Source organism: Tetrao urogallus, assembly GCF_951394365.1.
Source record: "Tetrao urogallus genome assembly, chromosome: 1".
NCBI lineage: Eukaryota > Metazoa > Chordata > Aves > Galliformes > Phasianidae > Tetrao > Tetrao urogallus.
Window position 1 is genome coordinate 126,305,714 of NC_136813.1, and position 72,089 is coordinate 126,377,802.

General features: G+C 39.0%; 2 protein-coding genes across 2 annotated transcripts in view; both read right to left on the reverse strand.

Annotated features, from left to right (window-relative positions):
* Positions 1–9,305: 9,305 nt before the first annotated feature.
* BMAL2 (basic helix-loop-helix ARNT like 2) lies at positions 9,306–45,754 on the reverse strand (the record flags this gene model as incomplete). Its single annotated transcript, XM_079536542.1, has 18 exons — positions 9,306–9,439; positions 9,918–10,026; positions 11,751–11,838; positions 14,841–14,949; positions 15,722–15,777; positions 16,948–17,098; positions 17,746–17,852; positions 18,901–19,141; positions 20,803–20,946; positions 21,756–21,873; positions 23,389–23,481; positions 24,244–24,323; positions 26,719–26,876; positions 29,902–29,940; positions 31,427–31,510; positions 34,586–34,621; positions 35,843–35,987; positions 45,694–45,754. The coding sequence occupies 18 exons, from the start codon at positions 45,752–45,754 to the stop codon at positions 9,306–9,308; spliced, it is 1,953 nt and encodes a 650-aa protein (XP_079392668.1).
* A 12,929-nt stretch (positions 45,755–58,683) lies between these two features.
* The window catches only part of STK38L (serine/threonine kinase 38 like), a gene marked incomplete at both ends in the record, with an annotated part of 14,793 nt that continues 1,387 nt past the window's right edge, over positions 58,684–72,089 (reverse strand). Inside the window, 12 exons of the mRNA XM_079549552.1 lie at positions 58,684–58,811; positions 60,463–60,554; positions 61,606–61,701; positions 63,156–63,279; positions 63,428–63,545; positions 64,271–64,332; positions 65,086–65,188; positions 66,084–66,238; positions 66,770–66,893; positions 69,877–69,960; positions 70,517–70,639; positions 71,881–71,932. Coding sequence (XP_079405678.1) covers positions 58,684–58,811; positions 60,463–60,554; positions 61,606–61,701; positions 63,156–63,279; positions 63,428–63,545; positions 64,271–64,332; positions 65,086–65,188; positions 66,084–66,238; positions 66,770–66,893; positions 69,877–69,960; positions 70,517–70,639; positions 71,881–71,932 — 1,261 coding nt within the window. The remainder of the gene's footprint in view (positions 58,812–60,462; positions 60,555–61,605; positions 61,702–63,155; positions 63,280–63,427; positions 63,546–64,270; positions 64,333–65,085; positions 65,189–66,083; positions 66,239–66,769; positions 66,894–69,876; positions 69,961–70,516; positions 70,640–71,880; positions 71,933–72,089) is intronic.

Sequence of the window (72,089 nt, forward strand, 5' to 3'; positions counted from 1 at the left end):
AGCTTTGGGGCAAGGTTTAGACTCTTCTGAATAGTGGTGTGCAGCAGTGCCCAGGCTGGCCCTGAAGTGAGGTGGAAGAAGACAAGCCAATTATGTCAGTCCCAGAAGCTCCACTATCTTCATAATGAGGTGACATCCAGGATTCTCTTTGTGCTGTACCCTATACAAAGCAGCCTGCTCTCAAGAGAGCACAGTGCTATCACACAATTGGCAGTGCTGTTAAAGCAGGGATCCTTCTGCAGAAATAACTAATCCTCAAAACTAAAAGCCAGCAAACTGCCAACAGCAACAAAACCCAGCATTTCTTCACGCTCTGCAGCTATTTCTACAGCACTTGCATAAAAACAGGGGTTATATTTTTCCTAGCTGAAAATCAAACATGCAGTCAATTTAGGTCCCAAATGTAAAACTCATAAAATGAACCTCTTATTATTTACAGCTCCTGAGAAGCTACCAAGGGCTGCAGTTTTTCAGCTGATGATTAAGTTCAACCATCTTTAGATCACAAGGGAGCGATGATAACAAACATGATTAAGACTCTATATTTTGTGCCTGGGATTTTAAAAACCTTTTACTTTAATTTGAAAATGGACTATTGGTATTAGCATATTTTAACTAGATTTGGACATGAATTTGCAAGCAGGATGCTGAAACGCAATTTAAAAAGTATTCATAAAGAGACACGCAACCCCAGGAGAGCTGAAACACACTGCATCCTCTGCAGAAATATCGAAGAACCTTTTTGCTGTTGACTAAGTTATTTGAAACACAAGCTTATTTTGTTATTTTGGCATAAATATGCTACCTGCCTTTAGACAGAACTTGCTCTCCAGGTGATTAACTGTGGCACTAATGTAGAGTGCATGACGTGAACACTACTGCATATATTTTCCCTTCTTAGCTATGAACAGCTGCACAAGGCTTCATTCCACCAATTCCTGAAATACAGCAACATTTACCAAGTTTGCTCTCATTAAAAGATAGGCCACTATATCTACAAGTGATAAAGTTCTGCTATGATGAGCTCACCTGCAGCTACATGAATTAAATACGTATATGTCTATTTATGTATCTTGTATGTATCTATACATATAAGGTCCATATATCTATCCAACATTGACTGCAGCAAAAGAATAGCTGCAAGAGCTCCAGAAGGCTCTTGGAATCCATTGACGATAGCTTTCTGGTTCAGGTATTGGACAGACCGACCAGAGGTGAAGCGTTGCTGGACCTGCTGCTCACCAACGCTGAGGAGATCATCAAAGGCGTCAAGGTTGGTGGCTGCCTGGGCTCCAGCGACCACACCCTGGTTGAGTTTGTGATCTCAAGCGATGTGGGCCTGGCAAAGAGCAGGATCAGGACACTGAACTTTAGAAGAGCAGACTTCAAGCTACTCAATGGATTGCTGGCCAAGATCCCCTGGCGCGCTGCCCTCAAAGACAAGGATGTTGAGGAGAGCTGGCTGTTCTTCAAGGATGCCCTCCTGGAAGCACAAGAGGTCTTCATTCCTCTGAATAAGAAAGTGGGCAGGCGAGGTAGGAAACCGGCATGGCTCAGCAAGGACCTGCTGAGAGAACTGAGGGCGAAGAAAGGGGTGTACAAGCTCTGGAAACAAGGCTGTGTCACCTGGGAAGAGTACAGGGATGCTGTCCGGACTTGCAGACGTGGGATCAGGGAAGCCAAGGCGCAGGCAGAACTGAACTTGGCAAGGGACGTGAAAAACAATAAGAAAACCTTCTACAGGTACATTGGCCAGAAGAGACAGGCCAAAACGGGTGTACCTACTTTGGTAAATTTAAAAGGAGAACTGGCTTCAACAGATGAAGAGAAAGCTGAGGTGCTGAATGAGTTCTTCACCTCGGTCTTCACTGGTGGCCAGGATTCTAGTCTTTTTCACGTCCCTGAGCCCTGCATCCCCAAACCTCTATGTGGGGACCAAGGAGGTAAATCCCTCCCCACTGTAAGGGCAGAGCAAGTCCGACAGTGCCTCCTTAGACTGAATGAATACAAGTCTACGGGGCCGGATGGCGTGCATCCCAGGGTCCTGAAGGAGCTGGCTGAGGTGGTTGCCGAGCCGCTCTCCATCATATTTGAGAAGTCGTGGCTGTCAGGTGAGGTCCCGGACGACTGGAGGAAGGGTCACGTCACTCCCATATACAAGAAGGGGAGCAGGGAGGACCCGGGGAACTACAGGCCGGTGAGTCTCACCTCCGTGCCTGGGAAGATCATGGAACAGATCCTCCTGGACAACATGCTCGATCACATAAAGAATGAGCATGTGATCCGAGACAGCCAGCACGGCTTCACCAAAGGAAGGTCATGCCTAACTAATCTTGTGGCCGTCTATGATGGAGTGACGGCATTGGTGGACGAAGGGAACTGGACCTGAGCAAGGCCTTTGACATGGTCCCCCACCACATCCTCATCTCCAAATTGGAGGGAAGTGGATTTGATGGGTGGACGACCCGATGGATAAGCAATTGGTTGAAAGGCCGCAGACAGAGGGTGGTGGTCAATGGCTCTATGTCCAGGTGGAGGCCGGTAACAAGTGGTGTCCCCCAAGGGTCTGTCTTGGGACCGGTGCTCTTTAACATCTTTATCAATGACATCGATGAGGGAATTGAGTGCACCCTCAGCAAGTTTGCTGACGACACCAAGCTGAGTGGTGCGGTTGATACGGTGGAAGGAAGGGATGCCATTCAGAGGGACCTCGACAGGCTGGAAAGCTGGGCTCAGGTGAACCTAATGAGGTTCAACACAGCAAAGTGCAAGGTTTTGCATTTGGGCCGGAAGAACCCCAGGCACCTGTACAGGCTGGGAGGAGTGGTCCTTGAGAGCAGCTCGGCAGAGAAGGACCTGGGGGTCCTGATGGACGAGAGACTTAACATGAGCCAGCAGTGCGCTCTGGCAGCTCGAAAGGCAAATGGAATCCTGGGCTCCATCAGGAGAGGGGTGGTCAGCAGGGACAGGGAGGTGATTGTCCCTCTCTACTCGGCTCTTGTGAGGCCCCATCTGGAGTACTGTGTCCAGGTGTGGAGCCCTCAGTACAAGAAAGACATGGAGATTTTGGAAAGGGTCCAGAGGAGGGCGACTAAGATGATCAGGGGGCTGGAGCACCTCCCCTATGAGGACAGGCTGAGGGAGTTGGGCTTGTTCAGCCTGGAGAAGAGAAGGCTGCGGGGCGACCTCATTGCAGCCTATCAATACCTGAAGGGAACCTACACCCAGGAGGGGAGTAAACTCTTCAAAAGGGCTGACAATAGCAGGACTAGGGGAAATGGATCCAAGTTGAAGGAGGGAAGATTTAGGTTGGATGTTAGGGGGAAGTTCTTTACGGGGAGAGTGGTTAGGCCCTGGAACGGGCTGCCCAGGGAGGTTGTGGATGCCCCGTCCTTGGATGTGTTCAAGGCCAGGTTGGACGGGGTCCTGGGCAACCTGATCTAAATGTGTATGTTTGGTGGCCCTGCTAGGCAGGGGGGTTGGAACTACATGATCCTTGAGGTCCCTTCCAACCCGGGTGATTCTGTGAATAGAAGCCTGGCTGTAGAGAGGATTTAGGCCCAGCCAATTCTTCTTCTTAGAACTTCAGTTTTAACAGTCGCACTGCAATTAGTCTTAATATTGATCCTGGTCATGCTGAAGCCAAAGGCAAAGAAACTCACTGACTGTTGTGGAGTCAAGTTTGCATTCAGATGCTGCTAGTACAAATCAGTGAAAAAGTAGAAGTCCACTTTGGAGAAAGTAAAAACCTTACAAGCTTGGGTTTCCATTTGCAATGAAACTCAACTTTCAGAAGAAACAAAGTCACAAAGAACAAATAACTCTCTGCTCATTACAGCTCTTTCAAGGGATGCATGAAGTCTCCCAGGTTGTTGCACTGCAAGGAACAGCTTTATCACCCAATGGCATACACAAGATTGCACGTATTTCACTGAACCACAGGCAGAAGTGCTCACAAATTTTCTTGCATAGCAGTGCCCAAATTAAAATTAGCTGTTAACATCTGATCACTGAGGAGGAAAGTACAATCCCATCATCCCCTACAGCACATGCCCAATCCCTGCAGCAGTGATGTCACTTCACGACACACAAGCAGATTGAGCTAGCAGTACCAAGTACAGGTCAGAAGTTCTGTGATGATGAAAAACTCCCCTTCCTGAAAATCCCATTACTGAGTGATTTCAGAGACTGGAAGTTCTATCTTCCAAGCTCTGAACAACTGTTACTTCACATTTTTTATAGTGGAACAGTCATCAGGATTAGCAAATGTCTCAGCAAATCTCAGTTCTGTGCACCTTGTTCCCTATAACCCGGAGTTAAGGCTCTCCTAAGCAAGGCACCAGCAGCAGGCTGAGGGCAGCAAGACAGGGAGCCAGAAGCAGTAACTTCCCACCCCTTCTAAAAGGGTCCCCTTTGTAACACTAACAAACTGCTCCATAAGCACAAATTTCAGCCAGCTCAGCTCCTGGCTCTTTTCAGGCACCGTTTCTGTTATCAGATCATCCCAGAAACCCCAAATCAATAATTACAAAAATGCGACTGAGGATGGATGAGTGCAATAGGTTTGAGTATTCAGTGAACTGAAGCTGCTGCCTTTTACTCCCACTGGAGAAAAAAGTCCAGCCTGGTACTTCAGAACATTTTCCCCTCGGGCTGCTACCAATAATCCTCTTCAGCATTTTTAAAGTTACTACCCCTTATGCTTATCAACAAAAGCTGAAATAACATTAAAGTGATTCTGATAAGAAAGCTTACCAGAATGAGCAAATAAAGGTTAGATATGACCAAGATGGAGACAGAAGAACCAACAACCCAGCCTCCTCTGCTTTATCACAGCCACTGAGATCCCATTCCACAGCCCCAGCCATACACGTCCCTTGCCTGCAGCATGTAGAAAATTACATTTCAGATTATTTATGGAAGTAGTTGTCCTGTCTGCTGCCTTTTTTTGTTTTGTTTTGTTTCCTGCAACTCTATGTGAATCTTCACTTCATTTGATCTTTTTGTTTATCTACATACTCTCTCGACATTGGACTCTTTCCCATGGCTTTCCACCAGAGCAACTGTAAGAACTCTGAAATAATGACCTCTGATTTCTGAGATACACAACACATGTTTTTATACTGGAAACTCGATGTTCCTTCCAGAACGAGGATATAAAATGCCCCAAAGTTTATAACAAACTAAATACACTTTTTTTGCAAAGACAACCTATGAACTTGCTGCAATTACTGTAATAAACCACAGCAAGACATCTCCAAAGAACTGTGATTTAAGATTAAAAGCTGTTGGTTCATAAAGGGGTACTGTCATAAAACCCTAAGTCATGAGAGAGACAGCACAGAGACAGGAGAGGAGACACAACTGTTTGCTGTCATTTCCAGAACAAGAGGAAATGACCCAAAAATGAACTAGTATCCAAAAATGAAGCTAACAGGAGCCAAAACAGATACGAGCAGCTCTTCCTGCAATAGCAAGGATGTTTCCACAGGCTCATTGCAGTTAGTTCAAATAGACACACTTGAAATGCATCCCTTAGGGTTTGCCAAACAGACACCAAGTGAAGCTGAGGAAATCCCCCAAGATGAAAGCACTTAAAACTGTTGCTGTGCTTTTCCTATTCTTCATTTTCTTTAGGAGTCGGCTCGTGCCTATGGCTGTTGCATGAATAGGGCAGCCTTACCCACCACAGCTTCTCTCATGCCCCATACAGGATGAAGTCCAGCCAGCCCTGTGCCCTACACAACTCATTTGTTCAGCACAAGTGCTCAGCATGTGACTGTATCTTGCTGACACAATGCTAAGTTCACCTGTCTGGTTTGGCATGGGCTTTTTGTTTTTGCTGTTTGTTTGTTTGTTTTGAAGAACGAGAGATTTAGCATCCCTTTAATAATGATAACACAAGCATTATCTGTCCCCACGAAAGAGGTATTCTTAAAGGCCTGGCAAATCAGACGTGCTCAAAGTATGAGCGATTAAGAAACCAATTTGCTTATTGATCCCATTCTGACAACACAAAATCTAAACATGGAACCACTCTGGTTGAAGAATTTATATCAGTTCATTCTAATTTTTTTTTTTTTTAATAAATATTAAAGCCCCAGTCTTCTACAGTTTAGCCTCACCTCTAAGATTTATGAAAGAAGCAGTCATTGAAGTTAGATTGGTTTAAAATCACTACAAATCAGCTGAAATGCTGTAGTATTCAAAGTTCTGCTGTTCTCTTCAGTCTTTTTTTAGAAGCACATTGATACACTTTATATTTACAGAACAGCCCTGAAGACTGATTCCTTGATTTTCTCCCAGTTGTGCCAGAGTTCTCTAGATGCTGCAGGACAGACCACCGATGTCAGCCCATGCACTCCTGAGATCTGGCAAATGCTGTGGAAGCAAACACCTACCTCCCAAATAGGGCCAGCTGTATCACAGCAACAAACAACAAGCAGGATATTTCCTGCAAACCTTTATGATTGCCAAAGATTGTGCATTTATTTCTAGAATTTTTGGCATAAGAACAGCTGGAGGATAAGTTGTATGTAGTAACTGCCCATACATGCAAATGTATCCTTCAATAAATCAGACATTCTGAGTTACTTCGTTTCCCTTCCCCTCATTTAATGAAGTAAAATAGAAGCTGACACATACACGCACCTCTCTTAGGTCCTTAAACATCCTTTAAAAGAAAAAAACAGTATACTGACAGAGCTTGGCAGCAATCCCCCAGGACCTCATATAAAAAGTGCTGTACAAACATGAGCTATATTAGTGAAACTGCTTTTTTGCTTCAAAGGGACATGAGAACTCTTGACACGCCTGAGGAAGCCTACCTCTTCCTCACAAGGAAGATGGGAAGTTTCTTAACCTAGTTATGACAGCCCTCTGCCACAGAAAAGAGGAGCAATCGAGATGAATCTTCTGGAACACACAATGTAGTGCAGCAGCACGAGCTGTCCCTCAGCAGTTCATTCACCTCTCCACTTACCTTTTCTTGGATCTATTAACAGCACCATTCTGAAATATGGCTTTTAGCTTTTAAGCTGTAAGAACCAAGATCCACAAATATCTCCACGACCTCTCCATATTTGTGCAGAATACAATTATTCTCATCTTGGATGGAGAACAAAATGGTTGCCTTCAGAAAAATCCTATGTGACACAAAACTTTCCAGCTGATTACTTCCTGGAATTCCAGGGAAATGCAATAAGGTTCCAAAACAGTGGCTTAACTCTGGAAGATCACATAAATCTTGTGCAAGAATTAGTATGCTCCCTCAATAACAACATCTGCACCATTTTCAAACTAATCAGTTATGAAAGAAACCACGCTGAAGAGGCTCTGTATAGCTCTAAAGTAATTTACTTACTTATTTCTCTGTCTCAGCCGCAGTACTTGTTTTATTTAGAATTTATTTTTACCTTAATGGCCAAAATCATTAAAAAAAAGAGAAAATACATTTCACAATGGCAAAATTTTAAATTCTGAGTTTACTATTAGTACAAATACAAGTCTAACAATTATTAGAAAATGCCTGTGTTGTTGTTCTTTTTTCCCACTTTGCTGCATGATACAGCCCCAAATTATTTGTCTGTGAAGGAACAAAACAGTTCATTCCAATAAAGCTAAAGAACATGTAAATTTTGGCCCCAGGTCCTCAAGAAGCTGTGAATGCAGGAAATCACATGCTGGGTCAGTGCAAAATACTTACAGACAATAAAAAAGGAAAAAAAATTAAACCAACAAACCATTCTAGAAAACACGGACAAGATGTCACCAAAAATTCATCATTTCTGAAAGAATTCATATCTATAAGATATAAAGCTGCTCTGTCAAAGCATAGCAAGTCAGTGCTGACAAACTGTGTATTCATTCGTGGAAAGGTGGCTTCCTACAGTAGAAGCATGACATCTGGCGGCTGCTTGGAGAGAAGCCATCTATTTGTTCACACTTCATTCTGCCTTTGTAAGATCTGAAAGGGCTACCTGCCTCCCACCTTTAAACTTCAAACAGATGTGACGTGCTTATGGTGGTGCCGACGCTTAAGTTTTCATATTTGTATTGAACAAAGACGCACAAATATCAAGTGCCTTTCAGTGCTTTCCTTTCATTACTTGAACTTAAAAACTTTAAGAAAATCTATGTTTCTATGATATATAATTCACACACAAATTTGTCTATACATTTAATATCAGAAACAAAAAATCAATTTTATATATTGATGCTATATTGTTTTAATGCAATCTATTAAATGCCATGTTCTTGAGTAATCTGCTGTAACTGGGATACAGGTCTTAGAAAAGCTGTCTTCGAAAAGGAGACCATTTTATAGCACTACATTACACAAATCTTTTAAAAAGTCACAGACTCCAGAAATAGAAAATCACCCTAATCTCCCAGAACAGAAATACTACAAAGGATACAACAGAACTTTAACATTTTTCACTAATAGTGCTATCCTCATTCTGGAAATAAGACAATCTATCCAAACTTCTCTAGTCAGTAAATAATCTGCGATAAAACCAAAATGCTTTATTACAGGTAGAGCGTTATTTTTCTTAGGTTCTACACGCTGTCCCTCTAATAATACATCAGAAATAATACAACGTAGCAATTAGGATTTTGTTTCTCTTTCCTCATACCCTTACCATTTCTCAGTTTGCGTACTGGAGAAATGACCAAAATGATGATTCTTAAAACCTTCTCTTCTGATTGGTATGACGATCTAATTATAACCCGTGATCCCAGAAGCGTATGCTTCATTTTCACTTTTGACTATAAAAATTGCATTTTTGAGAAGAACAAGGAATCAAAAATTGCATTATGTAGGAATTACGATACCTGATTTTAAAACTGTAGTGTGTGCATATCAGAGTTACGATGAAATGTAATAGTTATAAATATTTTTAGATTCTAAGTACACTAGGTTCTAGAGAAAGCGACATAGATAATCAATGTTGTCCCATTTGAAGCAAAAAATAAATAAAAGTTTAAGTGTTAAAACTAAGAAAAATATTTCTGTATATTGTACAGTACCTTTTGGTTAAAGCTTCTTAGAAAAAATATAAGCATTCCAGTTACAGATAGTTCAGTATTAAAATTTCAAAGTTGCCATCATGGAAAAAAAAAAATATTGCATTTTTCCATAGTTGCAGCAGAAACTGTCTCTCCGTGAACAAGGCTTCAATCTTTAAAAATATATTGATAGTACATAGGAATTCAAATGAAACATTTATAAAAATACAGTACTGAGGATGTTCGGTTGTTGTGCATTAAGGATTTTAAATTCCTTCTCATTCCAAAAATGAGAACTAGAGAGCCCATTGTATATCACTGAGTTCAGCTGGATCCCCAAGTCCTCCATCGGCCTCCAAGTAATTCATAAGAGCAGTCATGGCAGTGTCATCATTTTCACATATTGCAAAGTCCAGCTGAGAATTACCACCTAAAAATTATTGAAACATTTATGTTTGCGGTACAAAGCATGAATAATATGGCAACTCTCCCAACAGATTTGTTTTTAAACACCATCTTTCTCTGAAGTTCAGGCAAACGTGTACAGTAAATGCTCAAAAAAAAAAAAAAAGTAGTAATGGCTGTATGCAGACAGTCAAAGACTAGCTACTGAAACTCTTTATCCATGCAGTGAAGTTCATGCCACTGAAGCAGAAAGGTGCTTCCTACTATGTTGCCTTGCCTACCTTGAGTGAATGCTCTTTCAAATCCTTACTTGAAGATCATACCTCAACTGGAGGAGAGCTACAAGACAAGGGGATCTCTATTAAGAGTCCCCTCATCTTAAGACAGATACTGACAACTCTCTTGAAATTTTATAATTTCTACATGATTGTATACTAGTGCACTGAAAAATACGGAATTATTATAAATGTCTTCTCCTACAGCCAAAGAGAAGCAAATCTTACCAAGGAGGGGCTCATTACTGGGAAATGGAATAGCACCTTGGTTTTGTTCTGAAGTCTCCAGAACTTCTGCTTCTGAAGGACATAACTGAATCAACTCTTTATTCGGCACCTGAAAGAACAGAAGTAGTAGAATTAAATACTAAATTTAACCATAATTATTATATTACTGAAGCAGCAGTTACATATTATTAAAATTAAAATACTATTATTAAATAATGTAAATAGCTGACAAAGCGTAAAGAACTAAATAAGAGTTAATAAAAGATATGCATCAAGGCAGACCCACTGCATATTAAAATCTTTTATTTCTTTTTTTTTTTTATTTAATTTTTAATTTTTATTTTTTATTTTATTTTATTTTTTTTAACTAGAGTACACACTACCTTGACCTTTGCTTAATAAAAGGTGATACTTACGTATCTCTCAAAGGTACTTAACAGTTTTGGCATCTGCCCTATTGTGTGCTTAACTGAACAATCAGTAAATAAATCCAGCACAACAAGATGCTCTAGAATACAATTTCCGTGTCTAGTACCGTAAACTACAAATTCCCAGTGACATCAATCTATGTCAATATTGACAAGTTCCTGCTAAAAGATAAAAACCCACATACCTTCTATATGTTATATGCATTATGCTATATGAATCATGAACTTGAGTATTTTCTATTATTAATTTGCATCTTGTTACCATAGGGATGGTGGAAGTCATCCAAATACAAATATACCAGCAAAAAAATATCTTTCCATTTGTTTCACATAGGATATGTATAAAATTTAGCAGAACAGATCTCTTGGGTTGCCTGTCTTGTGTATAGTCCTTTAGGAAATTATAATTAAGTTGCAATGCTTTACCAAAGCATTTTAAAACAAACAGCACAGAACAAAGGAACATCTGCAATGAATACAACTAAGTTATCCTTCTGATGTGATTGATGCTGCATGCCAGAAAAAGTTCAGTGCATGTATGTTAACTAACTCTTAGGAAAACAGACCTGAAGTAGGGATGGGGTAAACTGACCATCATAAAAAAAAAAAAGAGAAAGCCAAAACAAGCCCTTGTACAGAACAGTATTGTAATGCACTGAAAGAGCAATAAACTGGCTTTAAATGGAAAGAAATTTACATTCAAAGAAGTGTAGATGTTTGTTCATACAGTGCACGATATACTAACAATGATACACAATACACTTAGGTAAATAAATATTTCATTCATAGCTTTAGCCAGTAACTCTAATAGATTAACAGAACAATGCACTCTATCTATTTTTTCAGAAGACCACTGAAGTACCTTCTAAGTAAAATTTTTAAACATTCGAGAACTAGGAACACACAGCATGCACCTTTAAAGGGGTCTTCAGGAACACAAAGATTAAAGTAGAGAAAAAACGTTTGAGAAAAAGCAAAAACTGGTGTTTAACTTGGGCTGTCAATCTGAACTCAAGCAGGTAAGAAACACTTATACTCTTTGATGACCACTTATCTTGCCTTATCTTTTAAGGCAATACAAAGTTCAGAAGAGTCCTTATTATGTGAATCACATTCATCAAATTAAACATATCATATAGTTTCAGCAAAGATCCTAGTAACTGAACAGTGACTGCAGTCCTCTTAGCTTCAGAAAATGGCCCTTTGACACTTGAAGTGATGTCCCAGTAACTAAGGTTGGCATTTCTGCTGCTTTCATGGGTCTTACAATATAAATTTTAATAGCTGCCATGAAACTGGGAATACCTAACACATTCTCTCACAAAAACGTGCCAGAGTAACTGGCCTAAACATGGGCTTTTTTGACAGTAACCTCTCAGTTTTTCACAGACGGTGATATACTCACATTGCTGCAGTTTACGGTTAAAGCTGGAGACGGTGACTTTCTCAAGAGATGTGATGGACTTAACTCCCCAGGTGGTGAAGAATGTAACCTAAAATTATATGAACATGATTTACCAATTTACCAAGTCACACTGATCATGAAATGAAAAACAGCCTGCTGCAGAACCCGCCAGATCTGTCCTCGCCAGTGATGAAATATGAGCCAGCTAAACCGAGACGTTGTCCTAAATTCTCCTGAAGACTCTAAATTCTCTTGCTCTAGTTTTGATAATGCAAAAAGCACAAGAGATGATTAAAGTCCATTGGTTTTAATTGAGCATGCTTGTCTTTTTTCTTCAGTCATCAACACTGACAGACCAGAGAGTATAAGGTTTCATTTATGCATACTGGAATAAATAAGTATTTTTTAAATACATCCCAAATATAGACAACATAAGCAAGTTCTGCTAAATGGTGGAGGGAAAACTAACAACACATCCTCTCATCCTCCCTTACCAAACATGCCCGACATGAATATAACATTGGAAATGCTGTACCAGGGCCTTTTGGGTCTTTGTTCCCATCTCCACCTGCTCTTCCTGACTCCCAAGGGACAAGGCTATAGAAGTGCAGCACCCTGAATGCTCCAATTTACATCACATCCTCGGTGGTAAAGGAAGAAAGGTGGGAAATGAGTGAATAAACAGCCTACCTAAAGTAAGTGTAGTTGCTTGAGCAGAATATTTATTAGCCCCCTGCATTCCAAAATCCAGTGCAATTTAGTAAGCTGCACTGATGTCTCTAAATTCTGGGACAGGAAGACCAGATTGAATAACTTTTAGTATTGCTGTAACTGAAGTGATCATTCCTCAGATGCTAAAACAATTCAAATATGCTCATAAATAGAGGTGTAGATATAGCTCTGATATTCTTTTTAACTTGGTCATGCTTAATGCACAGTTCTGAAGTCATCTGTGTCTCATGGACATTAAAAAACGAGAGAGGAAATTCAGGTATTATACGCATTCTATCGGATTATGTCTGTAGTCACATAATTACTTAATAAAAAAGAGCTGGAGTGAACTTCTTTTGTCTAGCTTTGTTCATGTGGTTGAGCATTTTCAAAAGTCAGGGGATCTAAATCAAGAATATCTAATGTTAGAAGCTCTAGAGTAAGCGTCAAGATAAGCTCTATGCTCAGGCCTGGACATTTACCATCAGAGATGAGAACTTCTGACAATTTACTTTGGTCCTCAAAAAATTTGATAGAATGGCTCTTTGTCTTTAGAAACAGTACTGATGGGAAGACATTAAGAATGGTATTACTAAAGTGTAATATTTTCTCTTTGATGCCAAAGGCATCAATTGGAATTTTTTGTCAGTACTTTTCCTCCTTCTTTATGGATAATGTCAGTAACCTATCAACATGCTGCAGATGGATTTTTTTTGTTTTAATAGCAATCCTTTCATCCTATCACTTCTGATGCAATTATTCCTTCCTTCATTTCATTCAAAAGGAACGGTGCAATTTGGCTGTTCTAGAAAAGAGACATGACTTCACTGCTGGAAAGGGATTCCAAACTACGGGAAACAGAGTCAAAAAAATCAACCACTGTGACTCATCACATTTTTAAGCTCTGGCCATGGTTTTCACTGTTTCAGACAGTAAAATACTGTGTTTTGATGAAAAGACAGCTGAGAAGAGAATCACGTTACGAGGAGATAATACGTAATCATGCAATTCAGTGTGCAGAAGAGCCAACTACGCCTAAACAATCTGACAGCCTTTTGCAGTAAGGAGACTAGCTTGGTGGAATAAAGGCATTACTAGTGGAAGATTTGATTTCAGTGAATTTTTAACACTGCCTCCCATAACATTCTCACAGATAAGCTGACAAGTTGGACATCTACTAAAGTCTAAGATGGCTCGGCTTGCTGTTTTGCAAACTGTGGCTTATTAAACTATTCCTTACAGCTCTACCACAGTTTGCAAAACTGGTATACTTCTTACTGGGAGTTTTAATATTATTACAGTCCTTAGGCATAGTTGCAAATGTACTGCTGGAAAAAATTACATGGGATCTTGGAATACATTGCATTTGAAAATATAAACAACTTCTTTGTGTTTCTTTACCTGGACCTGGGAATAAATGACCTCAAGTCAGAGGGATGGCTTCATTAGCCAAAGCTACCATTTGGATGACTGGTTCTATCTTGATAAGATGATTGTTCTGTTATGCTAGATCTGACCTTGACAAAAGTGGTTGGAACCTCTGATGAAGCCTTGATTCCTGAAAGAGCTGTGCACGTGGATCCCCAAAACCCTGGAATTAGCTGGCTCAAAGACTTTCTAACAATGTTCTTAAATAACAATATAGTGCAAATTGATATTAAAACCTCTTTGTCTATAAACAAAACCTGGCACCAAAGTGGATGCAAAATAAAAAAGATACAGAATATATTCACATTAAAATTGTGTTTCTTCCTTTGTAATTTATTTGGTACGCTGTGAAACAAGTTAGTTTTAAAAGGCTGAGTCTTTAATTAACAGCTTGAATCTGGCATGAATTTCAATTTAAAATGGTGCAGTCATATTTTTTTAAATCTACAGCTGGCAACAGGGGAGCAATTGAGCTATTACTTTAGTCTGTGTTCAGGACAATCAGGAAGGGACAAAACAGGCTATGAAAGCACTTTACTTTTTCAAGGAAATCTGTTTGCAGAGTGAATCTATCAGAAAAATATAAGCACCACTCACAGGCAAATAAATTTCCATTCCCTAATGTTTTATCTACTCACTTCAATTTCAAAGAAAGGAGCATTACAGTAATACTTCTGAAGATGTAATTACATAATTCTTCCATTATTGCATCTCTGGAACAAAATTATTTATCAAGACCAGTGATGTATATGGCCACACATGAGATCTACGTTAGCTTATAATTTATATCATACAATGCCACTGCTCAACCAAAACATATTTAATGTATGCAATAAAAATGAAACTTGAACAGTCCCCACACAAACACATATCCCCCTTCTCCATCTTTACTTAAAACCCTACCTAAAAAAAAAAAAAAAACCCTAAAATATGATATTAACTGTTTATTACCTTTGTAATTCTAATATTTCATTTGCAATTTCAGTTCCTATACTTCCAGCACCAAGAACTGTTCCAGAGGACATTCCAGGTACACTCACTAAAGACTGTTTTACAGCACCTACAGTTAATAAAATAAAATCTTAAGTTTGTAGCAGTTTCATTATTCAGTGAGGAACAATCACCTTGAGGATTCATTTTAAAGCAGTTTTTGTTCTACTCTCTTACTGTCAGAAATAAAATTCTATAGAACAGCAACCCTATAGGAATAGTTATCTTATTTGAAATACAAAGATAAGTGAATAAAATTAATTTGAAAAACTGATGATCTTCAGCAATGTAATTACCAGCTTTAATCATTATCACCTCTATACTCAGACAATTCAAAAAGAATGAGGAAAAAAATACTGCATTTTCACAAACTTTATACTTCAAAAGCAAATATTAAAAAAAAAAACTTTATAGCAAGATAAAAGAAAACCACACAGATATCAGAACTTATGCACAGCAGAGAATTGTTAACAATATATATCTCTATGTTACCCTTTATTCTGTAGCTAAACTCAGTGCACCTGTATTTCTGCAGAAAACCAGAAAAAGCATGAAGAGACTGTGATAGAAGCATTGTGTCCTATCAACCAAAAACCAAGTCAAGTCAGGAGTTACTAGAGAAAAAAAGATATGTTGCAAGCCTTTCTGATCACAGTTACATGAATTAGAATGCTGTAACTAAATGGAATTACTTTTAAAATTACCTCATTAGAATTACCATTAACATTATTTTCCCTTGTACAATAACTTAGCATGAAAAAAAATCCTGGATTGACTAAACCTAAAGTTTCATGGATTGATCAGGAGATACAACTACGATAACTTTAAGAAGCAACACTTGCCTTCTGCAGGCTGGGAACCATAGGAGACCTGTTCTTCAGCAGACTCATTGTGACCTCTAAGATTTAAATAAAAAAGCATCAAACAAACAAATCAGAAACACTTTCAATGGTAAAATCCATTGTATTTCTATTTTATTACAGTCAGTGCTTTACAAGGAAGATCTAACATGCTGAATCTAGTAACAAAATGAGATATTCCTTACACATCTCAATGTTAAATCCTTTCTACTTTTATCTCTGAAGCACTGAATTAAATGCTCATTTACACTCACTCCCAAAATCAATAACTATGGCCAATATAGTTGTCTATGTCACATGATGAGAATAAGACTGCTATTTCTACTTATAGGAGGGAGAGCCATTAATCAGAAACAGCTGCTAATAGAACAAATCAGCAGCTACTTTCTGCTAGCAGCTGCTGCCTACCTCCCCTCCTCTAGCTGCAGATGCCTGGATCTCCAGGGCAGGCAAAAGTGGCCTTTGCCTGCTGGCAGCACAGACTGCTTTAACTGCTTGTCTTTGTCTTGTTGGGGAAAAAGGACAAGGGCAAAATAGACGTGTGATGTTGGCTTAAGACTCAAACCAACTACAGAGTGGGTAAAAGGCCCCCAGACCACTTTGTCTGCTGGAAAAAAAATCACCTTCCTCCCCCTCCAAAAAGCAAAGTTGTTGAGAAATATGCTCAGTATCTTTGGAACAATCCAAGTTATCATTCCATTGCAAGGCACAAGGAATAAAATGTAACAAAATAAGAATGAAACACACACTCCAACAGTTCATTTAATGTCTTGTGGGCAGCTGCCTTGCAATTTGGAGAGCACCTTTTTGTCCTGCCTTACATTTCCTACGATCTATCAATTATGCTTCTCCTTAGTCTAACACAGGCAGACTTAAAAGCTCTGAAGGAAAAAAAAATAATGCCACTTTTCCATTTATTTGTACTTATTTTCCTAAAAGATATTTCTTCCTTTAATAAGAAACTCTTTCCTCTAATTTTTCAACTGGTATATTGCACAGTTTTCATAGTTCAATCCATGACCTGAGGCTGAAATCAAAATCAACTGGTGCAAATCAAATGTCAAATGTTCTTCCACGTTAATCAACCTCTTTATGCACTGTTGGTATTTCCTAATCCTGTTCTGCTTCTTAAATAGGTTGTTTTCTATTAATGCTAACTGTAATTAAGACAAAAACTAACATAGGGGATCACATAATGAATTACTTACAATACTACAGTGTTGTTTGATACAATGTACTCCAGTTCTTTGGTCCATGGATTCATGAAACTAAACCATTGACTCTTTAAAGTAATAAAACTTCCATCTTTTGCTCTAAATTTGTAGGAATTTGTAAATACTTTTTCTTTATTCTGCAACACTAGATAAGAAAGAGGAATTACAATCACTATATTCATACTTCCAAGGACAGAGTTGAGCTAAAAAAAAAAAAAAACACCACATAAATCTGTTTTGTGGTACCATAAAAACAAAATGTTTTTGATGACCAGAAGTTCAAACTAAATGCCAGAAAATGTTCAAGATAAGACCTTTATAAAATTAAACTACTGTTTTAACAGTGCTACTAATCTTAAATGAGAGCCCATGTACTAAGTTTCTGCAGACAACTAATAGGGAGACTCTTGATTTGGTGACCTTTCATCAATGGTGTCTTCAATTACACTATTAGGCATGTTTGGTCTTCAGGACTCCTTTATTCTTATAAAGAAAATTGAAGCACAGAGTTGAAAGAGGCATTATTGCCCAGCAATTAAAGCACTGCACCAAGATCCAAGACAACAGAGGACAAGGATCTTGTCTTGACAAGATCCTTGACAACAGAGAAGGAAACTCCCTGGTTTTAAAGCACACTTGACGAAGGCAGGTCTTAACATAGACACAGAAAGGGACAATGCTAAGATTGTCTAACTTCATTAATTCCCAGCTTCTGATTTTTTGATTTGCACTGTTTTCACACAGCAATTACATGTAGTTGTACATAGCCTGGGAGAACCAATCATTTCATACCTTCTTTATGTTTTTCAGCTAGATGATTGTGATCATCTTGATGGCAGTACTCGTAACAAGAAGTTCCTAGAAGCTCTTGTGGCAGATACCCTAAAATTGCTGTTGCACTGTTAGAAATAAAAAAAATGAACTGCGGTGGATTCAAACAATTGTAATGTTTGCTTTCTTAAGTATCAGATAAGGCACAAAATGAATATCTAAAGAAATAGATGCTTACGTTCGTGTCTGGGAAAACGGCACTAGCATAGCTCTAAAACAATAGCATATATAACTGCAGTTTACCTTGGATCTGTTTGCAATGAATAATACAGGAGAAAAGACTGTGTAAGAGTATCAATTCAAAGACAAAATAACAGTGTTTAAATATGCAAACCATTTGTATGCACAATTTAAATGAACACAAAGTATATATGACTATCAGCTCTTCCAATTAGGCATTCAAAGTACCAAACCCACATGATGAGTCATTTAAAAAATTAATAGTTAAATTTTGCTCTGCTATATTTAGGAATAAGTTTAAACTAACACTTGCAGATATGAGACGAGATGGCTGAAAGCAATAAAAGTCTTCCGGTGACAATAATGAAATTCAAAATGTGAAGTGGTAACAGACTGTATGACAAACAAAAATCTATATTAGAAAAGTTCAGAAAATAGGAACTTGCCTTACAATTCCAGTGAAATAACTTTGTAACTCATTTAATATAATGTATTTGCTCCAAACATTACAATATAAATAAGCAGTCATTTTGGTGACGGGCTTATTACTTCTCTATCAGTGCAACTTACAAACTAACTCATATATACTCAACTAACTAACTCATATAAACTCAAATATAACTCATACGTATAGCTATGTCACTCTGACTTGAAATTTGTTATTATGAATATATAAGTACATAAGAGTATGTTACAATGCATTTTCATCTTGGGAGCCTACACTTCCCTAAAGGACAAAGCACTTCTTTTGCTACATTATATTTTACATTTAGCAAACTGAAGTCCAAGGACTCAGATTCATGACAACGCTCTTCATGTGTACAGCGTCTAGAAATTCTAACCTGCTTAAGAAATTGCAGTCCTTTCTGACAGAAAAGTTTACAAAACCTAACCAAGCCATGCCATTTTCTTTCCGTTAAAGAAGAAAACTCTTACCGCTGATCTACATAGACAAATTTTCCATCCATGGCAAATCGTGTAACAAATTCTGTCGCTTTGACTTTTATCTCTCCACTCTTTTGTGGAACAATGTAAGGATGTAACCTCCCAATTGCAACAAGACAGTTAAAGTTATTACTGTTCTTTTCTACATCGTTTTCCTCTTCTACTCCCACCTCACTAGGAGGCCAGTTCTTCATATATCCAGTACAGTGAATGGTACAATACTTTCTGTGATCTAATAAAAAAAAAAGAAATTAAGCAGCTATGGTTCAAAATATAATTTAAAAATATCTTTCACCATAAGACCAACAATCATATTTTATGCATTCTTACAACAACTGTAGAAGGCTATGGATAATGTTACAGTGTGTTTTTAAATCAATTTTTTACTACTTAATTTTGGCTTACTTGAATAGAGTGCTTCTAATCCTATGCAAGGTTTAAGAAGATAAAGTATAGGAGTTGACAGTGCAGTATCACAGGAAAAAAAACAACAACAAAACAACAGCATAGTAACCCACTGTTTCTCCTTCACATTTTCTTATGTGCTGTGCATCAAAATAAACTAAATAAGCATTCTGTAGCTTCCAAATCAATTTATCTTATGTGAATACTATGATTTTAACATTTTTACTGCCATTACTAAAACAATCAACAAAGAGAGCAAACCAAAATAACCCAGATTACTTTCTATTTATCTCAGACTTCTGAAGTCCTCAATTTTTACAAAAACATAAATACTAAAGATATTTAAGTTAAGCATACACTATCATTCATTTCTGTGACTGGTAGAAACTTTTTGACTTCTACAATATCCCAATAACCTCAACATCCACAGAGATGATGTATCCTATAATCCCTATCTTCCCCCAAGCTTGGCAAAGTAATCTTAACATTTTACCAAATTGTGATTTACACAGATTTGACTGCATTAACTCTTAGCTATGGAAAACATCAATCAACTTTGTAAAATGAAAAATTGAGTAATCCTACTGTGACTGCCAGTTTTCCAAATTTTTAATGTGATCTCTCTGAATACTGCTGGCCTGAAAGCATGTTTCTAAGAGCTAAATTCTTATCTCACCCAGTTAGCTGACACATCAAGAGAGATAGAATTCCTCTGACTTACAACAACAGATCCATTTTAGAATGTATTCTTGTATGTCATATCTCAACAGCAGCAGGTTACATTGAAATAAAAGAAATAGGAAGATTCCTTCAAGATCAATAACAATAATTTCTGCAGGGTTTTTTTTTTTTCTTTTTCTTTTTTTTTTCTTTTTTTTTCAAAAATCAATGCCAAGATATTAACCAAAAGCTGGAAATTACATTTGTAAAAAGATTAATTCACTGAAAACTTGACAAGAACATACTGCTCTACAGGCATACCAAACTAAATTAAAACTATGAACTAAATTAAAGATGCTGGAAAAAACACTGGAATTACACTGATAAATTAACTTTACTGTTAAAAAAAATAATTTGTAAGTACACACAATACAGAATATAAATCAGATAAAGTTTTTACTTGCTTTTTTTTCCTCCACAACAGCAGATTTTGCAGGCCTTATTCATATAGTTATCTTCAAGACAATTGTTATTTAGTTTAACTCTTCTGATCTGCTCCAGTGCTTTCAAAAATTTGACTAGAACAGATCGTGTCTCCTAAACCAACAATGCAACCCAGGTTCCTTCCTCCCTTCCTCTTCTCAGGAGTGAACAGGGAGGAGAAAGAGGACAATTAGACTGTTTTTCAGAACAGGTCTGTAGTACACACTTCTCTACAGCTACTATGTGAAATCAGTGAAATTAGAAAGGTCACACTACTGGCTTGGAACATAAATATACTGAATTTCAAGACTGAAAGCCCCCATTTCAGCTACACTGTTTGAATACCTTTCTTCTTTGGGTTGGGTAAGCACTCCTTCTCTTCTTTGACTGTGGTCCTACTACATTTTATCCGACAGAAGAAGGAACGTCGAGCACCAGAATTCAGTCGAGCTGGTCCAGCTTGAAAATCTGTATGTACTTGCAAGCCAGCTTACAAAAATTTAGTAAAGTAGTTAAAGAAAACAAAAAAGTCCAAGAATAAAACTCCTGAGTCCAAGGCCTTCAGTTTCTCATATGTTCTCCTTACTGTTCAGTTACCTAAATTTTATCCTTACAATTACAAAAGAAAAAATGTCTAATAACTTCAAACAAGGCAAAGAAAACGTGGCTGCCACACAGATTCCAAATTTTAAAAGAACTACAAAACTGAATTTAAGCTATACTTAACATTTTGAATCATACTGTAATAAATACACTTTACCAACTTTCAACTCCTGTTTGTACACAGAGGAAGTGCAAAGATGCCTATAGAAGCCAGCTATACAATAGTTATTAGCTGCAGAGTACATATTGCTTTTCATATCAGAAATAACTGTAAATAGATTTGGTTAAATTAGAATCGACACTTAGCATTTTCAGAGAAGACAGTGATTCTTGATACTGTAGTATTTTATTCCATGCTCGACTACATCAGGTCTTTTGTATTGACAAGACCTATCAAATACAAGAAAAAAAAGTAGTATGCCTGGTAGGAAGAATGTCAGACTACAACTTGGTAAATGTTCAACAATGCTAAATTCAATCACTCTTATTACCTAGAATAAGTTCTTTTCTGTGCTAATTTTTAAACTGCAAATGAATTATAAGCAGCAGATGAGCACTGAAACATGTTTTTTCATAGAAATTATATTTCAAGCTTGTACACCCATGCACACAATTATTTCCTATATAAGAACTGACTTCATTAACATCTTTTTAAAAAGAAAAAAGAAATCTGAGTACGTTCAAATACGACTTACTTTTGCCATCTACCAGCTTTTCTCTGGGAGAGATATCTGAAGATGAAAGCTGTTCCTTAACCTTGGCAACATCTTTTGGATGCAAGTAATCAAACAAACTTTGTCCAATTAAACTGGCCTATTAAAAAAACAAAAAAGAACCTCACTGTTTTAGAACAGGACACTACATATTACAGACCTCAGAGAAACAACATTCTGCACTAATGTAAAAAAAAAAAAAAACCCACCTTGCAAAACACCACAGTTATTCTAAACTTTTATAGATCAATCTGCATTTATTTTTTCATTATTTATTATTATTTTTATCAAGCTGGGTAGCCAAATATATAATCTGTAACTTCCTTTTGAAAAAAAAATACTCAATTTAGTTGCATATTCAAAAAGATCGAGTGTTGTTAAAACAGAATGTTTTTTGTTTGTTTGTTTACTTAACACGATTCCCGATCCTTTAGAAAGGTTACGTGCACAGATTATTTTGGGGGTGGGGGAATAAGGGAAGAAATAGGAAGAAATTAATGGTACCTATGACTGAACTCTCATTTAGTAGGACAAAAGAGCATTGCTAATCAGGAGTTGTCTGGAAGCTGCACAGAGCTTTCACCTCTGCGCTTCTTAGTTGAAGATATTTACAGGGATCTCCTTAGCTGGGATCCTTTCAACCTGCTGATTCTGCTGATCCAGAGCTGGTCTGCTGCACTACTGTAAGCACTACTGTAAGCACCACTACCATCTTTTGAAACCGGAAGGAACTCTCAAAGAAGTCGGCAACTTTTCTTTTCTCTTTTCTCTTTTCCTTTCCTTTTTGATTCCCTACCTTCTACACAGCATGTCAAATCAAAGGGTAGAAAGAAGCTGTGTTAATGATCAGTATTGTAGATTGAAACTGCAACTCATTTTGGACTCTTGCCACTTTCTATGTGATTGGTGCATAAAAGGGGAACGAACACCTCTCCAATAAACTAGAGTCAGAAATGGACATACTGCAAAGCTTCTAAGAAAGCAGGATAAACATTCAACCTCTTTCATTTACCCAGTCTCTATCTAACCCTAATGCAAAGGCTGCCCTTCTCTGAACACACTCCAGGGCCTCAATGTCTTTCTTGTAGTGAGGGGCCCAAAAGTGAACACAGTACTCGAGGTGCAGCCTCACTAGAGCTGAGTATGGGGGATGATTCACCTCCCTGCTCCTGCTGGCTACACTAGTTATGATATAGGCCAGGATGCCATTGGCTTTCTTGGCCACCTGAGCACACTGCTTTATAACTGATTTTCCTCAGGCTTAAAAAAAAAAAAAAAAAAGAAAAGAAAAGAAAAGAAAAGAAAAGAAAAGAAAATCACCATTTAAAGGAAATCTCTTAGGGATAAAATTAGGACATTTCCAAATTATGCTTTTCCCTCAGAGTAGCAATTCTACAGTATGATCAACTGAAACCCAGTTATTACTCAGGTCATGAACACTGACTGCACTTTGAAATTTTTATTCTGGGAAATTTAGCCTTAATTTGAAAGAGGTCAAACCAAGGATATTCTAAGAAGTTATAGAAAAGGATACAATAAACCAACAAAATTTTAAAAATTCTAAGTAAGACAAATTCTAAGATAAACACAAACTAAGAAACTCAATTATAACCACCTGATCATAATTAAGTATTTTGCAAACTGATTCTGAGACAAACAGAATTTTTCCTCTGTTACATCCAACCACAAACAGGAATCCATCCGCAGCCTGAAAATATAAAGACAGCATCTTTAAAAACTCACCATTAAAATATACAATTAATTTTGATGGATAGAAGGAAGTACATTTGTATGCTTTTTATTAAATAAGTTAAAAGTCACAGCAAAAAGCAATTTAAAAGATTGCAAGGACCAAATCAGACCTTTAAATACAGACAGCTAGAGTTTCCTAAACACAGCTTCGGGAAAAAGAAAGCCAGCTGCAAAACAGCTTAACATGGAGTCATCTTACAGATCTTGCCAAGTTGTGTTATTGCAGCAAAAGAAAAAGAAAATAGCTGCAAAAGAGAAAGGGTAAAGAGGTGTGGGCGTATGACTGCATGCAAAAACAGGAAGAAAGATTTTCTTTCAGGTACTATTTCTGCATCTTTTCCAAATTACATTGCTAAGATTTTAAACGAAGCACAGCAAACAGCTGTATTTATAATAACTAAGATTATTATATATGCTTGCATAAAGATTTCAATATCAATATTAAAAAATATGTTTTAAGTATTAAATATGCAGAGTGTACACAGATTTATTATCCCCCCAAGGGTTGCCATCTGCTATCAACTTCTGTATCTCTTCATGAAAAATCCTGTTTCCTGTACAGAGGTTATAAATCCTAACGACTAAGCGCATCAAAGCGCCTCCTTGAAGAAAAAGATGCAGGGGAGGCGGGGGTGGGAAGTTCTCACAAACTAAAAACTGAAGTTAACAGCAAGCTTTAAAGAGGACATAATTTCACCGACAGTTGCCTTCTACTTACCCTAAGGATTAACTGTCTGAGCTCATCATCCTTTAAAAACGAAGGTTTATACCGGACTTCGGTGTAAGAGCTAGTGGAACCTGGAAAATAGCTTATTTGTAGACATACGTAGAATGTCAAAAGATACATCAAAAATTCATTTTTAATGAAATTATATTTCTTATTTGGTCTTTATTTTGTAAATTCTCCTTGCAGTAAGAACAGATGAATAAAAGTTTAAAAGATATTTTGTTTTTAAAAGAACCAGCCAAACCTCTTAAACATATGTGGATATTGAATTTGGACATACCACCAGAATTTTTCCCTGCCTTTTACTTAGCACAAAACAAGGAAACTCCTGATCAGATATCTTTAGTATACTGCTAGATAAATGAAACCTAGAAACACTTTGTATACCTGCTCCAGAATCCTTAACATTTGCTGAATGTGAATAATTCCTATGTTATCAGTTGTCTTCCAGCATGAATAAAGCTTCATTAACACTCTAATGTATTCAGCCATCCAAACAAATCACTCAAGGTAGTTAAATGTAAAAGATACTGTACATTTCACTCACTGCATTTACTGTCCTAGCATCTGTGGCAAATACCCTAAAATCCTTCTTAGCCATTTTAAGTATTTACACAATTTTTTCTAGATATATTTTGGTGAGCATTTGCTATAATTCCACACATTATCTTGTATGATCTTAAAGCATTTGTTTTGAAGATACATATAACAACAGCACTGGATGAAGTAGAGTTTTTATAACCCATTGTTAAAATAACGCTGTTTAAGCTGAAGATTTCCGTTTTCATTGTCAAGATGAAGACGAATGTTTAAACTCCAAGTGCAAGGATTACCCTGCTAATTTGTGATATTATTTATGCAAAATTCTCAGCTACTTGGAAAAGAAGACTTCCAGAAATTCACAGAATCCTTAGAGTTGGAAGGGACCTTTAAAGGCCATCTAGTCCAACTCCCCTACAATGAACGGGGACATCCACACTAGATCAGGTTGTTCAGAGTGCCATCCAGCCTGATCTTGAATGTCTCCAAGGACAGGGCATCCACCACCTCTCTGGGCAACCTGCTCCAGTGCCTCACTTTTTCCTTATATCCAAACAGAATCTCCCCTTTTAGTCTGAAATGATCCTGCTTAAGAGTCTGTGATGACTGAGAAATCCCTCCAACCCAAATTACTCCAAGTCAATTACTGTTAAGATAGTCACATAATTCACGAAGACAAGGGGGATTCTTATTAGATGTTCATCCATAATCAAATTTTTTGCAAGGCATAGTCTTCGCTTACAGTTCACTAAATTATTCTAAAACGCTATTGCCAAAAACCCTGGAATCTTATGTGTAACTTGCATATAATGTTTCTTAGGAGAGAAAGAAAACCCTCAAAGCTATTAATAACAGTAAAAGGAGATGAAGGAATATATCTTAAGCTAGACACTGGTATCTACACTAAATTGTTCACTGAGATCTGTGAGTGCTTTGTAAGGTGGCTGAGAATATAAGCATTTAATAACATTTTTTCTTTTCACTCTTTGACATTTCGAAGCATTTAAGACTCAAACGTAATTGCAGTCATCAACTATTCTTTCAAAGTATGAAGACATTCCTTTTGACCACTGACAAATTTTATCTTTTCAATCTTTTTCTTTAGTTTCATGCCTTTTTTCGTTTGTTTTATGAAAGTACATTGGTAAACTAATCTATAAAAAATGTAAGATCACTGAAGCTCTAACCTATGCCCCCCACCAGCGAATCTACTTAGATAAGTAGTTGGTGATTAGGTATGCATTAGCATAGTTTCCCATTGTTTAGAAGACTTTTTTTCTGAACTCACACTAGACAAAAAAATCAGAAATATGAAACACTTTATAAGTTACCTGGCCTTCAATTCCATGCCTTTACAGAATTTCGTTGTTTTTTTTTTTTTTTTTTTTTTTTTTTTTTTTTTAAAAGGTCTTTTTAAGTGATGTGCATTTTAAACTCAACTGACAAACAAGAAATTTCAAGACAGAGACAAAAGGCTAATGCAATCCCCAAAACTGCAGTAACAAATAGGGGTATGAAGAACATTCTCTTCTCACTAGCAGTTCAGCTAGTGATGTTAGTACAGCACCACGTGTATTACTGTCGCAGAAAGTATGAAGGGGAGAGATCACAAAACATTTGAGGGTTAGAAAATAACAGAAGATGGAATTACTTGACCTCTATGATTTCAAGAATCAGGATAACTTGATTGCAAGGTATAGCTTTAGCAAACAGAATATCAAACACTTAAGTGTTGTTCAGTATACCAGAAAGAAAAGCCAAAACGAAACAAAGTTCTAGAAACAACAAGCTGTATCAACTTAAAACAGAACGGAATTCAGCAAGTAAACATAACAGGTGACCTTAGATGTATTTGCCATCAAAGAAAATACGTAGTATAAATCCTGACAGAATAAGGACTTTAAGCAGTAGCTTCCTAAGACCTACCTTTTAAAGATTTTAAGTGTTGCACTGCCATCCGTAATACTGTAAGCTTGTCTAGTTTTCGTGCCATAGGATTGCACTGAGGTATCATAGCAGACAATTCCTCTATCAAATTATTCATTTTGTCTCTTCTTCGTTTCTCTGTTTGACTGTGAGCCTCTCTAAGAAGAAAAATTTTTTGTAAGAAAGATGTGGAATACACAATTTCCTCTATAATATTCATCAGTTTGATTTTGGAAACATAATGCACCACAAGAACTATTCCTACATTTAAATAATTTTTCATACACAACCTCTATTTGACAACTGAATTGGATTCATTTGATCAAAGTAGCAATGATCACAGTATCTACATGAAATATTGCGAAACTCTGTTAAGTAACAACTTAAGAGTCATAAAATCATACTTCACAGCAATTGATCATTTGTGGCAGAAACAAGACACCATGAAAAGTTACAAAACTGAAAATCTCTTAATATCTAACCTAAACCTCTCCTGTCTCAGTTTAAAATCATTCCCCCTTGTCCTATCACTATCTGCCCTCATAAACAGTCATGCCCTCACTTGTTTATATGCTCCCACATAAGAGGTCTCCCCAGGGCCTTCCTTCTCCTTGCTAATTAAGCCCAGTTCCCTCAACTTTTCTTCACAGGAGAGGTGTTCTAGACCTCTGATCATCTTAGTGCCCTTCTCTGGATGTGTTCCAAGAGGTTGGCATCTTTCCTGTACTGGGGGCTCCAGGCTTTCTATATATGTATCAGATATTTGACGTCAACAGCAATCATCAGAATATATTATTCTCTGTGCAAGTAAGATGGGGTATTCATCCAACTATTTTTTTTTTTTTTTTTTTTTTTTAAGTTGCTTTAAGCACTTGCTGAAGTATCACTGAACTCAATAATCTGAGATAAGCGATGTCTTCTTGCTACTTAATTAGTTTGAAAATGACTCACATTGAATAAAGTCACAAACACAAGCATTTATTTATAGCAAAGCGCAACAGACAACACATTTTTCATGCTGTGGAAACTGAAAGAAAAGGCTATACCTCACTGTATAATCAATGGATATCAAGATGTTACAATCACAATATAATCAAGAGAATTAGGCAAAGTGGACAATGATAACAAAAGAGAATAAATGGAAAGCTTACCCTTATGCTGGGCTCACCTACAAAACACCAGAAGAGGCGATCTCCAGAAGAGATCCTTCCCCACTGGTAGCCAGCTCTTAAATAGGTCTAGGAGGGATGGAGCCTGGCTCCACCCCTTCCGGCAGCACAGGTGAATTGCCTTCACCTGTGCTCCTCTGGCTGACTCATGGCTCGCCTCAGGTGATCAATCAGAGGTTCAGGCCCTGACTCAGCAGTTCCCATACACTCACCTATTTTCACTGGAGGTACATCAGAAGGCTTTCCCCTTTATCCACCTCTGAAGGTGGGCAAGAAAAGGGTTTAGCCTCTGCTCGTACTCTGTCTCAGACTTTCATCTCTTGGCAAGCCTCAATCCAAGAATTCAAGAACAGAGAAAGAGCTGCTCTTAAAAAACGTTTTCATCATAATATTTCTTCTAGGGCACGCAACAGTACATTTCACAAACATTTATAACTCAGGTTATATTTTCTTTAATTCTTCCTAGGAATTTTCTTCAATTCTTTCTAGTGAAGTATGTTGGCTTTTCTAGTTGACCTTTCTTTCCTCTAACATCCTGCAGCTGGTCAAGGAAGGTTTAAATTCATTCTATTTCCAGCCTACCCAAGAAGACAAGCTAGCCACTCAATTAAAATGAGGATTATTTTCCTTTCTCACCGAGACCTGACACGGTGGTAGTAAATCAAACTGATCAAACTGACAACCTGTTTTGGCTAACTGATCTTCAAAACTCTTCTTTTTAGACAAACTGTAACAGAAAGCATTATAGATAATGAAGTTAACTAATCCTGGCCTGATGGAAAGAATTAAAAGAATTTTAGAGATCTTGTCTTCTATTATTTTTTTAATTTTTCTTTGAAAGCACAAAAAATAAATCCCCCTTCTATGCAAATAAGTTTGGATCACTCACAGAAGCAATTTGCTTTTCTCTCTAGAGCTCTTACAAAATTTACCAGTTGGCACTTGACTTTACCGGTTCATACAAATTTTCTTTTGTATCAGGTAGGAACAGTCAAAAAACAAATTGTGGATGATCCTTGAACTGTGAACCTCAGGAAAATGACTACAAACACATGCGGAAACAGAACAAAGTTTCACATTTCTAAGATTCAAGAAGAATGTATAGATGTAGTTATGACTGGATAATTCAGAAAGCCGGCTGTTACACTCCACAGTTACAAAAGGGAAGAGGAAAAAACACATCCCCCAATAGACTTGTGGAAAAGAAACACTGGACAGAGATAACTGTTGAGCAAACCTTCAAGATGTGTTCCAACATACACTTTTTTTTTTTTTTCAAACCAATGAAACAAAACTTAAGGAAAAGAAATTAACGGTAGAACATGAGTGTTATCAAAGCAATGAGAAACAGATACTTGCATAGTGATCTGGGGTACTCATTAAAGAAAAATGAAATTTTCAGTTCAATAACAAAATTGTAAATATGTTTTGGAACACTTCCATTTCTTCCATTTAATTTAAATTATAACACCACCATTCATAATTATTAGTTAGCATATTGTACAAGTAATGCTTCTGCCAATTTCTGCAAATTTCAATTTAGATTAAGATGTGAATTCACAGTACAACTGCAATCCTTGAATAGTTCCATACACAAGCACTTGCTCCACAACAAGAATTCTTTGCTTGCTTTTGCTGAATCCGCTTCCATGTGGGATAATTCTTAAATAACCCCATGTGCACACAAATCAAGAAGAAACAATTCTTCAAGTCATACGGACTGAGAGGCAGCTCCTTCATGCATGACTTGGAAGTATTTCATTTGATTCTCACCTTAACATTTTTAATCTCAGACTTTTCCTAAATGAGAGATATTCTGCGGTATAACTTTGATTAAAATTAGTAGAAAATGAGATCCCCAAGGAAGCTCTAAGAATTAACACAAAGTCAGAAGAAAGAAAGGCAAAGTTTATTGTTAGACATTTGACAGTAACCAACAAATTGCTATGGTTAATCCTGCTGTTGTCAATCCTAGTATTTACTGGCAAAATATATTTATCTTGGGAATCAGTACCTGAAATCTTTTATCTTAAGATGCTCTTCATCTTCATTCCTAGAGAAAGCAAGACATAGACTCTTATATTGCACATTTAATATTAGGCATTTCGAGATGTAGGAAATTCTACAAATTTGCTATCATTCCAACAAAACCAAAACCACAAAAATTCCTAATACAAAAATTATCTGCCCTCTATAAATGATGCATACTACAAAATACCAAGGCATAATTTCCAATATTCATACTTATGTAAACACATTATGGGGACATTTAATGATTACGGGTCTACTTCTATCTGAAAGAAAACAAATAACATTCAAAGTTTAGGCTTGATTTTACGTTAATTTTTCAAGTGTGATTCTCTATTCATATTCTTATCTCTAAAATTTTACTGCCAAAAGATTAAAAAACCAACCCTAGGCTAGATAGGTCCTGAAATACAATGCAATTGCTCAAGGACTGAAAAAAAGAAGCAAAACTATCAAGCATTTTCCCATACCACACAGCAATGACTGGAAAGAGTCCATATGAGAAAACTACAAATGAAAGACAATCATAGTGCTAGTATCATGATAAATACTTCAGCAGCACGAAAAAAATAAATGAATCAAGCAAAGACAATAATATTTTTTCTTCTCCAAGATCACTGGAATCCTCACCACCACCTTCAATAATTTCAGAAAATGGCCTAATAGATGTCTTGCCAACTCAGCATGCGCAACTTGGTACCTGCACAGAGGTTGCTTCCATACTAATGTCAGCAATTATTTTCGTTGAAATAAACTGATATAAGCATTTTTTAATGTTCATAGCAGTACTTAAGTTTGTGGGTTTTTTTGTTTGTTTTTTTTTCTTTTCTTTTTTTTTTTTTTAATTTAGCAGTGGAGACATTTCACATAGTTCCATTTCAGAGGTGAGGCCTGCAAGCCTTGGGATCATTTTAGAAGATGCGTATGTTGTACCAGGCAGCTTATAAGGACACAGGTGTATCAGTCACAGCTGTTTCTTATGAGAAAACAGAAGCAAGAAGCAGAAAGACAGTTGGTGATTAGAGCTTTAGGAAAGAGTTCAAAAGCAGCTTCCACTTATAACCAAGCACTGACCCCAGGAAGAATGAAGCAGCCATAGCCAAATTAACACAAGGCTCATTTCAGCTTTCAACTTTTTTCAGCTTTTCAACTCAGGATTTTACTAGATCTCATGCATCTTCTAGGCAGCCTGATAAACCCAAATGCAGATTTAGACAAGTTAGTAATACCTTTTTTTTCTTTTGTGTTTACATGAACTTTTACCGGGAATGTGCATATACTACGAACCCTGATAATTAATACCTTTTTTGCCTCAGTCTTTGCTAGCAAGGCCAACTGTTCCCAGGGTACCCAGACCCCTGAGTTGGAGAACAGTAACAGGGAGCAAGGTGAAGTGCCTACAATCCTCTAGGAATCTGCAGGTGACCTACTACATCATTTGAACATTTATAACTCTATTGGGCTGGATGGGTTTATCCACAGATACTGACAGAGCTGGCAGAGGTGCTTACCAAGGTACTTTTGACAATTTACCAGCTGTCGCAGCTAATTGAGGAGGTCCCAGTTCACTGGAAGTTAGCAAACGCGACTCCAATCTGCAAGAAGGGCAGGAAAGAGGATCCAGGGAATTAAGGCCTGTCTGTCTGACCACAGTATCAGGGAAGGGTATAGAGCAGATCACCTTGAACATCATCTCAAAGCATATGTGGAAAATTAAGTGATCAGATACAGCCTGCACAAGTTTTGGAAAGATGGGCCCTATCTGACTAACCTGATCTCCTCGTAGGACAAGATGACCTGCTGAGTAGATGAAGATGACTGCGGATGTTGTTTACCTGGATCTTAGTAAAGCATTTGACGTTGCTTCTCAAGGTATGTTGCTTCTCAAGGTATTCCCCATGAAAGAAAGTCTGCTGGTAGTCTGGACAAGTGTACAGTTTGCTGGGTGAAGAGAAGTGGCTGGATGATTGGATTTAAAGAATCCTAGCAGGCAATGTTCAATCCAACTGGTGGCCAGTCACCAGTTGTGTTCCCCAGGGCTCAGTACTGGGGCCAGTTTGGTTTAACATGAGGAATGGATAAGAGAACTGGAGCTATTTAATCTGGTCTAAAGAAGAGGAGGCTGAGGGGATACCTCATTGCTCTCTAAAGAGCATCCTCACCTGATAGATGAAACACTTAATATGAGCCAACAGTGTGCTCTTGCGGCTTGGAGGGCAAATGGCATCCTGGGGTCCATCAAAACAGGGGTGACCAACAGGGACAGGGAGGTGACTGGCCCCCTCTACTCTGCTCTTGCGAGGCCCCATCTGGAGAACTGCGTCCAAGTGCGCAGCCCGCAGTACAAAAAAGACAGGGAGCTGTTGGAGAGGGTCCAGAGGAGAGCCACCAAGATGATCAGAGGGCTGGAGCACCTCCACTACAAAAACAGGCTCAGGGAGCTGGGCTTGTTCAGCCTGGAGAAAAGAAGGCTGTGGGGTGACCTCATTGCAGCCTTTCAGTACCTAAAGGGAGCCTACAAACAGGAGGGGAGTCAGCTCTTGGAAAGGGTAGATAATGGCAGGACAAGGGGAAATGGTTTTAAGTGGAGGGAGGGAAGATTTAGGTTGGATGTCAGGGGGAAGTTCTTCATTATGAGAGTGGTGAGGTGCTGGAACAGGCTGCCCAGAAAGGCTGTGGATGCCCCGTCCCTGGAGGTGTTCAAGGCCAGGTTGGATGGGGCCCTGGGCAGCCTGGTCTAGTATTAAATGGGGAGGTTGGTGGCCCTGCATGTGGCAGGGGGGTTGGAGCTTCATGATCCTTGAGTTCCCTTCCAACCCTGGCCATTCTGTGATTTCTGTGAAGGAAGGATGCAATCAGGAGGGTGTCAGTCTCTTTCCCCAGATGCCAAGTGATGAGATGCAAGTTGCATCAGGGAAAGTTTTGATTGCATCTGAGGAAGAATTTCTTCATAGAAAGCGTTCATCATACATTGGAACGGCCTGACCAGGGAAGTGGAGTCGCCATTCCTGGAGGTATTTAAGAAATATGGGGATGTGGCACTGCTCTCTACAAGTACCCCAAAGGAATGTGTGGCAAGGTGGGAGTTGGCCTCCTTTCCCAGGTAACAGCTATAGGACAAAAGGGAATGGACTCAAGTTGCACTAGGGGAGGGATATTAAGAAAAAATTCTCTAGAAGAGTGGTCAGGTGCTCCAGAAAGTAGTTGAGTCACCACCCCGGAGGTGTTTAAGAAACATCTAGATGTGATAGTAAGGAACATGGTTTAGTGGGCAACACTGGTGGTAGGTGAATGGTTAGTCTAGATGATCTTAGAGGTCTTTTCCAACCTTGGCAAATCTATGATTCTCAGGAACGTGAATTAATGAAGGAACTCAGCAGGGTGGTTGGATAATCTATATAATAATTGTGGTTAATAATAACCACCCCTAGGTTTAGGGTTATATAATAAATGGTGGCTAATAATGGTGCTTGGACTTGATGTACTTAAAGGTCTCTTCCAATCTCAACGACTCAGCACGCTACCTTGTCTGACCAGAAGGGGTGAAGAGATAAAGCGGATCTAGAGCACCCAAAGTGCAGTGTGGAGCCTCTTGATTACATCTCCTCCTCCCTCAGGACCTTCACTTAGGGAAGGAACTAGAGCAAGTCTGCTGCTCAAGCAGTCACAGTTTTCAATGGTTTCATACAGCCTCTGTCCCAACAGCTGTGCTGTTACTGCTTAAAATAGCTAGATTAAGTCTACCTTGAAAACAGAATGACAGTCTGCTTCATAACTCAAAGGTAGATATATTCAATTTAGCAAGAACAAGAGTTGTATTATTCAGAAAAAGAGTTAAAGAATACCACCTTTTCTTCTACTTTCCCCTTTATGAAACATACATCTATATTTCTTCTAAAAGAAAAGCAGGGATAAACAAAACAGGATTACCTTTGCATCTTTCCATAATAAGAACAATGGAAAAATCCACAAAGAAATGAATAATATTTAGGAAAAGATTTTAATGCTACCCACTAAGCCACACACCAAACACTACCTAGAGAGATAAAAGAGAATAGTGAATAGCTACATACAAATATTTATCTACATAAGGTAGTGAGGTGCAGAGAAAGAAAGCACAGCAAGATAATCATGTAATTAATAACTGTCCTATAATATAAACACACACCAAAAGCTTGTTTTTTTGTTTTGTTTTCTAAGATTGGTACAGCTAATCTTAACTTCAGCTTGTCACTTTGTAATAATAATATTTTAACATTGCAGTAGTTATGTTTTAAAAAGCAGGTTGACAAGGTCTAGGAAAAAATGAAAAAAATGTTTAAATGCATCATTCCTGAAGAGTACGAGACATTCCCTTCACCTCTTCAGTCTTTTCATATGTTATTCTTCTTTCTTTCCTATTCTTATCTTAATTTCAACACAAATAGGTCCGGTAAGCTTATGAGCAAGTCGTAACATCTTCTCTGAAAGAAACAATAGAAAACTAACACTGGATGGATCTATCCACCCCACTAATTAGATACACGTTAATTAGCTTCACTTTTTGCTCTACAAACACGTCCTTAGACAAACATTCCTTAAGGCGAACCACACACTTTAGCTATCCAAATAGAAGACTGTGACATGCTTACAACACTGAAAATAGAAACGGGTTCATTTATAAGAAGTACCTTTTCTGAGGATCCCCATCAACTTCAACTGTATCCCTGTAGAAACAGGTAATGAAGTAAGCAGAATGCACACTTTGAAGCAGAAAAAGATGACACAATATCCCCACTAGAAAAAGTTGTTGCAGAAAAAGTTCAGCGGAAACCCCACTTGACAAGTTATTTTCAGCAAGAACATTCGTTTTTAGAAACTATGAATTCTTTAAACTATAAGTTTATCAACTGAATATTTCAACTGGATGTGATTTATTTATTTTTTTTTCAGACAGAAGTTTCACTAAATCAGAGACAGACCCAAACTTCAAGGAAATAGCATTGATGAAGCAGCATTCTCATTAAATAGGTAAAATCAATTGATGCTTCCGAGAAACATTTTTTTTCTAGAAGTTATTGTCCTTCTGAAGTGTTCAGAGATCTAGAAGATAGACTTGAAGCTGCGAGTTGACAATTACATCAACATCTACAGTATGGCTATGTTCTGTGGATCAGTGGACTACACACAGAAAAAGATAACTGCTTTAAAAATCACAAATGGATGTAAATTTCTTACACACACACACACACACACACACACACACACACACTTTTTTTTAAAGGTGGATTTTCCACATAGTTTGGAGATGCCTGCCATACAGAATATCTGCATGCTGACTTGCATCCTGATTTCTGGCTGAGAAATATAAATTAGATTTATTAAAAATTAATTCTTCCAAATTTACAGGAAAATACGTATTTGGTTAACTTGCAGTTACAGAGTAAGAGAAAATAGTTGACTGTATCATCTCAGCAATAAAGTATGACCTGCTTAAAAAGACTGAGCTCTACTGCAGGAAAGTACTCAATTTTAGGTCACAGTTCCTTCTGGATATTTAAATGGCTGCCCTGGTCACTGAAGAATCAGTTCTGATTCTACATAAAAGACTTTAGAGATGAAATTCTAGCACTTCAAGCAATTCAGTAATTTGTTGCAAACAGAACTTGTCTTTACATGCAGGGAAAGAAAAGAGAGGCAGGACTCACATTTTATCATGAGACAAATGCCCCAATAATTTTGCTTATACCTACATCAGAATCCTACCCCTACCCCTTGGATAGAAGGATTCTTTTTTCTAGTTTCAAGTGCTCCAAAGAACACATACAGAAGAAAGTAAAATAAATAACTGTAATATATAAAGGAAAGAGGATTCAGAAGTTACAACATAGAAATAATACACAAACAACTCAGATTTTTGTAGAAACAAACAGAAATAATTTGCTTACTGGTTATCAGAATCACTTCCTTTGCGCTTCCTTGGAATCTCAACCACAGAATTGTTGAAAGAAGCGGTAGCAGGCTTAGGTATTGGATTCATGAGGCCAGGGACTCCAGAAGCAATGCACGAGTTTCCATCTACTGGGAAATTATCTGTGAATGAGAAAAAAAAAAATAAGCCCAGTGTACAATAAGAGCATCATGCATCCATTCTGGTTTTCATCTGGAAAAAAAAAAAAACCTGCATGGGTGCCCTTCACACCTAAGATACAAAGCCCACAGAAGTTGCACAGCAAATACCTATGTACATAAAAAACACAGTCTCTGCACACTCATATCAAGCTCTCATCAACTCATTCAGCTCACCAAGGCAATATAAAATACACTTCACTTTTTCTTCACTCAGTCCTAGCAGATTCTGCTTAAATCTCCCAGCACCTCCAGAATCCTGCTGTAAAGTCACACGATGTAGCCTCAGCTAGCTGATCAAAATACTAACTCTAGATTCAAATTTAAAAATATATAACATGAACTAAGCTTTTTAAACAAGCTGAACATCCAGAAAAAAAATGTGCCATAGTTGTGACATAAATCTATGATTACTCGTAACATCAGCCATGTAAGTCAAGACAGCCTTAAAAACTTGTCAAGTTCTGCCTCGGAGTTCCTTTTGAACTCTTTCTCTCAAGGCAAACTACTTTGTTTCTGGGTTGGACAAAAAAGAAGTCACAAGCCAAAATAACCCCAGCAACTATTTGGGAAGAAAAATACTCTCAAGGAATTTAAGTAGTAACCTTTTTTTCCTGTCTCAGTGTAAAACCATCACAAAGAACTACTCAGCTTAAAGAAACAGGACTGACCCTGTTTGAGCAAATATAGGCACTCCCATACACTTCCTCAGCTAGCAGGGAAAGTATCCAAAGACATACAGAAAAGGTTTTTACAGAAAGGGTTGTGAAGCAGTGGAATAGGCTCCCCGGGGATGTGGTTGAGTCACCATCCCTGAATGTGTTTAAAAACCTTTTGGATGTGGTGCTCAGGGACATGATTTAGCGTAGGGTTGTTAGAGTTAGGGTAGTAGGGCTAGGTTGTGGTTGGACTTTAAGGTCTTTTCCAACCTGAGCAGTTCTATGATTATGGCATACATCTCAGAACACCAAAGGATTAATTCCACGAAGCAGCAGAAGATGGATTAACAAAGGTCACTTAAGGAAGTGCGCATCTCCTACTTTAGCTGCAGGCAAAAACCAAGAAGGCTCTTTGAAAACCCAGCAGGAAGAAAAATGGAATATTACAGAGAGCTTTCTTTCATTATACCACTATTTTTTTGTAACTGTGCTGCCTTTAAATGACAGATCAAAATCTGTAAAAAGAATGACACGCGGTGTACGCTTTTTTCCTCTTAGGCGTAAGCACATCTTACACCAGGAAAATGAACTTCTAGGTTCTCATTTTCTGTAGGAATATTACTTTGCAGAGTTCAGTCAAATAGGCTAATACTTGAACAGCATCGTCTGGTCTGCCACTAATCCTCTTTCTACCAAGTCAGACTACACAGAGTCAGCCCCTGTTTTATTGTAGAAATCTCTTTAACTCGTTAAGCCACAGTGGAAGTTCCAAAGCAAATGAGGTAAAAACGCAAGGAATAACGAAACATTTGTCAAATAAGTAACAGCTTCTGGGCATCTGCAACAGAAACACAGTTATTTCAAATACACAACTTAGGCCAATTAAGGTTATTAAAATGATTTTTAAAGAAATTACATCATGTATATGAGGGCACAAACAGCAAATGTTTCAAATATCTTTCTCATTCATGATCACTCTATAATAGTCTCATCTGATATTTCTATCACAAATTCTTGCAATTATAAAAACAAATAAAAACTCCAGCAATTCCAAAGGAACTTCTTTTTGTGAAGAGTAGTTCTAGTTCACTTATCAAACACCAGTATACAATATCACTACGGCACATTTGTGAAACACAACCATACTTTTACACATTCAGCAAAGAGTACTTACTAAATAGAAATCTAAATGTACCGAAGGCAAGAATGCTTTCAACACAACAGATCCTTTCAGCCTTCAATAAAGCAGGACAGAACAGACCCACTGACCTAAATACTCCTTTGCACACAGATGGCCAGCCTGCTTTCTAAACCACTTCCCTTAAAGAAACAAAATGAATTCAAACGATGTACCATTTACAGCCTTTCCAACTACATGTCATTTTATCACAATAACTAACATTTTTCCTGGCATTCTGGCAATAAATTCTGAATACCTGCACCTACTTCCTCTGTGTTTTCCAATGCTGTCCTTTTTTTCTTAACTAAGAAAAATTTAAGTGTTTAATCGTCAGCAACAATGACCCACTGAGAACTTGACTATCAAAGTGTGTAGGTGACAGATTGAATCCTTGACCAATATCACTGTGACACCTTAAACTAAATACCATCTAAAGTGCCATCTAACTTTAACTTAAGGAAGATAAGAATCTGTATTGATTTCTGCCATGTAGAGCACGCAGCATATATTCTTTACGTGCATTTACTGAGAGTCTCAACAAATAAATAGGAAAAAAAATCCAAAGCTTTAGAACTACCAAACTTAGTATAGAAGTAATTATTCTGAATTCAGTTCTGAATTCAAGAGACAAGAGCGAGCATTTTTCATACCTACTACTCACTGAACAAGCAGCAGATGAAGCAGTTCATAAAGTGAGGTCAGCTTTGAGAAGTCAGCAAGAGTGCTTTAAAATAACCCCTTGGGGCTTTCTGCAGTAGCTCTGACTACGGACTAGGTGATTCCAAGCTGCTCGCCCTCTCCCTGAAGAATAACAATCTCCTGCCCTCTGCAATGAAAGATTCCTTCATTTCTCTGCTTATAGCACTTTAGAAGAGATGGATAAAGCGTTCAGAAATCATTTGGGTCAGAAAAAGCATGACCTAGAATGTAGTCCAATAACAAGGAACTGCTTCTACGACAGGAGATTCTCAGCTACATTCCTACCATTCATTAACAGTAAAATCAAACATCCCTAAGAAAATATGAAGCAAAACTAAACATTTTCCACTTTCATAGCACTCTTGCTTCAAGAACAATAATATCCAAGTTTATTTTCTCGGGTGACTGAAATAACTAAAATCATTAGCCAGTTTCTAAACTACTAATATAATTCAACTAGAGACATTTTGTTTTTCCAGTCCAAATGCTATTACTTACAGACACCTGGTTTGCAAGTCTAACAAAATTCAAACTTGAATGACACTATTCACTAATACTACTATTTATTTCGCAGTTTTATTAAGGCTTTTGTATACAGATAATTTAAGTTTTAAAGTTAGGTGAGTAGTTCCTTGAAAACATATGCCCATATATGATTCCTGTTTAGTTCTCAATATGAACCCCATATATACCTATGAACACAAAACGACTGTCTAGGGCTGGGATATGAAGTAAGGATCATCTACATGTAACACTACACTCCTGTGTTCAGCAATAGTTCTGTGCAGATCACATGCAATGCATCAAAATATAAGGCTTGGAAGATCTAGATTTTTCTAATTACTGACAATATTTTCTAAATACTTGCCATGTTTCTGAAATTTTCACTAATAACAGGTCTGAGGTTTTCATAGAACCGTACTGCGGTTCTGTGAGGGACCTCAAGTATCACCAAGTTCCTGCCCCTCTGTCATGAGCAGGGTTGCCAACCCCTAAATCCGGCACTAGATCATTCTGCCCAGGGCCCCATCCAGCCTGGCCTTGAACACTTCCAGGGATGAGACATCCACAACTTCACCGGGCAGCCAGTTCCAGTGCCTTACCACCCTCCTAGTGAGAAATTTCCCCTGAGGTCAAATCTAAATCTCCCCTCTTTTAGCATAGACACATCCACCCTTGTCCTATCGCTATCCACCCTCGTGTTGGTTTGGTTTTTTGTTTAATTTCCTTCCTGTTTCTCAGCTCCCTTCAAGTCCAGCTCCCTCAGCCTTTCATTCTAGGAGAAGTGCTCCAGCACCCGATCATCTTTGTGGCCTCCTGTGGCCCTGTTCCAACTGCTCCATGCCTTTCATGTGCTGAGGGCCTCAGACTTCCATAGGGCCCCCCAAGAACAGAGTAGAGAGAGACAATCACCTTTATCTCCCTGCTCGCCACATCTCTTTGACGCAGCCCAGGATACTGTTGTCCCTCCAGGCTGCAAGTGCCCACTGCAGGCTCTCATTATGTTTTTCATCTACCAGGCCTCCTAAGACCTCTTCCACAGGGCTACTCTCAAGGAGTTCTTATCCCAGTCAGTACACATATTTGTCATCAACCAAAGTGTAACACCCCGCATGCTGAACCTCATAAAGTTTACATGGGTCCACTTTTCAAGCCAGCACAAGACCCTCTGGGTGACATCCTTTCCTTCTGTTGTAACAACTGCAACACAGAGCTTGGTGTAATCAGCAGATTTGCAGAGGGTGTGCTCAACCCCGTCATCTATGTCACTGATAAAGATGTACCAGTCACAAGACAGAACGCTGGAGGTCACCACTCATCATCAGCCTCCACCTGGACATAGAGCCATTGACAACTACCCTCCAGTTGCAATCTTCCTCCCAATATTCACCAAAGAGTTCACCCTTCAAACTCATCTCTCTCCAATTTAGAGATGAGGCTGTGGTGTGGGACCATGTCAAAGGCCTTGCACAAGTCCAGGTAGACAGCATCAGTTGCCCTTCCTTTGTCCACCGATGTTGTCGGTTCCTAAACAAAGACAGTCTATCAGAAAAGAGTTAAGGCCAAACTCCATCAGCCATAAATGGTGAGATCCATCTGAGCAAATAATCATGTCCACACATGAACTAGCCATTCTAGCTTCTCTTGGAGAGTAGAAGACATTTCTAGGGTGATTCATCTCAACTTAAAATAGACTCCTACAATCAGTTTGATGAAGTACATTTCTAGGGTGATTCATCTCAATCTAAAATAAATTTGCACGCTTAGATGAAGCGCAGTCCAAGAGTGCCTACCTCCTTCCCTTCAGTAATTACTCAAAGAAGAAAGTAACTAGCTGAGATGCCAATGTCTACACTCTAGATATCTAAAGGTAAGTGAGATGAGTCCCACCCAAGGTAGCTATAAAATTATCATACAATTGTTACAATGCAGCAGCCACAGACCGCCACTGTTTGCCTCACATACATTGAGGTTTAAATTCAAAACAGCCTTTCAAAAATCACTGCCTTGATCACACATCACTACTCCATGGCCTACTCACCCCCCCCCCCCCCCAGTGAAAGTTTAGCTTTTGGCTAAACATATGTTTAACTCCTCATAGGTTTTCCTGAAACATTGAGTGATATTAATACACCAATAAAAAAGCCATCAGCTCTCATTTAGACAGTTTGTTTGTTTGTTTGTTTTAAAAAAAAGAACATCTAAATCCATCTACCAGAATATTGCAGCAAAACATATTCATTGATATTTTCCAATCACCTCAGCAAACAACAAAACAGAAGAACCCAAACAGCTACGGGTGGCACACTATGTTTTCTGAGGATAAATGTACACCACAGACTTTGAGAATTACTCTGCAGCTGCATAAGTTGTCAATGTGGTAACACTAACACAAATCTTTCTAAGAATAAGAATGCATTTACAATCCAACTTCCCATTCTGAAACACTTCCTGGCAGAAGATGAAAGAAGCTCCTTTGAATTGAAGTTTCTAAGACCACAGATACATTTTTCCAATCTTTTGAAAAACATTCTATAACACGCTTTAAATAATCAAACTATTAAAGTGTGTATTTTGCAAACGTACGTTTCCTTGGCATGCACAAAAACCATTTGCAAGAAATTCAAGCTTTGGCAAGTTTAAAGAACTCAAAATTGTGCTGGAAGTGGGTGTAGTTACAATGATACATAAGTGGTCCTTCCTCTGACTACGTAAATGACTTACTGAAATTGAAATCCATCCACAGGAGTTATTAGGCTGTATCTATGTTAGTAAAAGCTGTAGTACAACAGGTTAATAGACAGAAGCAGGTGATTGCAGCAGAAGTCCCTGTTTCTAGTTTTAAAGTAGTCCAATGAGCTTATGTTAAATTCCATTGTCTGGTTCAGTGAAGAAAAATCCTTACCATCCACGTGTTCTAAAGCTGTCTGAGAACCAACCCTTGGCTTAAGTTTGGAGTCGGAGAACATTTGGGCTGGAGTAACACTCACCTTCCTACAATAAAGTTCTAGTTCAATTTTTTCTGAAAAGAGTTCAACCCATCTATAGCAAAAATGCACTGCAAACCAAACCAGCAAGCATGGAACAAGGATGGTTGATCACATCAAAATAATGCTGCTGCTTTGAATCAGAATGCTAACACACACACAGCCTCTGAGTACTTACTTGATGCAAGGGTCTCAGCCTGAAGCCCTCATGAATGCAATCACACAGAGAAGCAGGGGTATTCTGCCTCCCGCCCCCATCATCCCCAATATCTAAGTATATAAGCAATCTAATCTAATAATTTCCAAATCAGAGAGATGTGGATTTGATGGGTGGACCATCCAGAGGATAAGGAATTGGTTGAAAGGCTGCAAAGGGTGGTGATCTGTTCCGTGTCCAGGTGGAGGCTGGTAATGAGCGGCGACCCCCAGGGGTCTGTCTAGGGACCAGTGCTCTTCAACATCTTTATCACTGACATCAATGACAGAATCCGGCGCACCCTCAGCAAGTTTGCTGATGACATCAAGCTCAGTGGTGTGGTTGACACAGTGGAAGGAAGGGATGCTATTCAGAGGGACCTTGGCAGGCTGGAAGGGTGGGCCTGGGTGAACCTAATGAGGTTCAACACGGCAAAGTGCACAGTTTTGCACTTGGGCCAAAGGAATCCCAGGCATTCTTACATACTGGAAGGCGCAGTCCTTGAGAGGAGCCCTGCAGAGAAGGATCTGGGGGTCCTGGTGGATGAAAAACTCAACATGAGCCAACAGTGTGCTCTTGCAGCTCAGAAAGCAAAAGGCATCCTGGGCTCCATCAGAAGAGGGGTGGCCAGCAGGGACAGGGAGGTGACTGGCCCCCTCTACTCTGCTCTTGCGAGGCCCCATCTGGAGAACTGCGTCCAAGTGCGCAGCCCGCAGTACAAAAAAGACAGGGAGCTGTTGGAGAGGGTCCAGAGGAGAGCCACCAAGATGATCAGAGGGCTGGAGCACCTCCACTACAAAAACAGGCTCAGGGAGCTGGGCTTGTTCAGCCTGGAGAAAAGAAGGCTGTGGGGTGACCTCATTACAGCCTTTCAGTACCTAAAGGGAGCCTACAAACAGGAGGGGAGTCAGCTCTTGGAAAGGGTAGATAATGGCAGGACAAGGGGAAATGGTTTTAAGTTGTGGGAGGGAAGATTCAGGTTGGATGTCAGGGAGAAGTTCTTCATTATAAGAGTGGTGAGGTGCTGGAACAGGCTGCCCAGAGAGGCTGTGGATGCCCTGTCCCTGGAGGTGTTCAAGGCCAGGTTGGATGGGGCCCTGGGCAGCCTGGTCTAGTATTAAATGGGGAGGTTGGTGGCCCTGCATGCAGCAGGGGGGTTGGAGCTTGGTGATCCTTGAGGTCCCTTCCAACCTGGGCCGTTCTGTGATTCTATGATAATCTAGATTTTCTCAACCAGGTTATAACTCAAGACACACAAGTTTTGTAACACTTGACACACTCAAACTTTTTATTTGAAGATGTCAGCTGTCTCTGACTACTTAAGCAATTGGGGATATCTACCTGTACCTATACATAAGCACACTCACACAAGACAGCTGATGATTCAAATAATTTCCAAAAGCTTAACATCACGTAAATTGATTTATTTTACCACAGAATTGTTTTTCTAAAATTATTCTAATGAATTCCTACTGCATGTTTTCATTAAAGAATGAAAAAACTATACCAATATCCTATATACATACCGTACTGTATGAGAAAAAGTTTATAGGTTCATACATCATCAGACAGGTCCTCAGGTCTAAATACATGTAAAACAACCAACCATACTTTCTAAATAGGAGTGAGAGTTGCATTACATATTCCTGCTTTTAAAGCTTTATAACAAGTCAATGAAAACCATATTCAGACTATTTAAAGCAAGTTTATCATCCGGACCACAGCCCACTGAGTACACAGTTAAAGCTGGGGCAACCATTTCCATCTGGGTCAAGTTGTGAAAACGGTAGAAATGTGCTGCATAAAACATATGTGCTTTTTTTTTTTTTTTTTTTTTTTTTTTTTTTTTTTTATACACACATTGCATTTTATAAGCATGCATGAAACAGAAGAAAGATGCAAACAGCACTGATAAAGCCACCTTAAGCACAATACTAAATAGAGAATTAACTCTTCTAGGTTAGCTTAAGGACACTGGATTGGTTTTTAATGCCACAAGTAGATTAAAAGAAAAATTTTAATATCCTATATTACAGAAATGTAAACCAAATATTAATATGGGCCATTGACAATTTTCTGTATCTATTTTTAACATTCAGAAGAAAATAATCAGGAATCATAACTTACTAATTAAATAATACTTTCACTTAATAGACCTTAAAACACTAATTATTTGCTCAAACCTATTAGTGTATTAAAAAGCAAGACTATAACTAATGTAAAGATACCCAAAGCCCTTGGAAGATTACCCTGCTTTCCTCGTCACTTCCAGGCTCAAATCAGGTCACTGACAGAAACTGAGAGTCTCATATATCTCAATTTATTACTGGAGGAGAGAGGGAGGAGAACACTGAAAAACAAACAAGCAAAAAAAGCTAACACCAGTAACTCTCCAATCACATACTGCTAAAGGAACAGAAGATAGCTTCTATCTTAAGTAAAACACTGGCTTCGTAAGTCCGCAGCACAACTTCCATGGTTTAAACAAGCCCTGGGGAAGGAATTTTCAGAGCACCTCCAGTCACCCACAAGGATATTTTTCTTACAGTGAAGACGATTCTTAGCTGATACAAACTGTCCAGTTTAGAGTTGGTTTTTAATAATGTCCAGGTGTACTAACAACAATGTGCACCTCAAGGGAAAAAACTCCACAGCTAATATCAGCGTGGATCTATCCCATGCTAATGAAGATAATTTTATCTTTAAAATAAAATTAATCAAGACTCCATCTCTTCAAAATCTGTTAGAAGAACAGCTATAAACATCGATTAACAAAAGAAACCACGTAGTAGGGTTTCCTCCACTCCAATACGGAAAAGCCTACGGTTCACCGCTTTCCCACTTAATGCGAACGTCTGCACCGAGCTTTATTATTATTATTTCCTCCCCTTACAGTACGAGCATCATAAAGAATTACACCACCACTTCACCAACCAAGCACACACAGGCAGAAAAATGCCTCTTTTTCGCCTCCCCCCGGACAGCCAGGATCCCCGTAAACGTTAAAACACACAGAACCCAACCCAAAGCACATTAAAACGGCGGCAAGTAGACCTCAAGAACCGGCACTAACTGAGCAGAACTGCAGCGGCGACTTCTGCCTTTCAGAGCCCCGCGCACAACGCTTCTTTCGGGCTCAGCCTTCCGCCTAGAGGAAGCGAGGCACCGAGCAGGAGGAACACGGACAGCTGCTGCTGCTCTGCTTTACAGCCGCCCGCGTTACAGCAACTTTCTGGAGCACACAGCGGCCAACATCGCTACGTTTAAATCACATTAGCCGCAAAAAAAAAAAAAAAGAAGAAAAAATAAAAAAAAGGAATATTAAGAGTGCAGCTAATCGCGTGTCGGGAACAAAATGCCACGAACTAAGCCGAACGTAGAAACACGTCCAGCCCGAACCCCAACCGTGCGCTGCCACATCCGCAGCATGACAGCGGAGCGCACCCACCTCCAGCGGTTCGCCGCTCCTCCTCGGCCCCTTCGGCGCTCCCCGCTCCTGCCTCGGCCATGGCGGGCAGCCCGAGCCCCGCTCCACAGCGCCCCCGGCCCCGGCGGCATACGGGAGGTGAACTAAGGTGAGAAGGAACGGCCCGTCCTGCCGGCCCGGGGGCGGGCACTCGGGCGCCCAGCCGGACCCCCCTCCCCCGCCTCCTTGGCGCCTCCTCAGCAGCGCCGGCACCGCCACCGTCCTTCTCCCTCCCAGCCCGCCCGGCGCCTCGCGTCTCGCGAGATTTGGGGCCGCGCGTGAGTGGGGTGAGGTCGGTCTCCGCCGGCCGCCGGGGTGAGGTGAGGGGGTAGTTGGCCTCTCGGCTGCCGTGTCCGCAGGCAGGCAGGCAGGCAGGCAGGCGGGCGGGCGGGAGCGGGGAGCGAGTGGCTGAAAGCCAGGATTCCCCGAGTTGCTGAGGCTGTAACTATGTTCTAGGCTGGTATCAGGTGTGCGCTTTCCATAGTATCATTAAGGTCGGTAGAGAACTACAAGACCGTCTATCTTACCTATCATACCATGGCCACTGAACCATGTCCCTCAGCGGCCTGTTTGCGCGTCCACCGCTTCCCTTTGAAGTGAGTTAACCCGTAATCCTCGTTGCATTTTGGCTCACATCCCGAAGTCGTATCGGTGTGTGCAAACTGTGTTCTTTTAGCACGGGAAGCTCAAGTTGTAAGGACTTAATGGGCTGCAGCTGCAGTGGGCGTTGGCTCCATGGCACCCCTCTACAGCTAACCTCTAAGCGGTCCCACAGTACGGCTGCTGGGACAGCAGCAATACTTGTTTTTCTCTGCAGAACCGGTCCTGCTGTGCTGCCCCTCTCATTAGTGGTGATACTGCCTCTGCTTGCTCAGTTCCAGCTCTAAGTGTGGTAGAACAAGCTCCTTACCCGAGCCACAAGATTACTCTGTACAGTAGAAACGTTCTTGGCTAAAAGTGAAAAAAATATATATGGCTCAATACACACACAAAAAAAGACCATCTTGGTTTCAATAATAGCAAAAACGTTGTTTTCATAGGTATTTTTCATAATCGATTGCATTATGCTGAGGGAAAATAAGTATAAATGAATGCTAGTTATCTGTCCTGGTCAGAAGTTGCAAGCATGCCGAGGATTAAGACAAACCTGTGAGTATTAATAATATTGCTTTTGCAGAAGTAAATTGCTTGAAGGGTAGTTTCCTGAACTTCTATTTTCTTCAAACAAAATAGTCACATGCAGCCAAACAATGAGTCTAGATCAGCAGCAATAGTGCAGAGGGACTGTCATGGTAGTAAATACTTTACCACTCATGGTGAAACTACAGGTTGTTTGGCTATTTATCAAATCACAGGAGACTGTTCACTGCTGACTTGCTTAAAATGTATGTATTTTTCAAAATAAGAAATGGTGAAGCCTTACAAATATTCTTATTAAAGCTTGGCATACCTGCTAGACAAAAACACACATATGTACTGCAGCTCCTTCTATGTTTGTTTTATCTGTGTAGGAAAGTTAACATTTTATCTTGGAGAAGCCAGTACCATGAAACAGAAGTCTCATCAGATCTTTGCTTCTCTGCTTCTCTCATCCCATCCAAAACAGTAGATCAGTACTTACTTTCATTGTGTATAAACATATGTTTGCCAAAACACTTTTAAAAATTTGAGAAAGAAGATCCTCACAGTGTTGTGAGCTAAATACATTTGACCATCTATGAGTTTAATGCGACGTGATTGAAGATTACTAATTTTCATAGGTAATGATAAAGTTGGTTAAAAGCAAATAACAAAACAAACAAAAGAAAAACCATCAGAAAACAAACATATTTTTAATTTATTGTTTTCTGAGATTTATGCATAATTTAGTGGTCTAAACTCCAAACTATGATCTTGACAAGTACTTGGTTACAGTCCTGAGCTCTGTCCTCTCCTTTGCAGTCTGAAGATCCCAAGATACTTCAGATTCTATGGTGGCTACTCTGAAAGTAATTCCTCCTATTTTATAATGTTTGCCCACATTATCAGAGGCGGATGTTGGTGGTATGGCAGAAAGGGTTGAACCTTCTCACCAATATTCCGTTACATTTTGTTGCTGCACTCATAGCTAAGCCCAAGGTGTGTTACAAATGAGTTTTCTTCTGCCTTGGTCTCCTGAAGCTCTTAGGTTCCAAGTTCATCAATATCTGACTTGTATCTGCAGGCTGTCATGTCAAAGAGTATACAATTACACAACTGTGATTCTGACAGAAATCATCCAGCCCAAACAGCATGGTGCTTACCAGCTTACTGGCTGATGTCAACTTCTGCAGGAGATATCATATGTAATACAGTGTGAAGTTAGGATGGGATAACTGGTCAGCATTTTCTGGCATAATACCGGCCAGGAAAAAAGTTTATTTTTGCTGTAATCATACTCCTACTAAACGGGCTGGCCTTCAGGCCTCTGTATTGCATGGGTACAGCATTGTGCATCTTGTACAAGTTGCTCTGTAACAAGATTTGCTGTCATTTGGCTTTACTACTCTAGGTGTCTGCACAATATGCTTGCTAGATGAGGCGTGTGGAAGAAAAGAGAGGGTGAACTGCTCTAACAGAATATGCTTACCTGGCTGGGGAGCAGTGGCTTCCAGCTGGGGATGTTGATGAGCAAATGCAATTGCACTACTAGGACATTCTCCATGTATGCTTTTACGTAAGGTATTTTTTCTCCCCTTTAAGTAGTACATAATCCCGCAGTCACTATTGCAGTGCTGTATATATTCCCCCATGCTGGTTCAGTTGGTTTTACAGAATTTGGACCAGAGAAAGCAATTACAAACCTATTCTATCCTACATGAAAGAAAAGGCAGTGGAAAGAGCTCAAAGACAGGAGTTAGTAATACAGTGCTCTCATCTTTCAGAAAATCAGTACAATTTATTCACATATTTATTCAATATACAACTGATACTGGGGAAAAAAAAAATCCAAGGATTTGTTCACAGGAAGCTTAAATTTCATGTGTGGCACCGCCAAAATACTTTTGCCCCCGATTTGAAGCTAGGAGCTTCTTCTTCAGGGTTTGCATCATCGACGGACAACAAAATGTTAAGATTTCAGAAGAGTGAGTCAACCGCACTGACTGAAAATGCTTCACAGAGAATGGAAAATGGCCAGTGCTATAAAGCAAAATGAGTTAAAGATTTAAATGGTTCCAGAAAAGTGTTCGTTAGGCTATTAAAAACAAACTCTCTCCATAGGGGAACATTCAATGAGGACGTCCAGAATGCAGTACACTGTTGTTGTTGTATTTAACTGACTCACTAGAAACAGAGCTAATGTATCTTATTTGCATGTTATTTAGTGTTTTTAGTGCAAGAGTAGACATACTTGTAATTTAATGAATGCAGACTTTTTTCTTTTTTTTCAGTTTATGATATATCTGGGCCAGAAGATCAGAAAAATCCTTCAGCAATATTTCTGCCTGTCATGCTTTCCTAGTACCTTTACAACTTGTTTACTTCCCCTTCTTGGTCAATGTCTGATTTCCTAGAGCTCAGAAAGTTTTTATAAATGTAATACACTGCCAGTTAAGCATTACTGATTTTAAACATCATTTCTTAGATTGTTTCTTATTCAGAGGTGCTGGGTGGGCTTCTCATTGCATATTTCATACGTTTCATACATGACAGTAACTGATGTTTTTAGCAGATAGTTAGCCTGGAGTCTTGCCAGAGTAGGATCCAAGTTTACGTAAGGTCACACTTGATACATTTGCCCCTTTTTAGGTGAGCACTTTCCCTTGAGTAGCTTCTAGCTATACAATAGAGAACAGAATGCTTTATGTAAGCAACAGATAACCTCTTTTTTTTCCAAACAACTTATACAACGACTTGCTGGGGGGGGAGGGGAGGGGTTAATATAACAATCAAACTGTTAAATAATAGCCTGTGACAGAGCACTGAGGGAGCAGCTAAAGAGAGGTGTCTGCAGTATCCTTCCTTTTTCATGTTCTGTAAATGGTTAATAGCATCTGATGAAGCATAATGTGTCTTTAGGATGTGAAGAGCATCCATCAAATCAACATTTCTCTGAGATACCATCCCAAAGAGCTGATTTCTTGGTGGATTTGTTGGGGCTAACCTTGTCCCATGCCCACTGCTCTTAGGAGACCTGTTTCAGAGACAAGATGGAAAAAAATACTCTTTTGAGGGACCACCTAGAGCTGGGCCATGTAGTACCATGGTGACTTAGAATGCTGCACATAAAAGATTATTAGGTGAAAGCTACCTAGTTAACATTTTTTTCCCTCAGAATTTAAAACCAATACATTGAAATTGCTCAGCACACCTTTAAATACAATCACAGATTTTTCGTACACTTCTCTTCTGGAGCTTGGGTGTTCATGGTTTCCTCTCAGACTAGAGTACTCTGTGGCTCAGAGTAATGTAAAGAGCAATGCTCGAGTCCTGAAGCAAGCAATTTTTTAGAGCATTTGTGAAGAGGATAGCTAATTAGAAGAATAAGAATTAAAACTATTTAAAAACAGTATCTTTTCTAGTCTGTGGTTTATGCTTGGTAGTCATTGGTGGTCTTGGAGGTCATTGGGTTACTTTTTAAGGCATCACAAGCAATCTGTTGATTTTGCTATACATTCTATGCATTAGTAAAATGTGCCGTCGTGTTAAAGCAAAAGTTCTTCCCCACATCAGGGGAGACTTTTGCTTCAAAAATTCTGTAAGTGGCATAGTCACACTGTAATCAGCCTATTTAAGAAAACGTATTTAAAAATGCCCTTTAAATTATTTCCACTCGGTAACTGGTACAAAAGCCCTTCAAAGAAGCAAAAATGCAGCACAAAAGAATGCAAGCTGTGCTAACACAGTACAGTGAGTGAAGGGTATGATTTATGGTATGCAGTATGTCAGATTAGATTGTGATAGTGATATATTCTGGCTTTAAAGATCTGTAAATCACTGACAAATTCCTTGCATGAAGAAACAAGATTCACTTGAGAACAGCTTTCAGCTATTGTGCTCTCTTGTAATCTAAGCATTGGAGCAAGTAGAATGATCAATTTATTTTGAGGTTCCCTAACGAAATTAAATCAAGTCAAACAGATGAGCATTTTCAAAAGTGACTGTGTTATTTCGGAGTCCTGTCTGGCAAGGTTTGTACCATGTAATATACTTGCTTGTAAATCTCTTGCCTAGAAGTCTCTCAACCTGATGGCACCACTTTCAATTTAAAGACAAAATAAACTTCACATCTTAAGGAATCTTTTCATTCGTGGCAGAAGTTGGTATTTTTGGAATATCTAGTAAGAACCTGATGTTTAGTGTATCTGAAAAACAGTATTACTGTTACAAATCTCTATACAAGGACAAATAAAGCTGCTTAGGGAGCCCATTGAAAACAAAATTAAAATGTGCCCATAGTGTACAAGTGGCAGCCCCAATCCAGTTCTGGTTCAATAGGATCCCTGAGTTCGAGCAGTGTTTTTGCTATGGCTAGAAGAAATAAAATCCAGCCGTGAGAGCAGCATATGGCTTGTGTACAATCAGTCTTTGAGCATTTGAGCTGCATCATCTCATCCATCTTTGCCTATAGAGAAGGTTCGGATGATTTATTACAGCACTGTTTGAAAGTCATCTCCTTGGTTAAAGCAGGTTTGTCATCTGTGGTACAGATTCCTGGGCTCTTCCAGAGTTAACAGCCTTTTTGGGTCTGGAACACAAGTCTTATGAGGAATGGCTGAAGGAACTGGGATTGTTTAGTCTGGAGAAGAGGAGGCTTAGGGGAGACCTTATTGTTCTCTACAACTGGTAAGAGAGCAATGCAAATATTTGAAAATGCAAGCCCCCTTAAATCTGGGCAACTAAGAGAGAATTAACTGAAAGCAGAGCTTGTCGACTGTTGAATGCTGTTGGCCCTGTTTGTCCAGTGTTACTGAGCTGAAGTATCTGACTGAATGGAACACATCCATCATTCACTGACTGAACTTGACAAAGCAAGGAGTTGTGCTGAACTGTCTGCTTCCTAAGACGTGCACAGCCAGTGCTTGGGCTCAGCCTAGGTCAATCCAACAGTGATCCACTCTGCTTTCTCAGGAAAATGCTTTTAAAGAGATTGTACATTTTGTGAAGCTTCCTTGAGGCATCAGATTAATATTGTTTATCAAACAACATAGGTAATATTTTCTTCTTTAATAGTGGAGGTACCATGCAAGTCTTTCAAGTTTGTGTTTGAGCCAAAAGGCATCTTCTTGAAATACTGGTTTTCAACAGATTGAAATCTATAGAGAGCAAAATCTTTTTGTCTCTTTTCTAAAGCGTGGCATCAGCAAACAGCTTGCTTTTGAAACCATACTTATCCCCTGATTTCTCTGTGCTTTAGATAGGGATCTTTTGCTGACATCAGTGGGAACTGGTTAGGAGCTCAAAGGCAGCCTACTGGACTGAAAACCTTGAGACGCGTTGTCTAGTTTAATGGTGACTCACTCTGACCTGACCAAACAGTCATGGGGTGTTTTATCTGATCCTTTATTATTATAAAGACCAACACAGGGACATCAGCACCCAAGATGAGCAGAGCCACTGCAGCCTTTGGGTAAGGCACTGAAGAAGTTGTGTTCATACTGCTGTCACCTTTTCAGCCCTTGGCTTTGCAGGTGGCCACGCGTGTGTGGCTGCTCCATGAGGGGGGAGAGGGGGCCAGGGCAGCAGCAAGGCACCTGCCTCCCCTTTGAGCTCTATGAGTCTCAGCTCCTATATCCATAACGGGATGCAGATTCTGCCTAAATCCCTGGAAAGAAGCAACATATTAGGCACTCTTGGTGTGTATGCAACACTTGCTGTCCGTAATTGCTGTTTCTGTTTCCCAAACATGGATACAGAGGCGGTGGTTACACCCCGCGTTTACACAACAGCCTCAACATTATAGCTCATCTGCGACGAGTTCCCCTTTCAACATCATCTGGTTTCAGGGGAGGTGCAGAAGCAATGGCAAAGATTTGGTCTTTGCCAGAGGAAAGGCAGGGAAGGTGGTGTGGAGAAGAAAGGGCTGCTACCAGTGGAAGGAGGGCTACCTGGGGACAATGCAGATGCTGCACACATGTCCCTGCAGGAGAACAAAGCCACAGCAGATGGTGGTTAACTAGAAACAGATTAAAGCAGCTGATACAGAAAGGAGACGGGCTTCGAGAGTTGCTTGCAATCAGAGACAAGCTGTCCCTAGGTGAGCTCTGACTCAACTGTGAAACGAGAAACCTGGGTTAATTTCCCTGAGCACGAGAAATTTCAAACCTATGTACCCCATTTCCCTGGAAAACAGCAACCTCTGTGCTATCAGCTCATCTGGAGAAGTGATGGGAGGAGGAGGTAGTGGTGAGATGAATATAGATTCAATTTCCCTCACAGTAACTGCAGTAGTGTTCTGTGCAACAAAGCATACAAATCCCAGGGCCAAGAGCAGTAGCAGCAAGTAGGAGGCAATGGGGCTGTTTTGCTTCATGTTGGAGGTACTCAGTTCCAGCATCGGGTCCTGTGTACCAGGCCCTGCTCTGTGGAATAGTTCTCCACTTGGGGCAGTCACTAAAACTACAATAACTGGAGATAATAACTATATTTTTAAAAAATTCTGAAGACAAAATGAGAGGAAAAAAATACCAGGCTAAAAGCACAAGGGAGGAGAAAATTAAACTGGTAATTTACAACATAATGAATTCTTTAAAATCTACTTAGACTTCAGGCCCATTACCACTGACAAAGACTGTGCTCATTCTTTTAAGTTAATGTGCCCTTCTCCAGCACTGAACTGCCTCAGTAGCTGATGGAGCAGGTATCTCTCAGACATAAGCTCTTTAAACAGACTTGTTCTTAGCAGAGCCCACCACAACTGACAGTTACAGTGCACTGGCATGCACATTTCAAACCATCTTCCATTTGTGAAATTCAGGTATTGGATATACACCTTAGAACCTCTGAGTTAACCAAAGGTTACATCCAGAATAAATTAAAAAAAAGCCTTAAATAAGTACATTAAGCACTGCCTGACTAGTGAATCCTTTTTAATCCAGAGCTGGTAACCACTGCTGCCATCACACCCCACAGCAACACAAACTGTCAGGATATTCCTACTTTCTCTCTTCATAGGAAGGTTGTCATAAAGACATTTTATTGTCTAAATCATAAATGTTTTGCTCACAAGGCACACTGTATTCAAGATGAAGTGAAATATGAACATCAGATATTTGCAGTATTGTTTTGTAAACACTATATATTATTTTCTTAAGTAGTTAATTTTGGAAGTGTTTTTGCACATGCTAAGGCATACCCTTTTAATTTGTTACTGAAGTGCTGTATTTTTCAGAAATAGTGGATTTGGTAATGCAAGAAGAGAAAGAATGCAGCCTCAGTGCAAGATAACAGTTAATACAAGAAGACTGTAATCCCATTAAACAGAATTTGTAAGATTCTGTTTGAATTGCATTAACTTGGTGAGAGCAGCATTCTTCAAGTGGAGGGCACTCAATGGAGGGCTGCAGAGATGGACACTCATCAGGTGTCAGCTCCAATTTGCTTTCAGCTGCTCAGCCCCATAAGTGTTTTACGTGATCGTGTCACAACAGCACGTGCTGTCATTGCTCTAAACTCAGGAAGGAATTGGGAGCAGTAGGACGAGAATGTTTCTGTAGTACAACTGTCTGTGGAAGCCTTTCTTGGCTAAATTACAGTCCGTAGGGAAGGAGATAAGAAGCCTCTAGGGAAGAACAATAACCTTTTTAGAAGCAGCTTCGTGTGGCTGCAGTTGGTAAAAGTCAGGTACTTTTTGCTGCTCGAACATCTGACTGAAAATGGTGACATGGGGTTTTTGTGGGAAAATCCAGTGGGATTCAAGATGAGAATACACAAAGCAGTGTCTCCACTCCTTAAGAAGTCTCCTGTTCTGGAAAAGAAACAATTCCAGCACTTTTGTAAAAAAATAAAAACTGCAACTCTACAAAAAGAATGCTACTTTTATTTTCAAATGCTGTAAAAAGCCTCATATAAATTTTTATAATGCTTCTATGTAACTTTCCCAACCACAACTAATGAAATAGTCTAGGAAAAATATAGCAGTTGCCATTTTGACTCCAAGAACAAGCTGCTGTAATATATCAACATTAAAATGACAAAGTACAGTATGTTACAACGCTTGTAATTGCTCGTGTTATTGAAAAAGTGAGAGCACTTCCTAAGCATTACAGTATAACTGGGCTAAACAGCAGTATTCCCTACTTGCTGCCGCAGAGGAAAGTCACCTCGTTACAAGGAGCCAACACAACGCCCTTGTACTGCTTATGCCCATTCCTCTTGGTAGAGTGGAGAGCTTTCAGCAAGCCCCTTTGCACTTAGGTGAATTCACCCACATCACGCTGTTATTCCATACTGTATCCCACGACTCAGGTGTTTGACAATTGACCTATAAAAATAACACTTACATAACTCTCCAGCAAGGCAAATTTAACAGTGCAAATGCAGTATCAACAATATTTGATTTGTGAATGCTGGCAATTTTTTTTAAAAACTCCTTCTGTACGTGAAACAACTGGCGCTGCCGTTCTGTACCCAAGGCCGCCCGCTCACGCCGATTAGAGATGGAACATAGCGCAAAAGCTCAGCTGTGTTTTCCGATCCAAACCTCCTCCTCCGTTTTGGCGTATTCAGATCCAGAACTTGGATTCAGGCCCACTACTTCCACTGACGCACTCGAGTTTTCCCTGCTGCAATCTCCCCAGCAAACCTCTGACAACAATTTGCATACAGAAATCCACATTTAAACAAAGTTAACAACGCTCGCTTCCAGAAAATAAATTTTGACATGGTTGCAATCATCAAGCCATTTCAGGATCTTTGGTACTCCAAGAATACAAAAAATAAATGGCACAGTGACAAACATCACCAAAGGAAGAAAATAAAAACAACCATCCAAACAAATAAGACAGAAAGAACAAAGCAAGAGATATGTCGCACTTCCATTTTTTGAAAGCCAGTGTAAATTAACCTTCTGTTCTCTTCAATCTATTACAGTGTCACAGTTTTATCTTTAAAAAAATTCTATATTCCTAAAAGCAGTAGTTAATATTTTGTTGAACTCAACTTATCGATTAAAATAACGCTATGTATTCAAAAAAATAAATTCAACTACCACGATACAGGAGTTTATGCTAAATAGGCTGCAGGCTTTTTCCCGGAGGATGTAACTCCTATGTGAGCACTGATATGATTAACCATCCTCCATCTTAAATGCTTATTATCTTTAGTGTTACGAGTACAAGGATTGAGCTTTTTCCCAAGTTTGTAAACCAGTGAGTATGTACAGACAGTTGTATCATAGATAGCTTTAAATTATATGTGTATTTATTTGCCCTCCCTCAAACCCGCACAGGAAAAAAAAATCACCAGTATTACTGAGCATTTGTAGTTCCCATGAAATTTATCTTGTCTTAGCAAGCTCAAGCAAAGGCTTCTTTTTATGTTACGCAAATAGGGTAACTGTGGTCTTTTGAAATGCAGTGCTCACAGGAATTCCACTTCTGGTGCCTAGTGCCCCACGAATGAGGCTGGAAATGAAAATGGAGAAAAATTCTCATTGGAATAGCAGTATCCTTTGGGGCCAAATCTGTGCCTTGTATATGTTCCGCCCAAGATCCTCTTGGTAGAACAGATCAAATGTCAGACAAATAATTTCTTTTTCTGAGATGCTTCAGAAGCTACAAGAGCACTGGCAGAAAGACATCCCAAAGTACAGAGGTGGGTTTAAGCGAGCTGCTGATTTTGGACAGCCTCTGAATGGATTCAAGTTGACTCTCACTACCTTAACATGGCTAAGAACAACACTGCAGAATTCCAGAAGGATCTTGTCCCAGTAGCAGTAAAGTGATGTTAATTATTCTAAGTTTTGGGAAGCAAAGAAATGGGAGATGGCTTAAATTGAACATTTAGACAAAGTTTAGCTTAGCCATAACATAACACAATACTTTGCACATTGGGTGGACTTTAACACACTGTTCCTTTTCCATGAACTGCAGACTAAATTTTTTTGTAGAAAATCAGCATAAGTGAAAATGCCTGACAGAAGATAAAATATCAGAGTACAGATCACTGAAGCCCTTGAAGAATACTGACTGTTGGATTGGGGAAGAGTACACACAGGTCAGTAAGCCACTGATGCACAGAAACCTTTCTTGCAAATTGAATTTTATGCAACAGATAAGCACTACACAGTAAGCTTTTGAAGCATACAAATAATTTGGAACAGCTGACACCTTGGTGCCAAACAGCAACAAATATTTCTGTGATAGCTTTATAAATAGTCACTTCCATTTTGCTGTGAATGTCAGTCTGCTGGAGTCCTCCCTACCACATGCCAAAACATCCTGTGCTTCATTCTGATGGGCGTTTCGAGGCCTCCAGAGTGCTTTACATTGCATCCAGGGGAAGAATGCAGCAATAGTGACCCTGCTTGTTCAATCACTGGTCAATTGTTTATCGCTGTAAGCCTTTTGTAACCAGAAAATGACATCAAAGATCTCTACTGTATTGAGACAGATTAGAAGCACTACAGATAATATGCTAGTATAGGCAGAGATGTAAAATTTGCCAGCAATCAGATACCAGCAAGCTGTTAAAGGAATGCTGTTTGGCTCTGAATGATGTCTAAGTAGATGAGCAAAATCTCAGCCAGCACCCAGGAGGCTCTGCTTCCATTTCCTTGACTCATCTCTGCTGTCAGTTTGTCACCAGCTTGCAGACTGAGAGTAATGGTAGTATATGTGCACCTGATTCAGTCATGGTTGGTTATGTTTTCTGGTAACTGGGCTTCAAACCCAGCTGATCCCTTGTAACCTCATGGTTTGCTTTAGGGAGAGACACGAGAAGACGACGGAGCCTACAGGACAGAGAGTCCAATGAGGCACTCCACTTCCTCTGACTTGGCAAAGGCTGCTACAGGTATTCCAGAAAGAGAAGGGTACAGCAATATCCCTTCCGCCTGGAACTTCTCATGGAGATGAAAAAGAAAAAGCAGCAATTTCATCACATGATAAGTTTTTCTCAGACAGAAAAGGATGTTTAAATTCTCAGCAGCAAAAAGATGACCTGTCTCAAAAATGAGGCAAGAACACAATCCTGGAAATGGCTGCCATTTCAGAACTTGATGTCTGAAAAAAGTTCCTCTGTTAGGAGTTTTTATTGTTGTTTCTTTTTCTCTTCTGAATTTGCCAACACATACAATCATCATAAAAAGTAACATCATTTTCAATAACAGGGCCCATCAACTATCATTTCAAGCAGATCAAAGGGACTGTCTCCCTGCCCACATCCCACAGAACAAGGGATAATCTGATCATGAAACCCTCCAGCAGGGAGGAGGATTGACACTGGAGAGTGTACCAGTAGGCCCCACAGGACACTGCTATTTAAAATATGCCACACTCATGGGACAACTGCAAACCACAACTGGAATAACCTTAGAGCCACTGCTCAGAGAATTGTGAAAATGTGGGCAATGGTTTTTTATACTGCATACCTAAAACCCACCAGGTGAGCAGTGTAACGACAACGCTGCATAAAATGATATGTTTTACTCCTGGGTGGATTAAATGGGTTACAGTACAAGCAAAGCCACGGTACAGAGGCATAATTAATTGTTATACACACATAGGCAGTGCAGTTACAAAGGGATGTATGGTTCCTTTTATTCCAGTACCTTTGTATAATAAAGTTAACAAAAATATTCAAATATTTAAAAAAAAAAAAAAAAAGCCAGCTGGCACTGCCAACTAATTCCTGTAGTAGTAGTAGTAGTCTTAGAAATCCTAATCCTGTAGAATTTCCTTGTGAAACTGATGCGCACCAGAGTCAATATATTGATAACTAATGCCAAGCAGGTCTGGTGATGCAGCTACCTGAGGTTTGTAATTTTTGTTTTTTATGGGTTTGTGTTTAGTTTCACAACTTCCCAGCTTTCATGTAGGTAGGGATCGAGCCACGCTGAGTGAGCCCTTCAAACCTCTTGTAGGTATAATTGAGGAAAACCCAGTCTTTGGATTTGTAGTCAGGTTCCGTTGTGTTTGGCACTAGAATTCAGATACAAAAATAAAAACAAAACAAAATTAAGAAGTGTTGCTTCCAAGAAGTCATAGAATCATAGCATGGCTTGAGTTGGAAGGAACCACAAGGATCACCAAGCTCCAAACCTCCTGCCACAGTGTTGCCACCCCCTAAACCAGGCTGCCCAGAGCCCCATCCAACTTGGCCTTGACCACCTCCAGTGATGAGCATCCACAACCTCTCCAGGCAACCTGCTCCAGCACCTCACCTCACTTTCAGTGAAAACCTTCCCCTGACATCTAATCTAAATCTCCCCTCCTTTAGTTGAAAACCATTTCCCCTTGTCCTATTACTACCTATCCGTGTAAAAAGTTGATTTCCCTTCTGTTTATAATCTCCCTTTAAATACTGGAAAGTTGTAACAAGAAAGAAAGCCTGCCAAGCACAGCAGTTCTTGCAGGAGAAGCAAGGTGGCCTCATCAACAGGCTTCCCTGTCCAGACCAAATGCAGGTATACACATAGTGTTATCCCCCCTGGAAACATAAGAAAAAATATGTATCCAAATTCTCCTGAAAGAACAATGCACATGGAGCACATGTTCCTATTTTAGGACGTCTGCCCTGCTTACAGCTCCCACAAGGTTCAGCCAGCAGGCGATCTGGTCACGTTCTGTCTATGAACAGCCCACACAGCTGGTGTGCTGATCACTGGCATTCACTGCAGTGGGCTCCTATATTTAGCGCTCAGATTGCTGCTCTTGGAGTTTTACAACAGCATGTTCAGCACGGGTGCCAAAAACGCTGATACTCAAGTGAGCATTTGGGCATCTGGATCTACAGGAACATTTTCAGTAACACAATGTGTCTGAGATGCCAAAACCAATACAAATATACTTTGCATTACCTAAATATGGACTTCAATAGCTAACAGGAACTGGAGATCAACTGTTTTTTGCATTGAAAAGACAAATTTCTATGCCATTAAATAAAAGCCATCTCAGAAAAAAATAGCCTTCGATAATTCTTACGAATGTTAGCACATCTGCACCTATTTGACAGAAATTAATCACTGTTATATATCTGTCTATCTTTAACCTATTAATAATTAATTGAAAACAGTAGGAACTAGAGAATTAGGCATGTCAGCCAATCAGGCCTTTCATATATAACAATTTTCTACTACTCCACAATAGAAATTAACAATTAAAAAAATACCTAAATGATCTGTAGAGCCACTCAGGCTTATACATCATTATGTTAAGTAATCATCTGCCTGAATTTCTTTGCCAAAATATACGTTTGCTTTTATGTTTGGCATAAAATTAAGAAAAAAAAAAAAAGTTGAAGTAAAAAAAAAAAACCTGTACTGATCTGCTCTTGGTCAGACTTTGTTTATATCACATGGTTGAAAACTGTACAGTTTTCAATGCTCACTATATATGCAAACCATTTACTAATAAACTTGTTAAAATCTTTTTTTTTTTCTCCCAAAGTTTTAAGGAAGTAGAAGCTATGACACATCATAGGTTAACATCTATTTTTGAAAGAAAATCTCTAGACCAAGCCTGTATATTGGTTAGGTTATCAGAAAAATGAACGTTAAGAAGAACAAATGAACCCAAGGAGTATTCTGGCATGCTGTAGACAGAAGTTTGGAATTTACAATGGTAGCCTCACCTGGCTGTAAAATATCAGATTCAGGAAATTCATCGAAGTTGGATGTATCGTCAATACTTTTGATTTCTATTGGAATTGCAGCTGGTCTTTCCCTGTAAGCAAACAAATGGCAGAATAGTGAATGTTAGGAAAAATATGTGAAGTTCCACCTTCGTTTAATTTAGATTTTTACAGTTGCAACATCCTTTCAATTTAAAAAGCAAAGGTTCCATTGAGTCCTTGAAAGATGCCTATTTTCTGACATCACAAGAAGGTTTCCTGGTTTCCTAGCATCAGCACGCTCTTGGCAAATGTGAGGAAAACACGCTTTTCCATTAGCTGAAACTGCATTCCACCCTCATGTGCCATGCAGCTATCAGTGTGATCTTTGATGTCACCAAGAACCACGGTGGTTATCTTCGTTCCATGGACCCAGCCTACCCAGCTGAGCAGGATTTTACTTGCATTTGAAGCCATTAGACACGTTGCTTTACAATTCCATGGAACTCATCCAAATATCTTTCAGCTGTAGCTCTTACTTCTGATGCCAGCATCTCAGATCAAAAATGAGTTGACTGACACGCTGCTGCTTTATTAGCTTGACACTCAGAACTCTTAAGGTAGCTTTTAAAGCTACTGAAATGATCTACCCCACAAAAACATTAAAACTGGAAAATGGCACTGTGGGAGAGTTATTAATTTATAAGTGTAAACTTATTATAGCCGTAATTATTACAATTACCCTTACATCCACTTCTGGGTGGAATGAGGAAACTTTTTTTTGCCAGATTGCCAAATGTGACATGAACAAATACGTCACTGCTTTTGCTGCTTATTAATGTCTCCCACGCTGAAAAGATAAATGAAGCTTTCCACACCAGAGGAAGTGAGAAGAGCTGGACAACCACATTCTTACTGTATGGATTGTCATGCACAAAAACACAGCATTACTGGAAGAGCCATCCCAGGAAATCTAGGCATTTCTGAGGCTGCTCGCAACAGTAAAAATCTGATGAGATCTATGAATGCCAGCACAGCCTAAAAACCTTGAGTGTCAGTAGGTGCATTTCAAAATGAGAATTTGCCATCATAGTGCATGAAATTCTTGCTGTCATTACTTCTATGTTTTCTATAAAAGGTGTGTATATATATACACATGTGTACCTGATATGCCCCCAGTCCACTCCTTCAAAAAACGGATGACTTTTAATTTCCTCCACTCCATTACTACCAATTCTGTTCTCTGAATCGGTACAAAACCTGAAAAAGTAGAAAAAAATAAAGAGAACATTACAATAAATGCTGACTGTTGCAAAAGAAAATAAAAGCATCATGGTATCAAGGAGTCTTAGCAAACTGCTTAAAACTGTTGCATCTCCTGGTTAATGTAAAAGCAACCCATTGCCTCTAGGAAAAACTTTCCAATAGAAATCAAAAGACAAAAACAAAAAGACTGCAGATTACTCAGACTAGTCTCAAGCTTTATCAGATCTTATTTGGTTTGGTTTTATCTCTATCAATACAGGAATTTCGCTTTGTCTAAAACTTAATTTAAGCTCAAAAAACCTCTGTCTAATGCATCCAAGCTGTATTGAACAAAGTATACATTGAGGTCTCTGGTGCCACACCTACTGCTTTGACCTTGTTGTAGTAAATTGCCCATTAACTAAAGATATTTTTAAATTCAGCTTTGCATAGCTTCTTGAAATTGTGTGATTTTACACTTCATTAGCTCCTTCCACATAAAGAAAAAAAAAGCCTAAATGTAAATAGTCTTGGCATAACTAAATCCAGAAGCCAGTCTGCTAACAGATAGGCTTCCTATAATATCTCAAACTGTCCTGAATACAGCCAGAGAACAAGGGAGAAATCCCCAGCAGTAATACTCTGTGCTCTTCATAGCATAGAACTCAGGATGCTGACAGCATCAAGGAGCGGGTTAAGCAAAAACAACAGAGAAACAGATACAAAAAACATAATAAAATTGTTACATACAAAGTTATGAATAAGGATTAGCAATAATTAAATAATTTGATCTGTGTTAGCATCACTAACTGGATTAAGAATAACTATTGGCTGTATATGTTATGTTAGTTACGTGCAATTGGAGCACTGTTTGGACTAATAACAAATTCTAGTTCTTGGCTCTACCTACAAAAGTGCATTCCTCTTTTTGCCAGTAATAAAACTGTGTAAACTTGTAATATTTTCTTTGAAAAAATAAAATAAACCAAGGCCATGAAGCGTCTGCCCCTCCAAATCTGCCAGGTCTAGAACATTACTGCCTGACCTTAATGACATCAAAACCTCCCCCAGAAATTCAGCACAAGCTGCATGGATGAAAACCTAGCATTTTGGAAAGCAACAAGTTAATTCAAAACATTTAGAAATTTCTTTCAGTGCATTCAGTGTTGGTGAGTGGCTGTTTTTCTTAGTCCCTGAGAAGACAAAAATATTGTTTGATAATCACTATTTTTTTTCCCCCAGCTCTGTTTCTCCTGATACAATGGTGCAAATCAAGATTGTTATACCGTATTCCTTCATGTTACTCAAATGGCAAAAAGGAAAACACTGAAAAAATCCGTCAAGAAAGGTGACAGAGAAGAAACCAACTTTCCCTCCAAGCTACAGCTTCCTTTGTACAGGACAAAGTTAACCTAATGGAAGATGATTAGGTGTGGGTGAGTGGTCAGAAGTGAGCTCTTGATACTGACCTTAGAATTAAATCCTTTGCTTTCTCTGAAATGGGCACCTCTGGAGGAAATACCAAAGTTTCTTTCCAGTTCATAACTTTCCTGTAAGTTTCTTGTGGTGTTTCTGAGCAGAAAGGTGGATACCCTGCCAAAATGGGACATTAAAAAAAACAAACCAAAATAAACAGGCTCCGCACACCTGCATTGCAATGGGAGATCAGATTGGGTGAACTGATGGACCCGGTCACCTCTGAACCCTCTGAATGATTCTTAGGTTGTGTTCTTTAACTTACCTATTAGCATTTCATACATAATCACTCCCAAAGACCACCAGTCACACAGTTTGTTGTACCCAGTCTGCATAAATACTTCTGGTGCAATGTAATCTGGGGTTCCAACAGTAGAATATGCCTGGAAAATAGAATAAGCTGTTAAATAAATGAATGCTATATTTTTGCACTTTGCAAAAATCTCTTTCTGCAGATTCACATATAGTATCTTACTATGTGTGTGACAAGAGTGCTGAATTTGGCAATTCAAGATATGTACAGTCCCAAGAGCATTATTCTACATGAGTAAGCACAGATGCAGAGTTATTGTTGAACCTTGGAAGTGAATGGAAGTCATCCTTCTGAATATGAAGAAAAATAAGAGTTCCAAAACTTGAAAATGGAGGTTTTTGAGACTTTTGCAAACTGTTGTTCTGTAAAAATCACAAGGATAGCTGAAACTCTGAAAATCCCATGGCTGAGAGATGCTTCAGTCTGATTTAATTAATTTGGAATGCCCTTTATTACCTGGCCATCCCCTGTACTGTAAACACAATTTGCACCACTCCAGTGCACCACTCTCCACGGCCTTTCCGTAACATTCCCTGAAACAGTCACAGCTCTGGAAACAAGCAGATGAACCAATCCAGCTGGTGCTCATCCTACTCTTTGCTGGTCTACAACCTGAACCACTAGAGCACCTTGATTTAAACAGAATTTTGAGAGCTTGAAGAGAGCTATGTCTATAAGAGATGAAGGCTTTCCAGATTTAAAAAACATGAAACGGTAGAGCCTGTTTATTATTTATTGTTTATTGTTTTCTATAACTAGTTTAAAAGAAAAATATCATGATTTTTATGAACTCACCAGCTGTCGCCTGTTTTTCTTCCATGTTTCTGCTTTTCTCTTTGAGTTCATATTCTGAAATGCTAGTTCAGAAAACAGATATTAGATATTAAATGCATTTGTAAAGTAAAAGACCGATAGCAGTTCTTATTTGAAAACAGACTATTTTCTACCTTTAGAATGCTTTTTTCTAGAATTAAAACTTCATTGTCACTGGAGACAGGAAAAGAACCACAGATAACCACCACCCAATTTGAGGCTGAAAACCATGTGAAAAGGACACGTGAACAGGAATTCTACATTAGCATTTGCTAAGAATTTTACAGATTGATCTGAGATCAGCCACCCTTATTGCTGCAGTTGGTAGAGTGCATTAAGATATGGTAACAGAAACTGGCCATGTTTTGTCAACAACATTTTGTAGACAACAAGAGAGAATCCAAGAAGTACTGCCATAGCATCTTATGATTGTTGTCATGGCAAACAGATGAACACTTCACTCTTCTAAGGTTTGATGTGACTGCTGCTGACCTCAGTAAGCCAGCACATGAAACCCATGTCCAGTCTGAGAATTCAGATTGCATTACAATACAGATATGTTACATTATGCCCATATGCATTTATACACAAATGTACAAAAACATACTAGCACTGCAGAAAGCATAATTTCTTTTCTATGAGATGCTTCCATATCCTGGGAAACATGCATTTCCAGACTTCCAACTCCATGCTATCAGTATGACTAATCACACTTAACACAGCAGAAATAAAAGATGATGTGGTATAGCTGCAGCTCAAAATCATTTCAATGTTCACCTGGGACACCTTATACTTACAGAAGTCACTTGGTGGGTTGTGTGTAAGGTTCCTGTAGAACTCAGTTCTGTGAGCTTTTTTTAAACCCGTGCATAGCCCAAAATCAGAGAGTTTTACATGACCCTAAAAAACACCAAAGATGATTAAAAAATAATTTAGAATAATTATATTAATTATTTATAATTGTTTTTTTCTCAAAACAAAAACAACAAGCTGTTTTCGTAACTGCACTTGCCTTCTTCTTAAGCAATGAGCAATGGACTTATACAGTACAAACTTAATCCAGGACAAACAGTGAAACAGTGACTGAATCTTGATGTACTGTGAGAGTGTTTTCTCTAAAAAGTGTATCGCTCCCGAGAACGAGAATGATATCATCCGCAACAGCCAAGGACAGCTACTTTGCCTGGCTTTGTTTTGAACCAAGTTCTACTGAGACTGGGAAAGCTTCCAGGATACAATTCTGCTTTTTTATTTTGATGGCAATCTGGTTTTAAGCAGGTTGCCAGAGATCAACTCTGGATAATCTGTAGACCCACGCGCAATGCTTAGTGGAACCATTTCATGGCTCACTACAGTCAGCCAAGCAGACAGACTGGTCCTGCTTGGGAGTGGATAATAAAACAAATGAGACGACTGCAGGAACTGAACTGATTATTTAGTGCTGTCTGAATGTTTCATGCTTTCATTCTTCTTGAAGCAACTAAGTAGATCAGTTTTCTATGTACATGAATATGAGCATCTGGACACCTAGGTGGATCTTCTAAGAGGCTTACTGAATACAAAAAAAAAATCAATCAGCCAATCAAACAAAACCAACACAAGGATAGTTTTGCTTTGCTTAGGTATATTAGAATTCAAGAAGAGGAAAAACACAGTGGCCATATTCTGCCATTACTGTGGCTAGCTTAAATCAGGTATGGCACTACTGGCACCCAGTGATCAGCACTGCTGCATGTGGCATTATCTGCAGACTGAGATGTTTAAAGCAGAGGCAGTTTGCATGCACGTTACATGCCTTGGCATCCAGCAAAAGGTTATCTGGTTTAATATCTCTGTGGATGAATCCCAGCTGGTGAATAGCATCTATGGCCAACACAGTTTCAGAAATGTAGAACTGCGTCTCCTCTTCTGATAAGGTGTCTTTCTTCATTAACAAGGTCATCATGTCACCTAATCAAAGGATAGAAAACAGTGTATGAATGAGGCTGATTCTACGTGAAACACACTAGAATCCAAATTTAACCTCGTAACCAGCCTCATAGCTACTAATTATAAAACTGTTAATGCAAGGACCTACAAACTCAACATACTTTTTCAGTAAACTGGAAGTAGAATTGTTGCAAATCCTAAATAGGAATTTTAATGGATAGCCTTGAAAGATACAGCAAATTTTAACGCATAATACACATATAGCACAAAAATTGTTTGAACAAGAGCTACTTTTTACTGTTTCTAGCTTTGCCAGTAAAAAGCAGAACGTATGACTAGAATTATTATTCAATCCAAGCCTATCTGACATCTTGTAACTCTTTCCCTTTCCCCACAAATCAGCAAAGGTTACATTACTGGGACCCTGTTTAGAACAGCATTAAAATTCACATCATCTCAAGTGACAGCATGCTTGCTTCTATATTTTTAGAAAGCTCACAACAAAAGATAAGGAAGTCTTTATATCACTTTTCAACACAACACATAGCTTACCTCCAGGTAAAAACTCCATGATCAAGTAAAGGTTTCTTTTATCCTGAAAACTGTAAAACATTTTCACTACCCATGCTCCATCTGCTTCAACCAATATATCTCTTTCTGCTCGGATATGGGCCACCTGGAATTAAAAAACAAACTTTAATAAAAGAATAATTTAAATATTTAAACACCAAATGCCATACTATACATATTCCTAGTCATAGAATCATAGAATGGCTTGGGTTGGAAGGGACCTCAGGGATCATCAAGTCCACTACTACACATTTTCATTATTTTCAAAAAAATCAGTTATTTTTCATACTTTTTCTAGTCCTATTTTTCATAGTTTTTGCTAGATTCTAGGAAGTCCTTGCAAAATATCTGCTTTCCATAACTTCTCAGAAGTAATCTCTAGAAACACAACACATGGCTTGTTAAGCATTCTGTTTGTTGGGTAGAACTGCAAAAGCTGGTAGAAAACTGCTATTCCATTTTTACTATATCCTATAGCATTCATAATAATAATAACAACAACAATTTTTGAAAAAGCTCCACAACGATCAGCTCTGCAAACCAGTAGCTCTACTGCTAGCACAGTTAAAAATTCAGTATGCAACTCAGTGTGCAAATACTGGTAAAACTATTGGGAAAAAAAAAAAAACAACAAACATTTTGCCTTAAAGAATGCAAGAGCTAGCAGATAAAATAGAAGATGCTTAATGATTCCTGTCAGAAGGTACAAGTTTTCTCCTATATGTATACAAATAAAAGGTAAATAACTGTTTCTACACAGATAGCTCACTGTTTACACTCAGCAAAGTAAGCCTACAAAATCCCTTTGCAACAGTGATAAGAATGCCTAAACTAATTACTTCTTGTAAAACCTCCTATCTCTATTGCTGTGAAAGAAACATTTGACATAAAGAGAACTATTATGCAGCTCCCAAACCCACACATTACTAATTGTGTTTGAACTGCTTTTCAAATGGTACCCAGAGACTGCTCCTATCTGTGCACATGGTGAAGCTTACTCCAACTGCAAGTGCCTCAGCCAAGGGGAAAAGGGCTGTGATGAGTCTCGGTCCATAGAGATGACCTTAAGTAGCAGTGAGAGCTGAATGGCCACTACTGAAGAAGGGCTTGGCTCTTTTAGCTGGGGGAAAAATGGAAGAGAAGATGGAGTCACTCCTTCAAGTGACATACACAAAGCTGGCCCAGCACTGGTACAGCCACCACTGCTGCTGTGGCACATCCTGGGCAAGTGACTGGGAATGACTGACCATACGTGGGATATTTCAGTCCCAGCTGGGCATTGGACAAATGCTGAGAGCTGCTGCCCCACGAGTTCCCTGGAAACTAATGGTGATGAAGGCCGCAGAAGGGCGTATGCATTACTAACGTGTACCCTCAGGGCAGAGAAAATTGAAAAACATATATATGGAAAAATATTTATTGACATAAGAGACAACATTTTTATATTTCATATAACAGGAAACAACTTCTGGAAAGAAAATAAGTACTATGTGACACTATTCCAGTATCAAGAAATATTTCCTACAAGCATCAAACAAAGTTTTCTGCATCTCTTTCTCAGTTTGAACATCTTTCTGATGCATCTTTTTCACAGGGCACTGGGTTCCTTCTCAGTAGTAGACACTCAAATCCAATTTATCTAGCCATATCTATTCTCTTAGTCTTATATATATACATATATATTTCCACCCAGCATTCTTCCATTTCCAAAGGTAGCTACAAGCTGTAAGATTAGAAACTTGCTTAAAAAGCAGCCAGAAAAATGTCCAAGTGCCAACACTCTTGAAAGTTGTAACTTTTCTTGTATTTGCATCCTGTGATACGTCCCACTGAACAAACCTGGCAATGGAAGTTACAGCAGATAAATACTCCCCAGAGGAGCTTGCAGCTCCAGCCTAAATGCAGTGGCTGAACTGAGCCTCTTTGCCACATCAGGTTATGAAATGGGGGCAAGGCTTCAGCCAGTGGGGCGCACACATCCTGCCTCTGGGGCACAATATACTGCTTTCGTTTCCTACTTTTAAAGCTCAGGGTTGCAAGACAAAAACCCTGTATTAGGATAAAAAGTAAGCAGAGGTACTAATACCAGTACAGGGGAATATAGAGTACGAACGTGGGTTTTGGATAGGTAAGCCATTCCGTGATTCTTCCTTAGGTTGGAATGGACCATAAAGATCGTATGATTCCGATCCCTCTGCGGTGGGCAGGGCTGCCATCCAGCAGCTCAGGGCCCTATCCAACCTGTCCTTGAACTCCTCCAGGGACTGGGCACCCACAGCTTCTCTGGGCAGCCTGTATCACTGCCTCACACCACCCTCTGAATAAAGAATTTCCTCCTCGTTCTCTTTTGCCCTGTCACTACACTCCCTGATGAATACAGTCCCATCCCAGCTTTCCCATAGGCTCACTTGAGGTACTGAAAGGTCACAGTGAGGTCTTCCTGGAGCTTTCTCTTCTCAAGGCTAAATAACCACAGCCTTCTCCAGCTACACTTTTGTTTGAGACATCTACACTTGATTTTTTTTCTTTGTGGTGCTAAAGAGCTTGCTGTGTCCTACTGGGGAATTTACAATGAATTCCTGATTAGAAAGCAAAAGCAAATAAACAAAAATCCAATTAAATAAATTTAATTTAAATTTAAATAAATTTAAATAAATCCAATTAAAAAGCAAAACAAAAGAAAAACAAAGCCAAATAATGAATAACAAGACACCTGCTGGTATCCGACCACCAAAAGAAAACATCATGCATTCTCAGTTTTTACTTCGGCTTTTCAAGAAGTATTTTCTTTGAGATGTAATTTTACAGATTAAGGTCTACAGGGCATGCATTGGTAAAGGAAAAGACTAGAAGGAAAAAACACCATCTTGATCACTGTTCCAAGCAGTTGTAAATAAAACATTTTCAAAACGATGTTACATGACCTTATTTCTTAACTACTACTCTATACTCACATAGCAACTCCATAAATGCCTTGGGCTGCAGTTCGATTATGGGGGCCATAGAATTGGAAAATATGACCAAATACAACTCTGGAAATTTTCTAGGCCATGTAACTTTGAAATCTAGTGGACTTATATAACACAAACCTGTTCTTTCTCCAGCATATCTGCTTTTCTTAGTATCTTCATTGCATAAATATGACCTGTATCCTTCTTCTGAACAAGACGTACCTTTAATGAGAAAAACAACCCAATCAGTCTCACCTAGCCCCATACAAAATATAGAAGGCTCTAAACTGGGGGTGGGGGCACAGAAAGGTTCTTCTCTTAGATATTGAAAAACATATGGATAAAGGAGTATTTCCACATCATGTACAAAGCCAACACAAATGATGAACAGATAGTTGAAGCAATTGTTGTTAACAGGCACACAGGAGTCCAGGTAGCTGTGAGATTGTGTATGCTACAATTCAGGAACAGGAACAACCATCACAAAATGTAGGGCAGGATTTTTATGGAGTGGAGCTGTACTACAGCAAATCCTCCATTTCAGGGGGGCTGCACGAGCACCATCATCTGGGGCTAACATGAAGCTGTGAGAAACTAAGACCCTTTCCACAGGCCTTGATAAATCCATGCTCATAGTTCACTACCGGTCTCACTACACATGCACAATTATTCCAACAGCTGTTCTCCTGAAACAAAACTTTTTATTCTACAGTTAAAATCTTTCCTTTTAATTTTCAATCCAATTTTAATATCCCGTTCAAGGGAGAGAGTCACAAACCTCCCCAAATGCTCCTCTTCCTATTACTTTCAAAGATTCAAAGTCATCCAAGCCGAGTCTTGTTCTCTTCAGTCGCAGAAACTCTGTTTCTTTGCGAGCATGCTGTGACCTGCGCAGTTTTTTCTGAGAAAATACATGCATGAGAATTCAAATCATCTTACAGAAAGCCAAGATATATAGTCACTCTTCCTGTGAAGCACTGTCTCTCATTAGGGGTACAGGGAAAATGTGAAAGGGAAAAACTTTCTGAATTTCTTCAAAGCGTGACGCACAAACACAGTCATTCATAGAGAGGCCTCAGGCCTACATCTCGTGTTATTTTTGGTTGTTATTTGGATATAGAGAAGCAGGGATAAAAATCAATGCAAAAAAATCATACTGGTTTAAAGTCCATCAGTTCAAACGCCAAAGTCACCAGCTAAGGCAAGGACTCTGTTTTTGAGCTGCATAAAACAGTACAAGGTAAAACCTGCACCTCAGCAGACACAGCAATGACAAGCAACAAGGAACCTAGGCAGGCAGCAGAAATCCAACTTACGCTATCCTATAACAAAAACTATTTATTTTACTGCAGAAAAATACTTGCATTTGAAAGAATGATCTATCTCAGTCCTGCCATATTTTTTGTCCCATAAAAACAAAGGGATTCACCTTGAGAAAAGATGAATGCCAGCCTATGCTCCCAAAGATGCCAAGATCTCAGAGGCTGTTAATGTGACTCAAAAAGCAGGCCTGACAGATTTTGTATAATGACAGTGTCACTAGAAACCACAAGATGGCATCAGACATCCACATTAGCCTTCCTCTCTTTCCAGAAGTTACATCAACCCCACAAACTTGAGAAATGACCAGAAATGACTAAGATGCTGTCACTATTTATTCCACTATCTATTCCGGATGCAGTACAGGCAGAAATGAAATGGTCAACCTCAGAAAAGTACGCAGACATGCCCATATTCAAACGTAACAAGGAAGCACCTGTTTTATTGTTTAAATCAAGGGAAAAAAAAACAGTTCCGCATTTTGCTTTCTACCCCGTTCTTCCAGTGCATCTCATCCTTTCCTTATCTGTACATCAAATTACATGTCTCACAGTTTTAAACTTTGTAAAAAATGTTATAATATTATAACCTTGCTGTGGTCATATATTTCATAGTGATTAAAGCAGCATGAAGAGCACCTTAGCTATTCAAAGCCTCGTATTCAAGCATATGCACAGCTTTCTTTGTTATTTACAAAAGCAGCACTAACAATATAAACTTAATGTGACGCCAGCTAATGTTTCCATAAACTCAAACACCAACTTTCAGAAATGCGAACAAAAAGCAAAGCAATCTCTTCAAAGGTTACTCAAGTAGTATTACCTCCTCATCTGCTAGGCCTTCTTCATCCATAGCAACTTCTAGCTTCTTCTGCCTGCAGAGAGGAAAAACAAGACGTTTATTTATTTTTAATAAAAAAAAAAACCAAACACCCCATACCACAGCACTACAGACTACTTAGTTGAGATACCAAAGCATTTGCTTCAAACAGAAGTATGAAAACTTATTGCCAACTCCACACATTTACTCAC